The 72,089-nt window shown below is 36.9% G+C and overlaps 1 protein-coding gene across 1 annotated transcript; it reads left to right on the top strand.

Moving 5' to 3' along the window:
• The first annotated feature begins 17,362 nt into the window (after positions 1-17,362).
• On the top strand, positions 17,363-38,445 carry MAP3K8 (mitogen-activated protein kinase kinase kinase 8). The gene is made up of 7 exons (XM_052001158.1): positions 17,363-22,140; positions 27,832-27,999; positions 29,332-29,593; positions 30,668-30,774; positions 35,194-35,346; positions 36,277-36,520; positions 37,401-38,445. The coding sequence occupies exons 1-7, from the start codon at positions 21,805-21,807 to the stop codon at positions 37,532-37,534; spliced, it is 1,404 nt and encodes a 467-aa protein (XP_051857118.1). The 5' UTR covers positions 17,363-21,804; the 3' UTR covers positions 37,535-38,445.
• The last annotated feature ends 33,644 nt before the right edge of the window (positions 38,446-72,089 follow it).

Here is a 72,089-nt window from a genome sequence, read left to right as displayed (position 1 = left end):
GATATCTTATTAGCCTGATTGCTTTGAGGGGAGCTAAGAAGAAGAAACAGAGTTAAATTCTCCTATTTCCTAGGAACCCAAGGCATAAACATGAGGCAACAGTAAGCTACAAGAGACCTGAATGTTGAATTACAGGGTCTAATTAACACACTAGTTACATGTATTTTCACACCAGACAAGTGAAATAACATTAATATTATTTTTCCAATTATCTTAAGGAATAGTTTTGTTATTTTAATAAATAGTATAAAAATGATCAACAAGGCTAATATAAGGGAAAGTATTCCCAAAAGTAGTCTTGATTTAAAAAAAAAAAACCTCATTTGGATTTTGTTTTTCTTTTTCTTTTTTTAATTTGGGAATAAGGGGGAAAAGCATAATTGACAGAGTTCCCAAAAAGAAAAGGAAAAGAAAAAAGAAGCAATGGTTATTTTTTGAAATGCACAGAAGGTAACAGAGGAATGTCAGAAGGACAGTAGTGGTATAACTTTGAAAGTTGTTTTCCACTGTATTATAGATTAATAATTAATATTAAGTGATTAATAGAACCCTTCTACCTTACTAGGAAAATGAAGTACAGAATAGTAGGCTACTTTTATTCTTTTCGTTGACTTTATGTAGGTCTGGGAAAGATGCATTAAAGTTCCTCCACTATTACAGTTTACCATCTCTTCTTTTAATTCATTTAGCTTTTCTTTTAAGCATTTAGATGCTTTGAAATTATATATGCATATATAATGTGTGTATATATACACACACATATATAAATATTTATATATATGCATACATATTAATAATTATTTAATCATTTATGGCTTTTAGCATAAGGAAGTTTCACTGTTTATTTCTTTTAATTAAGTCTTTTTCTTGGTTTTGTTATTGTTATTATTATTTATTTGATTGCTTTTAGTTATTGTTTTATCTGAGATAGAGATGGTTACTCCTGCCTTCTCCCACCCTTACTTTGAGTTTTAAAAGATTGAAAGACAGCTACCAAAATAAGATCTTTCAACTACTTCACAGTTTTGGTTGGGGTCATTCCTACTTCATTGTACTAGTAGAAATAGAAATTATGTTCTGAGGTAACTTTTTTCTAGGATCATATAGATAACCTAGATACATGCAAATAACTAGAACACTGCTATTTTTGCTGAATTCCAATGCTGATTTGCACAGTTTATAGAGGTTTTTTGTGTGTTTTAATGTATTTTTTATTTCATTAAATAGTACCCAATTACAATGTAACATTCATTTTTTAAAAATTTGAGTTCTAAATTCTCTTCCTCCCTCCCCCAGTCCTCCAATGCTTGAGAAGGCAAGCAATATGTGATTGATTATATATGTGAAGCCAGGAAAAACATGTTTTTATATTAACCACACTGCAAAAGAAAGTGCGCGCACCTGCGCACGCGCGCACACACACACACACACACACACACACACACACACACAAAACAGGAAAAGTAAAGAGGAAAAAAGTATGCTTAATTATGCACTGAGAGTTCATCAGTTCTCTCTCTAGCATTTTTCATCATGGGTTCTTTGAAATTGTCTGATTCTTGTCTTGATCAGAGGAGCTAAGTTTTTCCTCAATGGATCATTGTAACAATATTCCTGTTACTGGATACAATGTTCTCTTGGTGTTCATTTTGAAGAAAAATCTTCCTAGGTTTTTCTGAAATCATTCTGCTTGTCATTTCTTATAGCGCAATAGTATTCCATCACAATCATATACTGCAATTTATTCAGCCTTTTCCTAATTGATGGGTACCCCCTCAATTTCTGATTCTTTGTCACAAAAAAAAAAAAAGAACTGCTATATTTTTGTACGTATGTGGCCTTTTCATTCTTGGATCTCTTAGGGATGAAGACCTATCTAGTTGTGGTATTGCTGGGTCAACGGGTATGCACAGTTTTACAGCCCTTTGGGCACAGTTCTAAATTGTTGTCCAGAATGACTGGACCTGTTCACACTTCTACCAACCGTAGTGTGCTAATTAATGTCTCAATTTTTCTATATAGCTTCCAGCCTAATTGCTCTCTCCCGTCACAGAGTCAGTTGGGAGAATTTTCATTTTCTGTCATGTTAGCCAATCTGATCAGTATGAGATGGTCAATTTATGGTGTTTTTCAAAATCATTTTTGTAATCTTATTCCACCCAAGTCTGGGCAACAACAGCTTAATGGTATTGGGAAGTATCTAGTGGAATGGAGAAGAGTTGAAATGATTCTGGATTGATCTTTTTGCCCTCCAAGCTTCATTCCTGAATGAATGAAAAGACTCTTTTGGATAAAGAGAGGAAGAAAAGGAGTTGGAGGCAGAGGTAGGACCATGCAGATACATAAGAAAGCTATCCTCCAACATGATTCTTTACTTCAAGGTACTGAAATTCTACTGATCACTGGAGAATCTTTCTTATCCCTCATGACTTCCTCAATTGAGCTGAGATTATCTTGCTACCCAAGGACTCATTTTTGTGCATTCATTTGCCTAATGTATAAAGTCTCTGATTTCTGAATTATATTTACTGGTTTTTTTCTGATAAAGAGATCTGCAAGTTATCTGTTATCTTTTCACATAACCAGATGGGAAGGAACTAAGCTGGTGAGAGTAAGCTAAATGTTATGTTCCCCTTTATAGGAATAAGGGAAAGTACTTTTTATTCTGAACCTCTAAAAGAGAAAGTATAATAGATTTAGACTACAAATATTTGAGATGTGGCATATATATATACATGTATATCAATTCTGGATTAATACTCTCAGAAATTAAAGAATGAGTTGTGCTCTACCCTGCCTGTCCCAACTCTACTAGGATATTCAATCTCTTATTCTCCACAAAAAATGAAAATCAAATTCTCCCTTTTAAGGCATAGGTACAAGGCTTCCCAGATCCCAAATCAGATATCTTATCTATCTATAGAATGCCAACCATGCTTCTATTAGAAGCATTCACATGAGAGTTAGGAAAACAGATCTTTAGTCTGACTTCACTTATTTTTGAGGAAACTTTTGTTTTTATTTTAGAATGTGTCAATCATCACATCACCATTCCAAAAAAAATTTTCTTTTGGCTTTGTTTCTTTTTAATTAAATTTTTTTCCCAATTAACAAGCATTTATTTTTCTTTTTTTCCAATTTTCCCTTCCTCCTCCTTCACTGAAAAAAAAAAACCCTTTGTAACTAATATGCAGAGTCTAGCAAAATAAAGTCTGATAGTCACCATATCCAAAAACTATATCCTGCATATTTATTTCATTTTTTCTGTCAAGAGATGGGTAGCATTCTTCATCATTGGTCCTCTACAATTATGACTGATCACTATATTAACCATTGTATTTATCAGAGCAACAAATTTCTCATTTGGGAGCCTATTCTTCATTTTCTGTGTTATTCATTTGGGAAACTCTATTTTCTACACACCACTACTGTCCTGGTTCCTTAGAGGAGTCAGACGGTCAGAAAAGGATAATTGTGGTTAGTTTATCTTTAAAAAAAAAATCTAAAAGGAAAGAAATAACCTTGGTTAAATTAGCTTTTAAAATTAACAAAGCACCACCTGGGGTGGATTTTTTTCCTTCTATTTTTAGAGATATTAAATACTTCAGACCACTTATTCAAATGGGGTTGGAAGGGTGATGGTGACTTTTTACAAGAAAGAATAATGGAGCCATAACAGACTACCCTCCACAGAATCAGCAGGGAGGGTTTTCATGATATCAAGCCACCAGGCAGCTGGAAGGGGAGACAGGGTGCTATTTGTGGTGGTAATAATAGGCAACTGTTGTTATTCCTTCCTCTCCATTATTTATTTAAAAAGTATGTTACCCAATGGGTCAGAGACCAACTGTTGTATATTGTCTTTAGGAAGTGGTCCTAATATAGTATTTGCTGACATAGTCTCCTTTAGATTGAGAAACACTGAACTAGGAGTTTTTGTCAAGGAGCAGGAGGTGGAACTGAGAAGTAATTGGAGTTTTGCTTTCAGTTTGACAGTGTGGTCCAAGGTCTAGGGTTTGCAGAAGTGATGGTATATAGTAAGATAACACAAAGGCAGCTCCTTTTATTACAGTGACAAAAAAAATGCTGTAATGCTCAAATGGATCTGTGATATTATCAGTATGGATGATCCCACCCATAAAAACTTTACAACCTATCCATGCCTGCCAATCCTGTTTGGTCTTTGTTCATGTCCTCATGTAAGTCTAGCACAGGATTCCACCCAACCAACTGAAGGCCTTTGGTGATTTGTGTTGACCTCATAAATGGAGCATAAAGCTATCCAACATTTATCCTTGTCTCTTAACACATGACCACACTATTTTTCTTTTTTGGTTACATATTTCTTTGATGACATCCTTTACTTCAGCTCTTTTGTAAAATTTCTTGTTTCTGTTGTGTGAGGCTATATGACATAGTGAATAGTGACTAATATGGAAATGTTTTACATGGCTGCGTATGTATAACTTATATCTAATTGTTTACCATCTTAGAGGGAGTGATAGAATTGAGGGACCCACAGCTTCATAATATTCAATTAGTTGCTTTCCCACTATTTTCTACATATCTGGCTCTAAATAATAATTGGTATTCTGACAAGGGTAGCATGGCATGATATGCAGTGGCAGGAGTTCTTTATACCAATGAAATCAGAAGTGCTTCTCTCTTCCCTCCCACAAAAAAAGGTACAATGTAAACAGAAAAAAAGAATATTGGCATTGACTATAATAATTTCACATAGAAGTTCAGCTGTCATGAACCATCTGCTCTTATTAGGTGACTAAAAAATAGATTTCCTTCTTAAGCAGAGAAATATGGCAGCCAAGAGTAACGTTGGTTTAGAATAAAACCTTGGTTGTAAAGCCTTATGGAGCAGAATGGTGGAACATTATGAGTTGTATTTTCCTATAAAACAGCAAAAGAAAGAAGATAAGAACACTGTAAAGAAAGATTGGTGAAGGAACCAACCAATTAATGGCAATTTGAGGCCATTTTTAGGATGAAAGTGGAAGGACAACAAGAAGATATGATGGAATCCTTTTTCAAAGACTTTTAGAACGAACTTTTTTTTTTAACCAAAAGTACAGTGGAGTCACCATACTTGTTCTTCAACATCCTGGTCCTAGATGTCCTTAGAAAGGAAAGAGAAATTATATGGAATATAAAAATATGAAAAGCAGCTAGACTAGACCAAGTGTAGGAAGACAAACAGATGGATCTATATCTACATCTACAATTATATATCTATGTCTATGAATAGATAGTTATGCTTATTTACTTAAGCCCCTGCCAGGTCCATACATAAATGATGTTGTATTGATATAATGGAATATTATGTGCTGTAAGAAATGATGAAATTGATAATTTCAAAGAAACCAGGTAAGACTTTTATGAGTTGATGTAGAGTGAGCAGAATCAGGATAACAATTTATTTTATACAAAGAAAATGTTATAAAAATAAACAATTTTGAAAAGTTAAAGAACTCTAATTGATACATCAACCAACTATGCTTGTAGGTTATTGATAAATACCATTTACTCCTGTCAGAGAGGTGGCAGACTAACTATGCAGAATAAGGTACTTATTTCTTGATATAGTCAATAAGAGAATTTTTTTGTGTGATTCTGCATATTTGTAACAAGGATTTTGTTTTTGTTTTTCCTGGAGATGATAAGGGTAGAAAAGAAATTGGAAGTGGAAAAATTAATTAGAAAATTGGAAAATTTAGAAAAAGTAGTAATTAGAAATTAATTTGGGAAAAAATTAGTTTGTGGGACACTAATACATTGTTGGTAGAATTGTAAACAGATCCAGCAATTTGGAAATATACTCAAAAAGTTATCAAACTGTCCATACCCTTTGATCTAGCAGTGTTTCTACTGGGCTTATATCCCATAGAGATTAAAGGAGGCAAAGGGACCCACATGTACAAAAATGTTTGTGGCAGCCCTTTTTGTAGTGGCAAGAAACTGGATATTGAGTGGATGCCCATCAGTTTATTATTCAATGGCTATGGTATATTATTGTTCTATATAGTATGGTATGGAATATTATTGTTCTATAAGAAATGATCAATAGGATGATTTTAGAGAGGCCTGGAGAGACTTACATGAACTGAGGCTGAATGAAATGAGCAGAATCAGGAGATCATTATACACGGCAATAACAAGATTATATGATGATCAATTCTGATAGACTTGACTCTTTTCAACAATGAGATGATTAAGGCCAGTTCCAATGATCTTGTGATAAAGAGAGCCATCTACACCCAGAGAGAGGACTGTGGGAACTGAGTGTAGATCACAACATAACATTTTTACTCTTTTTGTAGTTGTTTGCTTGCATTTTATTTTCTTTATCATTTTTTTGATCTGATCTCATGCAGCAAGATGATTGTATAAATATGTATACATATATTGGATTTAACATATATTTTAACATATTTAACATATATTTGATCACTCACCATCTAAGGGAGGGGGTAGGAAGGAGAGGAAAATTTGGAACACAAGGTTTTATAAGGGTCAATGTTGAAAAATTATCCATGCATATGTTTTGAAAATAAAAAAAAGCTTTAATTTAAAAAAAGGAAAAAAATAGTTTGACAAGATTAAATGGAATCACTGGAGCTCTTCAAATAGGTTACATCTTGTCAATAATAGAAGGGATTCCTGACTAGGTGCATATTATATTTAGACTTAGAGGTCCCCTTCCAACTTTGGGATTCTGTGATTGGGAAACTCTAAACATATATCTCTTACTTACCAATCATCTACCTAACTAAATGGCTGCAGAAACTCCCCATCCTTCCCCACTGTTTTTGGTGATTTCCCTTTCCTTTCCCTTCCCCACCAGAAGCACCACTGCTGTACTCCTCTTTCCCCAACATTGATTCTAGATTTTCACTTCTCTATAGCAAGATCTGTAAGGCTAAGTGGGGGGTAGGAACTTGTAGAGATGGAGGAGAGAGGGAAGAGAAAAGGCTTTTCCTCATCATCAACTAGCACTTGTTTGTGGCGCCAAGTAGGAAAGAAAAAAAAAAAATCCATGCTCTAGGCAAGTGTACTTTGCAAGGTGGGACAGGATGTAATAGGAGGCAGTATATCCATGGTATTCCAAATTAGTTATTTTTGAATGCATTTTTCCATAGGAAACAACATTATACTTGATACGTAGGTTCTTTAGAACTCTCTATGTGATAACACTGCAGTTGCAAATGAATTAATTCATCTATGTTCTGCTCTGAAAACAGAACCACTAGATGGAATCACTTCTATAATGATGATGACAATGAAGTTGGTTAGGAGGTAGGAAAAGGGCTTTGGAAAGAATATGGGATTTGGAGTCTTGATTGGGTGACCTTGTGTGACCTTAGGCAAAGTTACTTGACCTTACTCTGCATTCAGATTCTTAAACTGTTCAATGAAGGGACTGACTAAATAATCTCTAATGACTCTTTAATTCTATGATCAAGTGACAATGAGGTTCCATGTGACAATAGAACATTACTCTGTTCCTCTATTGCAGACTTGAAGATCTATCTGTAGTCAATTGGTTGCTCTCTCCTTTGAGAGTGAATTCTGGCTGCTTCAAATACTACTTTCCTCAGTTCTTCCTACTGCATCTGCCTTCTCTGAGTTCATTCTGTATCTTGTAACTAGTTGTGCACACATTGTTTCCCCTTAAGGATCCTGAAATCAGGCACTGATTGGATCTTTCTTTGAATCCTCTGTGCTAAGAATTAGAAAACTAGAAACCTCTTGTTAGCCTCCTCAGCAGTAATTGGTTAAGTGCCAGGGACTGTACTAAATTCCCGCAGATAACTCAGCCTAAAAAACCCTCAAAACCAGTCCCTGCTCACAAAGATATCACAGGCCAATGGGGAAGACAACATAGAAAGAATTATGGGGTGTGTGTGTTTGTGTGAGAACATTGTTAGTGGAAAGTGATCTTAGAGGGAAAGTGGGGAAGAAGGACTAGAAAGGCCTCATAAAAAGAAAGGATTTTGATTGAGTCTTAAAGAAATGGAGGGAAGTCAGAAGGGAGAACATTTCTCTGAAACATTTACCCAGTATCATCTGGCTTTATAGTTTTTTGTATGTGACATTCTCATATTACCTAAAAGTAGAGATACTTCTGTTCTTCCTGCCTGCTCCTACCCTCCCCACTATGATGCTTGATAAATGATTATTAGATTAAGTTGAAATTGTTGCATCCTTTGGGGGAAGAGGAGGGAAAATGAGCACAGTGTTTCAGGGGCAAATGAAACTGCTGAATACCTCAATATTTGACCTCCAGATACCATGGAGCCAGAATCTGTAGAGAGGGAAAACCATCCTCCCAATCTTAGTCACCAGTGTGGTTCTGGTCAAATCAATCCCCCCAGTTATGAGTTAGAGTTGTCCTCTCTTCATTGTAGTTTAGAATGGAGGCCTGAATTGGCTTCCTAGATGGGCCTCTGGACTATGTTCCCCAGGCCCATGCTACTCTTGTCAGAATACCAATTATTATTTAGAGCCAGATATGTGGAAAATAGTGGGAGAGCAACTAATTGAATATTATGAAGCTATGGGCCCTGATTCAATTCCTGAGGAAACATTCCTTATGTACATATATATAATTGGTTTTAATATAATACATTTGGTTTTAAAGAATCTCACAAGTTCTAAAATAAGGAAAAATTTTAATTTGGACAGCCAGACAAGGAAGTGTGAGGAGAAAGAGCAGGGGGGGGGGGGTGGTATTGACAACACAGCTGGAAGGCATGGAGAGTTGGGCAGGAAAAGAGTTAAGTACCTTAAGGGCAGTGCTGAGGAGCTTAAGCAGGAGTCCTCAAACTTTTTAAATAGGGGGCCAGTTCACTGTCCCTCAGACTGTTGGAGGGCCGGACTATAGTAAAGACAACAATTTTGTTTTGTGGGCCTTTAAATAAAGAAATTTCATAGCCCTGGGGGAAGAGGATAAATGTCCTCAGCTGCCGCATCTGGCCTGAGGGCCATAGTTTAAGGACCCCTAGTTAAAGAGTATGATGCTTCTCACTTTCACAGCTCAGCTTCATTTCCACCTACACCTGAGCAGGTGCCCGTAGGCATTCCCCATCTCCTGACCCTCCTCCCTTAACTTCTCTTTGGTAGGCGGAGGGAGGAGGAGGAGTGAGAGGGACAGTGACACCATCAGCACTACCCATGAAGCAGTTTTGCCCACCCTCTTTGTCATCATTACAAGAGGATACATCTGGCTTGAGATAGAAGCTTCCCTTGTGATTGAAGAGCTTAACTCTTCAGGCCAAGTCAAGAGCAGATCCACTCCTTTTAATCTGGAAATTATCAAAGATCTGAAAAAGGCTTATACTCTTTATGGGTCTACATTGTCTTATGTTAAGATGCTATTAGAGAATTTGGCTTATGAAATTTTAATCCCTAATGATTGGAAATCTATAGTAAAAACATGCTTAAAACCTGGACAAAACTTGTTGTGGCTTTCTGAGTACAGTGAACTCTGAAGAATACAAGCCCAATGAAATAGGCAACCTGGAGTTAATATACAGTCACCTTTTACCAACTAGCAAGTATAGATCCTTATGCAGACATTTTAGAGCAGATTAATTATCCTTTGACAGTATATGAGCAAATTGCTGCTTCTACTATCAAAGCATGGGGCATCCTCCCAGGAAGACATAGAAGGGAAGTCTTCATGAAAATAGAGCAAGGGCCAAATGAACCTTTTGCTGATTTTGTGGGTCATCTGCAGACAGCTGTTATATGAACTATTGGTGAAAATGTAGCAACAGAAATTATGATAAGACACCTTGCTAGAGAAAATACTAATGAGGTTTATAGAAGAATTATACTAGGACTACACAAGGATGCTCTTTTAGAGGAGATAATAAGACATCTCCATAGTGGGCACAAATACCTTTTATGCCCAGACTATGATGCAGGCTTTTGAACATGAGAAAACAGGATCCCTCTTGGGAAGGGATTTCCAAAAGGACTCATTAGCGCTTTCAATGTGGTTAAAAGTAGAGCATCTGAAAGCTCAATGTTGGTATAGAGACAGAATGAGAAAACAGGGTGGGAGAACAAGACCCAAAAGTCCATGTCCAAAATGCAACAAGGGCTTCTACTGGGCATCAGAATGTAGATCTAGGAAGTGGGGCTCGGCTCCAGGGCCTCAGGCAAAAAACACTTGGGGCATGATGGTGGCCAATGCTACACCCAGAGAGCCTTTAAAAGTTCGGTATTCCAACATGATCAATCAGCCAAGAAGCAACCTGATGGGGGAAAGGGATTGCAATTAGGGAGAATAGTGCTGTATGCTGCTGGGACTACTGAGATATCCCCTGAAAAGCTGAAATCTGTCCTTGTCCAGCCTATAGATCCCTTGCCTCCAGGCACAGTAGGCTTGACTATTTCACCTTTTGAGAGTGGTTACAAAACAGTGTCTAACCGATTTGGGAAACTGGGGAATGTGTAGCTAGTGTCCCAGTCACTAATTCAGATAGATAATATGTGATCTATCAGGAGAAGTAGTAGCATCTGGTTTACTGACACAGACTCCTAATAGGCAATGTGGGGATATTTCCCCAGATTCTGACTCCAAGCAACAAAATCCAGGAATATCTGGACTACAGCAGTTACAGCTGACCATCCTGTGCTCTCTATCTATGTAAATGACATACCATTGAAAGGGTTGGTAGACACATGTGCAGATGGTACAGTCATTAGAGGTGACAATTGGCCCAGTCATTGGCCAAAAATTATAGCAGACACCCATATGTTTGGCATAGGCTGAAATTAGTATTACCTCTTTGAGATGGAAATTTGAAGATAAGACAGGAGTTTTTACTCCCTCTGTCGGTGAAAAAATCCCCATCAATCTGTGGGGAAGAAATAGTTTACAAGAGTTTGGATTACAATTGAGTACTTCGGGTTTTTTAGGCAGGGCTGCTGTTGAAGGCCTGCTAACACTCTCACCTGTTCCTATTCAACGGGAAACTGATACACCAGTGTGGATAGAACAGTGGCCCTTAGCTAGTGATAAAATTCAGGCCTTATTAGATATAGTACTGGAGCAACTTGACCAAGGACACTTACAACCTTTTCTAAGTCCTTGGAATTCCCCTGTATTTGTTGTAAGAAAGAAATCTTAAAAATGGAGGATGTTGACTGATTTAAGAAAAATAAACAGATGGAAACTATGGGAACTCTTCAGCTTGAACTTCCTTCTCCTACTCAATTGTCTAGGGAATAGCTTCTTTGGGTTATAGACATTAAGGATTGTTTCTATTCTACCCCTCTAGATAAGGAGGACATGAAAAGTTTTGCCTTTTTAGTGCCCATCCTTAATTTAGCTGAGCCTTATAAAATATTTGAATGGACAGTTTTGCCAAAGGGAATGAAAAATAGCCCTACTATGTGTCAAATGTATGTGGCTGCTGCTCTAACTCCAGTAAGAAAAGCATTTCCAAAAGTCATGTTATTACATTACATGGATGATATCTTGAGGAGTGTAACTGAGGAACAAATGTAAGAAGCATGTTTACAAAGACCATATAAACACTAATGAACTACAAATTGCACATAGCTCCAGAAAAAATTCAAAGGCATGCTTCTTTTCAATATTTAGGATATGAAGTATATACTAAAGTGCTTATAGTACAAAAGCTTTCTTTAAGAACAGAGAAATTGAACACCTTACATGACTTTCAGAAATTGATAGGAGATATCCAATGGATGCATCCAGTATTAGGCTTGACTACCTACCAATTGCAACCATTATATGACATTTTAAGGGGAGCCACTGCTTTAGACTCACCATGCCAGTTTAAACTGGCTTTATTCAATGTGGTTGAAAGAATTACTCAGAAACCCTTGGAAATATCCATTTTTACTACAAAAAAGGCACCCATAGCAGTCCTTCATCAAGAAGACAATGTGATAAAGTGGGTGAACCTCCTGGCACAACCAGAAGAAAGCCTTAGTCCTTACCCAGTCTTGTGGCTAGAGTCTTATTAAAGGCCATTAAGCAATCAGCACAATTATCTGGGCTAAGACCTGACAAGATATATGCCTTTTATTCTAATGCACAAATTAATGTATGCTGTGAAACCATCCCAGAGTGGCAAATTTTATTGGCCATGGCTCCAAATTTTACACAAGGGTCTCCATTAAAGATAACCAGACTATTACATAATTGGCAATGGATTTTTGAAGAAAAGGTTTCTAAGGTTCCTCTTAAAGGACCAACTATCTTTACAGATGCATCCAAACATAATATTTGTGCTGTATACTCTCATGACTTAACTATAAAGAGAGTAGTCAAAACTCCTTTTCAATCCACTCAGCAGAATAAATTGTATGCAATCATTTTGGTTCTTATTATCCAGGAGATATAAATATAATATCTGATTGGGCTTATTCAGTAGGTATGGTACAAAGAATTACCCCAATCCAAGTCATAACCCACTTCACTGTTGAGAGGGGTAAACTTGTAATATTTGTCCAAGGTCATATAGAAAAAGATTGTGAAAGCTGCTAAGGCCTCAGCCCCCTTTTTACACCAGTCTTATGCCTGTGAAAAAGGCTTTCTGTCTTTTAAAATGTATTTTTTCTTTTTCTTTTTTTTTAATGTTATCTTCACTTTCAAGTGTCTTTATCCCAACCTCAACCCATTCTCTCATCACCTCCATTGCCTCCAATTAGTGAGTTTCATTAGCCCTGGTAACAAAGAACAACAAGAAAAGGAAAATTAAAATTAGCAAAATCAAGACATCAGTGAAATCTTGTGGTAAATGCCGTATTTCACAACCTTAATTCCCGAATCTATCAGCCAGTCAGCCCACAAGTATAGTAAATGCTATGTAATTTAATAGTAAATACTAAGTGCCAGGCAAAACCTGGTCACTGCTTTTAAGGACTTCATACTCTAAAGGGGACACAACATGCAAACGATTATGAACTTATAAGATAGATAGAAAACAAATAGAAAGTCGCATTAGAAGGGCTGGGCAACTAAGAGAGACTTCCTGAAGAAGGTGGGTTCTGAACTGAACCTTGAAGAAAGTGAAGGTAGTGGGATGCTTCCCTCCCTCCCCCCTCCCTTTTAAGTTTAGTATTTTTACGTTCCTTTGGAAGAGCTACTTAGCCTCATGAATCAGTCCATAGGGGAGTTAAGATAAGGGATCCTGTTCCTGTTTTGAATTTGGGGAAGGAAAGCCCAGATCATTCAGTATTTATGGGAGCACACCTCGAAAGTCCAGACTGCAGTTGCCTCCCTTGGGGAGGGAATCCGAGTGCAGTGGGACAGATAGGCTCTCTCCGGCACAAGAGACCAGAAAGAACAACTCATGTAAATGCAGTCTCTGCTGAGCCTTCTACTGCCTCCCCCGCCCTCTAAATCGCATCATTCTCATAACACACTTAGCATATTCTATTTAAGAAACAAAATACCGTCCAGAGCCTTCTACAAGTATCAAATCACAGAGGTTAAGTACTTAGGTCTTAATTTAAAAAAAAAAAATTAGGTTCCCCCAAATAAATCCAATTCGAAATATCCTTGTGGACTCTGCAAGATAGTCTAGTTAAGCTTAATAAGGGGTGAAAGTGATCACCCCTTCAGCTTCCTGGCCGGCCCCGGCGTTCCTCTGGCGCCTCATACACACAGTTCCTGAGAAAGTGACCATTAATACAAATTGCTGCATTCCTGAAGTGGGAAGACCGGGTGTGGAAAGCCCAGGTTACTGGCAATTGCTCTGTAGACGGAGTCCCGGGCCAAGCCTGGCCGCAGCTCCAGGCCAGACCCAGGCAAGGAGCGGTTTCTAGTGGAGAGGGAGGAGGGAGAAAGGAGGAGGGAGGAAGGAGAATAGTGGTGAAATTTTCAGGGGTAAGGGACTGAGCATACGGTTCCCAGCAGGGAGGAACTCAGCTGTGGGTGGAGCTCATCTGTCTTCCCAGCACTGTTAGGCAGATTGTTAGTAAGTAACATCACTCCTCCGGCCCTCCGGCTCCGGACTATTGGCTATCAAGGGGATATTAAAGTCCTGGCTAGAGAGTCCACTTTACAAAAGGGGAAACAGAGGCCCGATGAAGTTAAGTAACCTGGCCATGTCACAAACAGTAATAGAACTGAGATTTGAATAATTTCTGTCCCCTGCCTCCAAATCCAGTAGTCGGGAGCAATATGATACCGGAGGAAGCCACAAGACAGCTGTCAGAGGACCTCACCGATACAATATTTATGAGACATTGAACTTAACCTGCCTGGTGGACCTCGGTTTTCTCACGGGTAACTTGGGGAAGCTGGCCTTCAGCTCTTATGTTCTTTCTAAATCTAGAGTAAAAGCTTCTTGAGGCTGGCTGGCTTTTATTTGTACCCCCGGCGTTAAGCACAATGCCTGGCATAGGATAAAATCTATCGGTCCATCGATCTGCTAGCTGTATCTATCTCCTTCTGGGCCATCAAAGTTGTAGTGATTGAGTTGATGAAACGGGAAGAGAATACGTTTTGATCCAATTCAGAGTGAGTGCATCTAGAAGCAGAGGGGGCAGGGGTGGGGGGTGGGGGGGAGAGGGGGAGGGAAGGGAGGTTAAGGGTGGGAAAAGAGGATCTTCAAATAATAGAGCTTCCTCCAAACCCATTGACCTGGCGAGGTGGGAAGAACTCGCACCCGCGCACACTAGCTCCCTTCCCTAGCACGCACTTAGAGAAAAGCTCAAAACTCGCACCTCCTCCTACCCACCAGGACAGGGAATTAAACTTATCGGGTGTCCTCACTTCTCTCTCCACTGGAGTTTTTCTTTTTCTTTTTGAGGGGAGGTGGCAGTGGGTGAGCACTACAGCTGGGAGCTGCGGGAGCTGCTTCCTGCCTCCAGAATAATGCGGGAATTCCCCCTTGCCCCTCAGCCTGTCTCGCTTCTCCTAAGCCCCGCCCCAGGCCCCGCCCCCAACTCGTCCCCCGGTGCGTTTAGGACCTTGACACCCAGTGGGGAGGAGGAATTTCCCACCTCCCGGACTCAGGCTTCCCCTGCTATCGGGGCCACCTCTTTCTCATTACACAGAGAAAGGGGAAATGGAAAACATCAGAGGGGAGGGGGCGGCGTCGCCTGGTCTTCTCCGCAGCGCCACCCGTCGCTGGGCTCAGACGCAGTGAGTCAAGGAGCTGACTGAGTCTCGGAGCTGGCTGAGTCTCGGCGCTTAGCCGCGGCCGCTTCACTTTTGCTGGGGCGGAGACCCGGGGCCCGCACTCTGGCGCTCCTCACGGCTCTGGGCTCTCGCTCCACCCCCTTCTCGCTCACGTCGAATCTTTCCGGCGAAGCGGCAGCTCGGCCCTGGCCGGGGCCACACTCCCGCCGTGCGCGAGCTCGGAGGGCTCCAGGGGAGAGGTGCAGCGGGCCGCCCGCCCGTCGGGCTGCACGGGGGCTGCAGGTAGGACACGCACGGGAAGCTGGGGCGTCACGGGAGCACCGGGGGACTCGGCTGGAGTGAGGAGAGGACTTTTTTTTTTTTTGGCAGCGCCCCACTTCTCTGTCCCCGACTGCCGGGAAGAGGAGGGGAACTCCCTGGGGGCCAGCTGGATTTACGAACCAGCCGCTGCCGAGTTTCCTTTCTCTCGAACCCGGTCGGGATGCTACGAGATCCCGCTGGAAAGCACCTTGCGAAACTCTAACCGGTGGCGGTCTTTCGACCCCGCCTCCTTCCTTCTCGCTCCCGGTTCCCGTCTGTCCGCAAGACTTGGTCGTGCAGGTCTAGGCAGTGTCCGGAGAGGTGGGATTGACACCTCACCTCCTCCCACGGCCACCGGGGAACTCTCAGAGCTGGGTCCCAGGTGAGTGCGAGCCAGACCCGACTGCTCTCTGTACCCCTTTAAAATAGCAGTACCCGTAACTATCTACTAATAGATCAACCCAGTGCATCTTGGTGACCTAATCCTAAGAATTATTCCTAAACTTCAGGTTCTCAAGGGACTGATCATTTTAATGAAGTAACGAGATCGGGGGAGGCCAGACTGGAGGCGGGGGAAGGCGGGTTGGCTGGGGAGGCAGCAGGGAGTTTGGGGCTTTGGGGAGTCCGACTCAGTTGCTCCGAGTATTTTTTAAATGGCTTTTGCGTCATAGCGTCAAGACTGGGCTTTGGGGCTCGGAAGAATATGTCAACAAGGGGTGGGGGGAACTTCATGGAAATTACTTGTTGTCTGCGGGTTGCTCCCGTTTACCCTGACACCCCGAGGCGCAGCGTCCACTCCTTGCGGGCTCAGAAACTGACAGGTTCAACCAGAAAGTGTTGAAGATTATGTTTCAAGTTGTTGGTTGGGATTTTTCCAAAGGGAGTGAGGAAGGGAGAGGGAAGAGCCCAGTCTAGTCTGCGTGAAGTGATGTAAACTCTTGCTAATCTTCATCTTGGAGGGTGAATGGTTTGCACCAAAATAAGGGGCTGTTCCTTGAAATTGAAAATACATCAGCTTTACATACCATTACTTTGAGTAATTACTTTAGGCCAAATAGAATATTATCTCATCCGAAGTTTTTTTTTTTTTTTTTTTTTTTGAACTTACTGTTGACCTTCAAACCAGTTTTTCTCTGCTGTATAAAAGTTTGGCTTTTTGTGATTAACTAAAGCAATGGGTGTTTTAGCCCAATTAAAATACATCAGCATTAGGCTTTATTCTGGAAGGTCTCGCTTTAGAGATTCGAAGTGCTATCTGGACACTTGGCTACTCTTTTCTGTGGGAAAGGGAACACCCTCGTTTGTGTATTAAAGCCATCTTTAAATTAAAATTTTAAATTAAAATAAATCTTTGCACGTGGGACAATTGACCACTAAGTAAATTCTCCCCCTCCCACCCATTCTTGCAGGAACCTCAGTTTAAAATAAACTGGTGTAGGGCTCTTATATTGATTACTAGGGAGCAGCCACCCCCTCTATCAGGATTCTTGCAACCTACATCCCACAAGAAGATTCTTGCAGATGTTCAGTAGTTTACACTTTTAAGGCTGCTGTTTTAAAAGCCAAATAGATGATCTCTTTTGCCTCTTCAGGACTTTGAGATTAATAGGTTAGTATTATTCCCCCCACCCTTTTTTTTTTTCCTGATAAGAATACACCAAGTTTAATAAGGTGTGAAAGTATTGGACTGGAAGTCAGGAGACCAGTGTTTCTAAGAGTACATACTGTGAGCCTCTGGTTCCTCAAACATAAAACATGGTTTATTATACTTCACACTTATAAGGGGTTGCTATGAGGATAGCACTTGATAATCTTAAAGGCACTAGAGTAGTGAGTTGATTAACCTTAGGTGACCTCTGACTAGCTGCAGATAGGGACTTCTTACTCCACTTTTGATCTCAATTTAACAGAAATTAACCTAGTTACCTTTGCTATGGCTTTTACCTGGTGACTTAAGGCAAATGACTTTATACATCTCTCTTCCAGGTATAAAGTTTTGTAGGGATTTTGTTTGGCAACAAGTTGCTTATGCTCTGTAGAGGGGAGACATTGCATTTGGCTTACATAGCTACAAAGCATTCACTGCTGTGCCAGAACAACTTCACAATTAATCCATTCTTTCTGCTGCCTGCTTTCATTCTGTGCAAACTGAACTTGCTGAATCTCACCTTGCTCATCTTTAATATAGAATTTTAATGGTACCTGCACTATCTTGTGGATTCTCTAGACTAGCTCAGAAGGTATTAGTATATTGTTTATTCAGTTTAAAAAGCAACTCAGAAAACTTCACCACCTGCATCTGTAGTAGTTGGACCATAAGTTGGTCCAAAACACCATGTTACTGTTATGTCAGAGGGAGGGATATGGGTGACAGAACTGGATGCCATTTTAGTTTTATTGAGCACATTTAGTTGCAGTTTCTTCTTTTACAAAACAGACTTGAAAAACAGAAGTTACAACTTTACTTAGCATCCTGTTGACTTGGAGGGCTTATTGACTTACTAATGAAATATGTTTCTTAAAAAAAAAAAAAAAAGTCCATGGGTTCACATGACTCCAGAGAGGAAGCAGGGAAAAATTCCACAGAGTTTACACTTGGCTCAGCTGATGCCAATGTGAAAGGCATGCTTTTTAAATTCCTACAGATTGCCTCAAGAACTTATACCAAAATAACTTTTGAGGTGAGCCTGATCAAGAGTTTTAATGTTTGATCTTAAAATTGTTTAGCTTCTGAGTTCTACAATCTGAAAGTAAAATTTTAGGAAGGCTTTTATTTTTAAAATTATGTCTGTGACTTCATGTAGGGAATTCCCTCTTGCAATGGAGATTGGCCCTTACTTTGCAACCTATAGTCTAGAAGATTAATTAAAATAATATGAGGATGAGAGAATTGATTTACTCTTCCCAAAAGCCAACAGTACCCACAGGAAGATTGTCTTTTTTCATAATCATCCTTCTTTATACAAGGGCCAAAATAGTATATTAGCTGTGCTATACTATAGTGGTAGGCTTGTCTTCATGACAGATCAAGTACTTAATCCTTTTTTTTTTTTTTAATTTGGTTTTTTAGAAACTCTACTTAAGATAACTGGGAGCTAGGGCTACATCATCATTTTTCAGAGAAGCACCTAAGGTGAAACATATCCCATACCTAAGGCATCTGTAGGATTTAAGTCATCCATCACAGCCTAACAATGTGGGCCATATTCTCAGAGCTATGATCTGAAGAGAAGGCTATGATCTTTATCACCCTAGTAGAAGACTGTTGGACAGTTTATGATTACAGAATTCTGAAATGTTTGTATATCTTTGCAGAGTACGGAGGTGTTTCTTTCAGGAATTCTTACTTTGAACTAGAGACAATTGTCCATTTTTCAGGTAGTATTGCCCAATTATTGTCCCTTAGTTTTTCCAGCAAGAGAAACTATAAGACAGCAACAGGAATTGGGCCTTTAATTTTATTGGTATAGGTTATCAATATTTTGATTTCATGACTCTTACATTCTTAAAAATTAAAGATCAACTTCTTCCCTCCATTTTTGTTTGTGAGTTGTGTTTATTAATATTTCTCATAACAAAAATGTCTTATTATGAAGATAGTTATGACCCGTGGGAAGAATTTTGGAGCATAAGGGATCCTCAGACTACACAACTTCCAACTGAAGCCAGAAGTCATTGAACAATATTTAGCAGAATTTTTAAAAAAGCTAATAAAAAAAGATATATTTTAAAACTAAGTTAATATATGATTTAAAATGTTGTGTGTGACAATATTTTATGAGGATGTATTCTGATGGAAGTGGATTTCTTTGACAAAGAGACCTGAGTTTCAATTGATAAATGATGGACAGAAGCAGCTACATCCAAAGAAAGAACACTGGGAAACGAATGTAAACTATCTGCATTTTTGCTTTTCTTCCCGGGTTATTTTTACCTTCTGAATCCAATTCTTCCTGTGCAACAAGAGAACTGTTCAGTTCTGCAAACCTATATTGTATCTAGGATATACTGCAACATATCTAACATATATAGGACTGCTTGCCATCTAGGGATGGGGGTGGAGGGAGGGAGGGGAAAAATCGGAACAGAAACGAGTGCAAGGGATAATGTTGTAAAAAAAATTACCCTGGCATGGATTCTGTCAATATAAAGTTATTATTAAATAAAATAAAATAAAATAAAATGTTGTATGTGTGAATTTGTGGCCCCGGTTTCTATTTGAGTTGAATACCATTAGTCTAGAACATTGAGAGATTATGACTTGTAGTCACAAAGCCAGTATGTGCCTGAGGGTAGACTTGAACCCAATTTTCTATACATCAGGTTATGTTGCCTCTCCAAAGAAAATATCTCTTCTACTCATTTTTTTTTTTTTTGGATTGAAATGTTCTCTAGTATTGAGAAATTACTTAAATTCCCTCCCTTCCCTTTTATCTCCTTTTGAAAATTCCCAAGTGCTGCATCTGATGTGTATGATGCTATAACTCTAGAGGCAGCTAGGTGGCACAGTAGGTAGAGCACAGGCCTTGGAATCTGAAATTCAATTCCAACCTCAGACACTAGTTGTGTGACTCTGGGCAAGTCATTTAACCTGGCTTGCCTCAAAAAAAAAAAAAAAAAAAAAAAAAAAAAGTACTGTGACTAAGTATTGGTTTACTTTAGTTTAATAGCAAGCACATATTTCACTTTTGAATAATTAATATTGCATCCCTTTACCTGTAATTATGATCGCTGCTTGCATCATTAAAAAAACAAAATCCCCTTTCATAGCATCCAAATTCAGCTGAAGTATGTTTTTGATGAAGACAGGTAAAAAAAGCCTAATTCACTAGTTTAGTGGCATATATCCAGACTTGTAAACACTAGCAAAACTAAGATCTGAAACTGTAATCCATTTCCCAATAAGCACTTTGAATTTGTCCATTTAGATCCAGAATTATTTCCAGAAATAGAACTTTCATCTGATGAGCTCTCAAAGAATGTAACCCAAATTATTTGCATAGACACTGGCTCCAGAGAGTGAATTTCATTTGCCAAGTTAACTAATTGAAAGCCGTTTTATGATGTGCAGATTTTGTATGTAGAGATTCTTGTGGGAAGAACAGTGTTGTTGTTGATTTTTCAGGAGCAAGAGCCAAGAAAAAGTGTTTGGCTTGAAACTAGAATTATATTGGGCAGGTGGCCATAGAACTTCTGATCTTTAAGACCTCCTTGATTTGATCTGAAGTTAACTGCAAGGTTTTGATTTCAGAGTTGCATCTTCTGCTTTTTCTTTAAGCTGAGTTTTTCATAATTCTGGGTTTTGTTTCAGGTTATATTATTTGGGCTTTCAATAGTCTATGCCAATGGAGGGATATTCCCCTTTCTATTGTGTAAGTAAGTGAGAAGGCAATAAGTTTCCAAAAGCCCTTAAGGAGAAAAGTTATGTTTTGTTATTTTTTTACTTCTGTATTTCATGTATAATATAATTATGCAGATTATATACACATGTATGTGTGTGTATATGTGTGTACATGCACACTGGCACATTCATTGTGTATATACAAGTATTTATCTGTGGCACATAGGTGGTTTTCTTTCTGATTCCTGCTTTTGCTATGTCTAGTGCTTTCATCATCTATGCAATAGTCTTTTCTAAAAACCTTCTACCTGGTTTGTCAAATTGTACTAGATTGTTTTTTAATGGTGACTGAATTTAATGAATTTGTATCACTTTTACTTAGATTTAAGGAATTGATGTCCAGAAATAAACAAAAACTGATTGAATTGTAAAGAGTTGTTTATTGTACATCTGTTTATGACTTCTGAACTTAGTAAACCTTTTGAACAATAAACCTTGTTCTGGGATATACAGCTTGTAAGGCTCTGAAGCCAGATTTGAAAATGCCACCTAATTGCTCTAAATGTTGCTCTAGGCTATCTTTATTTCAAATGATCGGTGTTCCACAGAAACTAATGTTCTTGAAATTGATCTTCCAAATTTTCTTTCCTGTATTTCTCAAGAGGGTAAATATATAATGTTATAAGGTGAAATGATAGTTTTCTCTAACTTTAAACCTCTGGAGTTAAAGGCCAACCAACCTGATACTTTATAAACCATTTTAGCAAAATTTTGATACTTAAAAATAAATAACAATTTATTTCTCTCTCTCTCTGAAGACTTGTGGTGTTTTTCTCCATGTTGGGCACGTTAATGGTTATATTTATATCATACAATAAAATCTCTGGCTTATGTGTAAAGATGAAAATATTGAAATCTGTTCTCAGCTCTTTTCTTTCATTTATTTCAATTTACACTTCTTATTGTAACCAATAATTATCCTTTGACTTTTGCAGTTGACCCAGAAAACACAACAGTAATGGAGTATATGAGCACGGGAAGTGATGATAAAGAAGAAATTGATTTGTTGATTAAACACTTGAATATGTCTGATTTCATAGACATGATGGAAAATTTCTATCCAAGTGAAGAACCTGCAGCTTATGAACACAGCCTTGTCAACATGAGCCAGGACACTAATCAAAATGAAGAGCGTGCAGAATCACTTTTACTTAGTGGACAGGAGGTTTCTTTGCCATCATCTGTCAAATATGGAACTGTGGAAGACTTGCTTGCTTTTGCAAATCATGTTTCCAATGCCACAAAGCATTATTGTGGATGTCGGCCACAGGAATCTGGAATTCTGTTAAATACAGTAAGTAAATGTCCTTCCAAGTTTTTGCTTTTCATGATTTTTTTCCATTTGTATTATTGCTATTGTCTATTAGTCTAGAGATCACTCAGTGGATAGAGCAAAAAGACCAGTGTAGCTTAAAAATAGCTCAACCTTAGCCAGCTTTCACACTTTTAAATGTGGTAAGCATCACCCTCAAGTTAAAGATTCAACAGTATCTTTGTTAGAATTAACTTTTGATTTTTACTGAATGTGACTGAAAAGCAAGAGTTGTAACTCATATTTCTATAGGGTATCCCAAAAGTCTACACAAAAAACCTTTTCCCTGCAACTAGCTTCTAAAAGAGGTAGTAGGAATATAATTAGCTCTGATTTACACTTGAGGGTACTGAGGCTCAGAAGTCAAATGACTTTCCCATGCTCTTATAGCTAATAACTGTTGGAACTAGTACTCTACTTCATATCCTTCCCCACTCCAAACCAGAATGCCTGTTAATCTATTCCATATTTCCCGTCTTTAAACATTCAAAGACTAGTATTTTTATTAGTGGCCACTGAGTGTTTTGAACGAGGGGCCTCATAAGAAAAGTTTTTCCTCTTTTTGTGTAGTTTAGGCAAAATGATAGTAAGAATTCTTGGAAAGAAATGTTCTTATTCTAAAATAGAAATAATAACTGTACCTCACTTTTATTTGTAAAGACCAACTTATTGTTCATCTCAGTCATTTGGGGTAGTGGAGGACTAAGTGAAGTTCATTAAGTCATTGGAATTTTACCAGTAACTAGAGTCAATGATACAACTTATAAACTACAGGCTGCAAATATCTAATTACAAGCTCATCCTTTTTAATTGTCAGAGCGAGTGAGTGATAGATGTTGTGTTTGCTAGTTATCCCTAGAATGCAAATAATCTAAAACATTATGGCAACAAAATGTTGACCCAATAGAAGATCATGTGGTGTACTTGGGTGTGCCTTTGTTGTATTGATGTCCTTAGTGTCTTCGAGGTGGGGTTAAACATCATCAGACTCTAACCTAATTTAGAAACAACTGCCCACAGCTCTGAGAGCAGTTAGCAAACACTAACTGAAAGTGAAGACTTTGATATTATGTTCCTTAATCACAAAATAGGAAATTTTAAGGCGACCTGTGTAGAAGGAGAAAAACCAGCCCATGTCTAAAATCTGTACTTGATGAGTTTTTTTTTTCCATTTTTATTTCAAATGTCTGCCATCCCACATTCACTTTAATAAATAAGAATTCTCACTTGGATCAGCTAGGTGCCTGAATTGTTTGTCTTTGCTGGCAGCTGGCCATGTTCAGCTGTAATCTGATATTGTTCAAGATAAATCTGCTTAGTGTTTGCTTTGCTTGATAGTATGGAGATTGTAAACTCTATTGAATAGTAGATGGAGCAGAGTTCTTTCCTTCTGGGTGCCTTCACTTTTTCTGGTTAATTTCTAATAGAAAATATTTTTCATTATATATAATGCCATGATCAAACAACAAACATTTATTAAACACCTGCTGTGTGTCAGGTATTGTGCTAAATGCCGTAGATTCGCATATGAAAAGAAACAAACAAACAATTCCTGCCCATGGAAATTTAAAGTTTAATGGGGGAACACACCATATGGAAAGTAGAAGGGGGGCATTAAGGGATAGAAGTTAGTCAGAAGTCCCAAAGTAGTGAAACCAAGTGAGAGATGAAGACTAGGTGGCAGCCTGTAATTAAATGTCTAGATAGTCATCTTAAAGGTCAAAATGATCTATATATTTATTTGCAGTGAGATGTGTGTGTGTATCTGTAATTTTTGGTATAATAAAATTGATATAGAAAAGGGAAATTCCTTCCATGTGCTAGCTTCAGTCTCCATTTCCAGTATTATTAACTTCTGATATTTTTCTATCACTAATTCATATCTTTTTAGCAAAGATGGACTGTTTGTGCCATTCATTTCCTTCCAACTGGAATAGGGAGGGTTTCTCTAGCTACCAAAGCCTTTTCTATTCTCATAAGCCTGAATGCTATCTCCTTCACAAAACCTTTTGGAATTCACCAGCCTCTCCTTCAGAACCAAACCTGATCTTTCCTTTCCAAATGCTTTCTTTTAAAACCTAACCGTCTTATACCCCTGCTATGGTATGGTTGATAGCCACCTCTATATTAATTTTTGGTGTTCTTGTCTTTTCTTCCTACTGGATTGCAAGCTTCCTGAGGAGAAAAAAAAAAAAAACAACTATCCTGTCTTCTTCATGTTGGATTTTTATTTTCTCTATCCTAAGATCCTTGTGCTAGATCTGCTGTAGAAGAGATGTCTAGTAACTTAATGGCAGATTCAAATGACAAAATTTAGTCCTCCAAAAGAAATGACAGAAGTCACTACAGAATCAGCTTTCATTTTGAAGAATATGTAGAGAGTTTTGGAAGTGGTGGGGGGAAAGCCCCAAGTAGCTCTAGTGTTTTTTTATCACAGTTTTTAGAGAAGGCTACAGATCAGCACCCTGGAAGGTATAGAAGTACAGATATCTCAAAATTTGTTTTGCAGGCTTGTAAACATCATAATTACACATAGAAGGTGACAGCGGCAGAAAAATGGGTAGTATTGCTCTAAACATGTCATTATTGCCTTCACTAAAATGGTTATTAGGAGCAAAAGGGCATGATACCCAACAGGACCTTATGATAAATAAATAAATAAATAAATTCTTAATAGATTAATCTAGCATAATTTCAAGCTAGTGCCATTTCTAGTTGTGGTGATGATAGTATTAGTAATGATGGTGGTGATAATAATAGTGATAGCTGATAGTTGTTAAGGGCAATAACTTTCACAGACTACTTCTGAATATTTCCTTTAATTCTCATGACTCTGTAGATGGAGGGTAAGAATAATTTCTGGAATATGTGTTTATGTTAATAAGATTTTTTTATTTTTACTCTGCATATATTCCAGCATAGCAAAACTCTGGTGATACCATCTAAAACAGGAGACTGGATGCTTGTAATTTTCTAGCCCAAATGAGATACTGTTGCCCATGGATCCTTTGGTCTAAAGCATGTGTTTTTTGCTTAATAAGTCTTTGTGAAGAGAAACAAAGAATAATATAATTATATATATATAGGAAGGTAGCGTGACAATGTGAACACCATAGCCTTAGTTCAAATCTTGTCTCTGATAGTAGCCATTGTGTCTGACTCTTCATGACTCCATTTGGGGTTTTCTTGGTAGAGATACAGGAATGGTTTGCCATTTCCTTTTCCAACTCATTTTCTAAATGAGGAAACTGAGGCAAATAAGTTTCTTACCCAGGATCATGCAGCTAGTAAGCATATGAGGTTGGATTTGAATTCATGAAGTTGAGGTTCCTGGTTCCAAGGCCAGTATATTGCATCACCTTGCTGCCTGGATACTAATCCTCTGATCATAGGCAAATTACTTATCCTTTCCACACCTCAGTTTTCTTTTTTGTAAAAAGAGCATAATACAAGTAGTATGGACAATCAGCTAAATTTTTTTTTTTACTCAGTTTTTTCTTTAAGTTTTTGGTGTAGATGATATCTAGAGTTCTGTTCAAAAATATTCAAAATTATCTGATTCTAGTATTTATTCAGTATGTATGCCAGACGCAGATAAATAGGAAAATGCTTAAAAATATTCATTAATTTAAAATCATTGTATTTTTCACAACCTTGACAGTGATCTTGGTAAATTGGAAAAGTAGCAGAAGTAAATCACCGGACTTGCATAATATATATGTAGGAAAGGAGATTAAAAAAATTAAATTCAAATTGGAAGGACTGACCATATGCAAATATGTCAGGGGAAGATATGGATTTCACTGGAAAAAAAATTACCGACTAGGATTAAAATATTAGCACTGAATTGAAAACAATTTGATCATAATCATTGCGGAAAGTTGAGGTTTAATTATTGGCCCCAAGTCTAAAGAAGACTGGGAGCCACCAGAAATGACAGGAATTTAGATTATTTATTCAGGAGAAGATAAGGTTAATATGTACTCCGTGGTTACGTAGCCTAAATATATATATATGTATGTATTGCTGAGGTAATTGGGATTAAGTGACTTGCCCAGGGTCATACAGCCAAGAAGTGTTAAGTGTCTGAGGCCAGATGTGAACTCAGGTTTTCTGACTTCAGGGCTGGTGCTCTATCTACTGCACCAACTAGCTGCCCCCTAGTAAATATATTTTGATGCTGATACTTCAATGATGACATTCAGTGTTCATTCAAATAAGTTAAAGGGCTCTTATTGAGAGGATAGTAGCTACTAGTTCTCTGTCTTTCTGGATGGAATAAGAGATGTATTTAAACTATTGCATGAAGAATTTGGAATAGATATGATTAACATTTTTCTGAGAGAAAAATGTTTAAAATGTTAAAAATCAAATTCATTTACTTGGGGAACTTATGGAATTTCCATTATTATTGTTGTTGTTATTTTCAGAACAGGAAAACTATACTTCCAATAAAAGTGATAAGAATTATTTTGTCTGAAATGATAAGATAAAGTAAGGACTGTGTTCTTAGTATATTACTTGATTTCTTAAAACTCCCACCAGCTCCAAGATATTATTTCATAACATGGAAGGATCTGGTTTTGCTCTAGAAGAGACCAAAGTTGTTTTGTGCTTTTTAATGCCAATAGTGGCCTAATCCAAAGTTTTACTCACACTAATTGCTCAGTAGATGTTGATTCCTACGATGTTAAACTTGTTTTCTCCCCAATGGGTGTAGCATTTGGAGAATTTCAGCTAAAATTAATTATTTAGTCTTAACTGTTTTTAATAGTTAATAGTACCCATACAGAAGGCTAAACACAGTGAAATATACGCTGAATTCTCATTCTCACTCCCTTATTCATTGGCTTTTTAGTACTATTAGTCACATACCTTTCTTCCTCCCCCATCTACAGTCTTTCCTATGGTGGAGCTAAATAATCCAAATGTCATTTTGAATGTTTAATAATATTTTAATTCAGATTCATTGCATTTGGGAAAAATTGTGACAGGGTTAATTTTTTTTTTGGGGGGGGCAGTATGCATGTATTTAGGTTAATTTGCCGAAGGTATTATGTGCCTTCTTAATTTGGTTCCCAACATTAATATATGATTGACTGCCTTCTTTGATGTTCCAGAGGGTTGGAGACAGTCTGTGCAGAAACCGCCCTTTGGAAATATTTTTGCATGATTGCTGTTCTATAACATTCTTTAGGTAGTGCCTTTCTTAAAATGGCTCAGTCTCGCCTTGGCCCACTGTTTTTAGACTACTCCATGAGCAGTAGTTAATCTCTGAGGTGTGTGTCATGGGTGAGTAATAGCTATGTAGACTAACAGGTTATCATATTCTACTTAGAAACAAATCAACCTGCAGATCTGTTTATGCAATCATTGTTTTTAGTCAATCAGCCTGGTATGGCAGTAGTATTCCATAGTGCAAATAATTTTATAGGTTACAATTTAAAGAGCTTACTCACTGCTACACGGAAATTTGAGCAAGTTTCGCCAGGAATGAGTTTTCACATGCTTCCTTTGCCTTGTCAATGGTTCTAAATATAGCTTTCTGTGTATAGTGTGTCATGGTGATCACATGTGGTCAGTGGCATCTCTTCAGAAATATAGTACTTTGTAACATGTATTCAAAAGGACCTTTTTAATTGATGTTATATCTTTTTCAAAATCATTTAACAGGCCATCACCCCCCAAAATGGGAGATACCAGATCGATGCTGATGTTTTTCTCTTTCCATGGAAGCTGACTTATAGGAATATTGGCTCTGATTTCATTCCCCGGGGAGCTTTTGGAAAAGTATACTTAGCACAAGATAGGAGGACAAAAAAAAGAATGGCATGTAAACTGGTATGTATTTATAGCAAAAAATACTCCTTCCCATTCACATATTTTCCCCCTTGCATGTTTGAAATATTTTCATTAGATTGTAGTTCCTTTGGCTGGATACCATCTCAGAGCTGACCCATTTAAAAACATCTGTATTCACTGACTCACTTGCTACCTAAATTCTTGCAGACTGAGTTTTTGTGCTTCTAAGAAAGGGCCTACAGCTAGCCCAGAGCTGGGATATAACTTATTTGCTTTCATGCTGTTTCAGTGCTGTTTGTTATTACTTCCATGCTTAGAGGGAGGCATAGAACAATGAAAAGTTGTGGTGGATTCAGCCCACAGACCCCTTTCTCTTTCTGGGATGAGAAGTGGGAGAGAGATGGACAGGGAATTAATAATCAAAGGTTGGGAAAATAAGTTTGTTTGGTTGTTTTCTTCAGTTTGTAGGACTTCTCAAAACTTGGGCACATCTAAGAAGTAGATATCTTCAAAAGGCTGCATAGATATGTGAACACTTAATGATGGAACTGTTGTCTATGTTTTTAACCTATACTTAAATATTTATTATAGGTTAAATTTTATATAATATATAATTTTATAATTACAAACATACAGTGTACACATCTCTACCTGCTGCTAAGATGTGAAATTGAAACAGTCAGCCTCGTTGGTTTCTCTCTATGCTGAGAAGCATGTCACCATAAAATACCAGTGACTGGAGCTTATTGGCTGCCCCATTGAATAGGACACATCTTCACATCATTCTGAAAAGCCAGCGAAGGATTGGCTCTCAAATTCTAGCAGAATTAGACATACACTTGACTTAAGGACAGTGTATATGTTCAAAGACAGGATTATGTGTGTGTATGGTTTACATACACATAATCCTATCTTTTAATTTTATAGGCTAGATCAATGTTACCTGAAGTAAACACTTTTCCTTAAAACTTAAGTGATTCCCCATAGAGTCAGACCAACCCAGAGGGCAGTCAGTATATCCAGTGGGCTGTGGGAGTGACTACTCTTTCACTTTTTCAGGAGGTGGGAGGAATAAACAGTAGTGACCCATCACTTGTGGGAAGTCTCACTTAGCTACATAGTATTACGGTGATTTTCCAGTCTGGCTTTGTGGAGGCTAGCCTATGGCTTAGTCATTATTGTTATAATTATAATAATAATTATTTATCCTGTTGCACTGGCCATCTAAATATATCCTTTTGGCCACCTAGTTTATCTTAATTGATTATCTGCTAGATTCCCATTGTAAGACGTGAAGGAATTATACTGTCCTTATTCTGTCCTTAGTAGCATTATACTGTCCTTAATCTACCTCCTGTTTTTGTCATTTAGATTCCAGTAGATCAATTCAAGCCATCAGATGTTGAAATTCAGGCCTGTTTCCATCATGAAAATATTGCAGAACTATATGGTGCTGTCTTATGGGGTGAAACTATCCATCTCTTTATGGAAGCGGGTGAAGGGGGATCTGTTATGGAGAAGTTGGAGAGCTGTGGGCCAATGAGAGAATTTGAAATTATTTGGGTCACGAAGCATGTTCTGAAAGGACTTGATTTTCTTCACTCAAAGAAAGTAATACATCATGATATTAAACGTAAGTTATATCTCGTGGCTTTTTTTTTTTTTTTTTTTTTTTTTTTTGCGGGGAGGAGGGAGTTGCAGTGTGGGAGAATAGGTGGAACTGGATCTGTGATTTCATTTGACCAGCTGAATCCCTTTTACCATTGCTGAATGGAAGCAATTCTGCAGTTTATAAACTTATAGCCTGCTTGGGACTACTGAGAGGCTAAATAAGGTCATCACATATGACAAAGGATCTTTAAAAAAGTAGGAAAAGAAAAAAAGTGAGCAAAACTGATCAATGGTATCTCATCTCTTTTTTGAAGCTGTATAAAACAAATACATTAAATATTGAAAATTCTCCTTGTAATATCTAGAACTAGACAGAATTCATATTGTCCTAGTCTAGTAACCCATCATGACATGGAGATTACGCTGGATCCTGAAGACTATGCCAATGGAGTACAAACTCTCTCAAGATTTAGGAGTATAGATCCCAAAACGGGATTTTGTCCACAGCCCAATCTAATTGGAGCACTGGAGAGCTTGTCATTAAGTGCAGACTTCTTTTTCTGGCTGTAACAATTCAAACACATGAATGTAATCTGTTTAAATTGAGCAGCCTCGTAATTTGTATTTGTAAAGGGGATAGGCTCTTGGATAACATGATGGATCCTTGACATTTATTAGCAAATATTAAAAAGAACCAGTATAAAACTTGTTGTATACATTAGACCCCATTGAATGCTCAGCTTTTATAGGGGCAGAATTGGGATTTTTGTTTTCTCTTTCCTAACAATGATGTAGTTACATTGTGACATCATTCATGTCTACATTTTTGCTTTGAGAATTCATAAGTTTGAGTCCCTGACTACTTTGTTAGCATGTATTGGTCATTTTTGTTCAAACTGAGCTGCTCCTATGCTTAAAATCTAAATCTTTCTCCCACTTCCTTTTAAAAAAACAAAAACAAAAACCAGACAGATGCTCATCCTTTTGTTGGCTTTGATATCTATCACTTTGTGCATTGTTGTATCATAACATATGTGTTGTATCATAACATATGTATACATTTTTAGACTAAAAAAGTATTTTGTTTCTGTTGTAGCTAGCAACATTGTTTTCATGTCGACAAAAGCTGTGTTGGTAGATTTTGGCCTGAGTGTTAAAATGACAGAAGAGATATATTTTCCTAAGGATCTTCGGGGAACAGAGGTAATTAATTATATGTAATATCCAAGAAAATACTTTGACTTTTAAAGATTTTTTTAGTAATGGTTCTAGAATGCCTAAAAGGAAGGAAAAGCCTGTGACAGATGTTCTGTAAGTTGATACTATTACTAGCTTTTCTTAAAGTAAAGGGATGATTGTGGCTGAATTTAATTTGTATACTGAATAATGAACAAATATGAGCCAAAAACAAAATAGCAATAATATTTAAGGTTTCTATGAAGCAAAAAGGAGCAGAATTTCCTGAAATGAAGGGAAATTTAATCCCAGGGTTTTTCATACCCTCACAATGCTTAGATTTGTCATCAGTAAATTCCTTAATAGGCCATAACCATTTTGAATATCTGTTAGTGAAATGTTCTTCTCTCTCTTCTTCCTTTAATTTGTAAGGAGGGATTTTTTCAACTAAGTCTCTTTTCTCTGGACTGGAAGCATAGTGGTTACTCCTTTCATGATGCATTGGCAAGGAAGCTTTGACTGTCCTTTCTGAGGTAGAATGGTTTGTTACTGTTCATGATGGCTTCTTAGCAGCTTGCCATATTGACAGCAGATTTAGAGTTCATATGTCATGGGATTTAGCCGACTGTAGCTCAGAACTCTTGCAGTCTCTTAGCATGAGGTTCACCTCATAGTATACATTACAGGTATGCATGATGGTGCACTCTGGTCCCAAAGGGACCATTTTTAAACTACATAATCTTTGCACTTGTACATGGATGTCTTTGAGCCAGAAGAAAAGGCTTGTAAGTTCTTGGCCCAAAGTAAGTTTTTTGTTTTTTCTTTGTCACTTGATATGAAAGGCAATACGGTCCAGTGGATAGAGAGTTATCTTTAAAGTCATGAAGGCCTATGTTCAACTCTTGCTTCTGACTGATGCTTGCTGTCTGACCTTGGGTAAATCTTTGGAAAATGCTTCAGGATATCTTGTTATCAGTTTTAAAATATGAAGCATCATAAATTTTTTCTTCCCTTGGAGTTGTAAGAAAACAAACCAAAAAACCCAAACTAGTTATGGCATTAACTTCACCTCATTCCTCTCCCCTCTACTACTTTTCTCCAGTAATATAATTGAATCATACTATTATGCATTGTGCAATGCTTGAGGGGGGAAAACAGACCTTCTCTGGGAATCTTCTGTGGAAAAGGGCAATGCCTATCTGAGTTAGAAATCCAGTTATGTAGTGTTCTGCTGATAAGTAGCATTTAGATGGTATATTTTTTTCTGCAACAGAAAATTGTTTCTTGTAGATTAACTAGAAAGATTTGCAAGAGAACTTCACAATGATTTTGAAGCTCCAAATGCCAGAGCTAGTCTATATCTTGGGAGTAACAAAATGACAGTTGTCAAATTTTGACTCTATAGTGGGAAGTTAAAAGTTGAAGGAGTATTTCTGGGCAGTAACATTGCATTTTATTGAGGGAAAAAACTGGGAAAAACCAGAAGTTAAAACATGAGAGAAACGAATCAATATTAGGATGATTAATTTGAAACCATCACACATTTTTCTTGTTCGCAAAGATTCTATATGTTTTTGATTAAAACCATTTTCCTTTTGTTTGATTCTAACTTATGTGGTGGATCAATTAATCAATCACAGAACATTTATTATGTCCCCACCATGTGTCAGGTACTTTGTATTTGGCTAGGGATGCCAATGACAGAATGAAATAAACCAGTTTCAAAAAGCTTACATACTAATGAGGGAGAGAATAGGAAATATGTATATGTGTGTATATATAATTTACAAAATAAGTATAAAGAGAATAAATACAAATAAGTGCTAGTTAGCAAATGGAGTGCTGTTTATGAGAAACAGAAAAACCAGTTATGCTGGATGAGACTGAACAAATAGTTTGAGGCCAAGTTGGAAAGAGTCTAAAACTCTTCATGTAGCCAAACAGAAATTTATGCTTTAATATAACTTATACTAGAGGAAATTGAGATCTGCTGGAGTTTATGTCTATTTTTCTGGGGTGGGGGGGTGGAGAGACAGCATGGAGTGGTGAAGTAAAAGGAGTGTTGGGTCCCTTTATTCATGAAGTCACTGACTGGATGGGTGTGCAAACTACTAGCATAACCATGGAGGTCACAGAATCTCTTCAAACAAGCTCCATTCTCATCTATAAAAAAGAATTGTGAGGCTGAAATAAAATGTGTGTGTGTGTGTATGCACACATTTACACACATATACACATATGGACATACACACATACACACACACATATATATGTATGTGTGTGTGTGTGTGTGTGTGTATGAATGATGTCCTTTATAAATCTTACATTAGTCAATGAATGTCTTTCTTCTACTACCCAGTAAGCTCATTGAAGGCAAAGATGGCTCCTGAAAGTTTATCTGCTTGCATCCAGCTTAGCACACCATTAAGTAATAGCTTGCTTAATGTAATTGCACAATAGAGCCTATATTAGAATTCAGTCACAGCTGAATGAATTGGATCATTAATAAAACAAAACAAAAGCAATCTTCTGTGAATCATTACATGGAGGGCCCAAAAGAATATCTGCTGTAGGTTCACTGTGATGTAGCGCAACGCTTCTTAAACTGTGGGTTTTGACTCCATATGAAGCTGTGCAACTGAACAAGGGGGTGGCAAATTTTTAATTCATTTAAAGTAAATGATTTGTGTACCTTTTTACATACCTGTATGTCCTGGGGTTGTGTAAAAAATTTCCAAGGCACCAAGGGATCTCGAGTGCAAAGAGTTTAAAAAGTTTTAGAGGTAGCATCTATTTGTCCTCATAGACACAATTTCTCAGTTCCAAAAACATAGAAAATTAAATAATTTAAAGAATTCTGACCAAAAAATTCAATCTTTTTTTGCTTTGGAAGTTTCTCTTTGATTCAGCCCCATCATTTAACTGATGAACAAACCAATTCAGAGATGTTATCTCTTCTCCAAGATCTCAAAGCCAGAGCCAGAGCCATTGCTAGGGCTCAAGCCTCCTCGCTCCTAAACCAAAGCTTTAGCCTGCGTTATAATCATTCTCCTATACCAGCAGCATAATCACTAAGTCATCATTAAAGTGTGATAAGAACCAACCATAAGATCTTAGATTCTTAATTTTTTTTATTTTATTTATTCATTTTTTGATTCTTAATCTTTTGTCTGTTATACAGTCCTTATAAGCCTATGAAACTCTTCTCAGAATAATGTTAAATGCAGAAAGGGAAACACAAAGGATTTACAAAGGAAACCAAAGATTAGTAAAAATAAGGATATACTTTTTTTTCCATCCAAGTTCATGAATTTCTTGAAATCTATACAATCCTATTAATATCTCCAATCTCAAACAGTTTGGCTTTATTATAAAAAGTTATCATATACATTTAAGTTCATTGCTCCAAAGCTGTGGAAATCCTTTGAAATCTAAATTCATAAATTCATCAGTATTTGCTCCAGAGTACTTGGAATCACTGTAGATTCTGTCTGATTTGAGTGTTCAAAGAAGACTATCATCTCCTCAGATTTTGGGCCCCAGGAAATAATTGAGTAGGAGTCAGAATGGAGATAAGTCATTCTTCCTGAACTAGGTACTTGATAGAACTTAATTCCCAGAACATTAGTCATATTTATATTCAAATATAAGTATCAAAACCCCATTTTCAAGCCAAGTAAAAATGATTTGATGATAATTTCTAATTTTTGGAGCATTCATACTCTGTGTGAGTAATCAAAAACCTATCCGCTTTAAATAATAAATAAAATTCATATTTTAATTTAGAAAAGTCCTACCAAGCAGAGTGGTGGTGCAGTCTACCTGTAATCCCTACTTTATTGGGTAGGTTGAGACAAGCAGATTTCTTAAGTTCAGAAGTGTTGAATTGCAGTGGGCTGAGGCTCCTGGCTCTCTATTAACATTATTAATTACATAATTAATAATAAAAATTCACTTCCTATGGTGAGATGTGTTGAACCAACCTGAGTGGAATAAATAGGAAGGCAAGACAGATCAAAACTTAAAAAGAAAATTTAAATGAAAGACAAACTAAAAACCTTCAACTCATCAAGAAAACCATTTAAGTGCAGTAGGTTATTGCTTACAGCAAGATGGAAAGCCTTCGTTCTTTGCTTGGCATCAGGTCTCTTCTTGACTAAATCTGCAGCATCTTCAGCTTGTGGCTGAAAGGCATTCTTTGTCAGGTTAGTTTACTCCCTCAGCCAAGGTTGCCTGGTTCCCCAAATAAAGTATATCTCTTATTTTCCGTAACTGGAAGAAGCAAGCATTGTCTCCTCTGCAGAGGAGAGAGGGTTTGATAGAAATGATAAGGCCAGGGGGAATTCCCAGAATTGGAGCAGGGAAATAAATACTAAAACAACCAAATGAGGGAGCATCAGACTAACTTTTTCCTTTTTCCCCCTTCTCTTCCCCCCCCCCACCCAGATTTACATGAGCCCAGAAGTGATTCTCTGCAGAGGCCATTCGACAAAAGCCGATATCTACAGCTTGGGGGCCACCCTCATCCACATGCAGACGGGTACTCCTCCCTGGGTGAAACGCTACCCTCGCTCTGCCTATCCCTCCTACCTTTACATAGTAAGTAGAAATCATCAAACTGGCTGTGGGAGGGATGGTTCAGCCTGGACTGGGAAAATTCTGTTTAAACAAGCTCCTAGGCCCCCCAAGAGTGTGGAAATGGTGCTGAGTCACAAGTGCTTCCTATGTTGGAGGCCATTAATAATAAAAATAATAACAACAATGATACAAAAGAAGGGGCCTTTTGGGCCTGAATCAGCCATCTATGAAGCATTAATATTTCTTTTTATCCCATAAAATTAAAGTACTTGGCAGCAACTTGGAAATGATCCAAATCTCCAAGCACTTTGAACTCTTTGAGATGGGATTTTTTTTAACTTGGGATCAAGGGAACTTAAGATTTCAGGAGATCCATGAACTTGGATAGAAAAAAAAGACCTTATTTTCACCTATATATAACTGAAATTCAGCATTTCTGTTAATTAAGAATGTAAAAACCAGTGGGTTTTTTTTTCTGAAAATGGTTTTCTAGACTTCAGCACATCACTAAAGAGATCCATGACTCAGAAAACATTATGAACTTCTATGCTAAGTGAAACAAAACTAAGCCTTTTGATCCCTCTGAGAGCCAGGGGTCCAAGTGGGGCAATGCCATTCTCCCTTCTCAAAGGAAAAACTACTGAGACTTTGCTAAAGCAGCATAAACTGAGTTCTTGACTTTATCATGGAGCTGGCAGATAAGAGATAATCCATTCTAAATACAGTGCTTTTAGACAGTGCATCCAGGGTTTGAGTGGAAACCCCTATTCTTGGTGAATAGTATTGTTGTTTTCTGGCTAACAGGAGGAGTGGGGGAATCGGTGACAGAAAGAATGTCTTTTCCAGGGACTGCTCCCTAGAGCATTTTTTTCTATGAGATTATTCCCCCCACACACACCTCCCATTCCACAATCTGTTCTTTGTACATTAAGAAAATCGGTTTGTTATTAGATTCACAAGCAGGCTCCTCCTTTGGAAGATATCGCTCAGGACTCTAGCCCAGGTATGAGAGAACTGATAGAAGCAGCATTGGAAAGAAACCCCAACCAGCGGCCGACTGCGGCCAATTTACTAAAGCACGAGGCCCTGTACCCTCCCCGAGAGGAGCAGCCGCGTTGTCAGAGTCTGGACTCAGCCCTTTTTGAGAGGAAAAGAATAACAAGAAAGGATTTGGAACTGCCAGAGAACATCACAGGTACGAGCTCTCTGAGTCTGTTGCCTCCAAGCTTGCTAAATTCTGATGCCTCTCCAGGTTCCTTTTTTTGAAGGTTATGGAATAATAGCAGATCATGAGTGACTATAACCATATCTAGGATTTTAGAAACGAGTTTTGGGTTTTTTTTCCCTCATTGAGAATCAGTTGACTAGAAAATCCCAATGCTCATCCATGGTAAATGGTCATCCAATTGGTCGCTAGAGGATAGTTCCTACATCTGGACATTATGGTCCTATTCTGAGTGGTATCTGACTTCATGCAACAGATAAATTCGTTTTTAAGTAAATGAGCTGTATTCCCAGTTATTCCCCATTAAGGAATAATGTGTGTTTATCATTTTCTTTTTATTAAAAGCTATTGGAGTCCTACTCTGTTCCCTGTGCAGCTCCTAACCATCCCCTGATGGGGTTCTCTTTTAAGGAATATCAGAATGTTGGGTTCTCCCTGTTTCTCTTTTAAGAAATACCTGTGGGCAGCTAGTTGGTGCAGTGGATAGAGCACCTGCCCTGAAATCAAGAGGACCTGAATTCAAATTTGACCTCAGACACTTTAAACATCCTAGCTGTGTGACTCTGGACATGTCACAACCCCAATTGCCTCAGCAAAAAAAAAAAAAAAAAAAAGAATTATCTGGATGTTGAGTTCCTCTGTCATCTCATAGCCATTTTCTCTCTTAACTGCTCTTTGGTCTGTTTCATCTGAGGTGGGCATTTGAGGAAAAACACTCAAGCATAACCTTTTGGAATAAAATCAGATTTTTAAAAGGCTTCTCTGCATGTCCCACATGATTGTTGATTAAATGTCTGTCAGGTCTGTTCTGGATGGCAAATTTATAGTTGTCCAATTGTTGTTTTCGCAGATTCCTCTTCGTGCACAGGGAGCACAGAAGAATCTGAAGCAATGAAGAGACAACGGTCTCTCTACATCGACCTCGGAGCCCTGGCTGGCTATTTTAACATTGTCCGAGGACCTCCCACGCTGGAGTATGGTTGATAGCCAGCACCATCTGCTTTGAGTTAGTTTATATTCTCCTAGGAGATTTAAAAATGAATCTACATAGTGACTACGTAGTTGGTGGTATCACGGGTCTTTTAGCTAGATGGTATGGGCTCTACGCTGCCCATATACAGTTTATTTCTGAAACTGGACTGGTATAAACTAAGAAGAAATGTTCTCACATCCCTGATGATAAACCCCAAATAAGATGGTTGATATGATTTGAAGAAGGACTTTCTGGTGATTGGCTCCATCTACTATGTACTTTGATGTTTTCAGTTTTGAATGATTATAAGAATACATTAATGTAGAAATTACGACTTGTGTTTCTAAGTTTAAGAAATCTTCATTTATTGGAGAATGTTTATTGTTTTTGAACAGTGTTTTCTTGAGCCCTTGATGTTAGATTCTGATAAAAATTGAATTGACTCTTCTGAGGGATGCTAAGAGTACTGTTTTAATCACCAATAAGGTCAGCCAGTGTAATGGAATGGCTAATTGAATGTATCCCTAGCAATCTGTCACTAATGACGTCCTGTTATGTTCCTATGGAAACAATTTTTACTGTACATGCTGTGCTTAATACATTTAAAACACAATGTTTTGGATGTCGGCAAAACTGTGTAAACCACATAATTCTGTACATCCGATGGGATGAATGAGTGAACTTCTAGGAAAAACTGAAACATTTGTAATGTTGAAATGCTTGAAGCATTTGAGTTTTGAAAGAGCATACTGTGTATGTTGTATATCAAATGCTTCCAGGAACAATCCTGTACTTTTGACATTATAAACTATTTAAGAATATGATTAAAATGTATTTTTGGGTAACAAAATATGATGAAACAAAATATTTTGTCTAATGTGGACTGGTCAAATCAGCCGAATAAATTCCATATTTTGTCTTAGCTATGGTGTATGGTTTTCTTTTTAACTGTGATTATCTTGTCTCATACCCTTTTATGCCTGTGCTTCTTTTTATTCTGTTCTATCATTGTTTCTCCATCATTCATTTGGAGATGCAAGACAGTAAGCTGTCTTTTCAAAATTCAATTGAGATCCTAAGCATCAGATTTTAAAGAAAGCTATTGAATCAAATCAATTCTGCCCTCTAAATTTTTGAGAATGTTTGTTATAAACACAAAGGGATAGTACTAGTCTTTAGGAGTTTTGGTTTTTTTAGGATAAAACTATTACATATCTTCATTATTTCTCTGTCAGGTAGCTAAGGCTAGAATAAATCTAGTAGTAGCTATTATTCCAATACAGTTAATCCTTGAAGAGGGATGGAAGGGAGGAAGTGGTGCAGGATGGGAATGAAAGAGACAGGACAAAATCTCTTAAAAGTTGACCAGGGTAGGGAAGAAAGTTAAGGAAGTTCCAACCCCTTCATCACAGGGGTTGGCAGTGAAACTGGCCAAGAAGGAGACAATGATGTTATCATAAGTATAGACCTTTTCTGGTCATACCAGGGCCCAGTTCCAGCTCAAGGAAGAGGAAAGCCAGGCACTGGAGAAACCTGTATGCTAGGGAGTGGAATATGATTTCTGTATTGCTGAGAAGGAAAATGTTCTAAAAGGGAGGGAAAGCCCCTTAGGATAGACCAAGAAGAGCAGAGGTTCTTAGCTCATCTTTATTAAAATACCTTGGGGAGAGAGTTTTGGAACACTTCTGTGTCCCATGAAATTTCCTTCTTTGGTAACAATTTAAAAAAAATTTAATAGCTTTTTATTTACAAGTTAAATGCTTGGGTAATTTTACAGCATTGACAATTACCAAATCTTTCGTTCCAATTTTTCCCCTTCTTCCCCCCATCTCCTCCCTTAGATAACAGGATGACCAATACATGTTAAATATGTTAAAAGTATAAATTAAATACAAACTAAGTATACATGTCCAAACCATTATTTTGCTGTACAAAAAGAATCAGACTCTGAAATATTATACAATTAGCCTGTGAAGGAAATAAAAAATGCAGGTGGGCAAAAATATGGGGATTAGGAATTCTATGTAATGGTTCTTAGTCATCTCCTAGAGTTTTTTCACTGGGTGTAGTTGGTTCAGTTCATTACTGCTCCATTGGAACTGATTTGGTTCATCTCATTGCTGAACATGGCCAGGTCCATCAGAATTGATTATCATATAGTATTGTTGTTGAAGTATATAATGATCTCCTGGTCCTGCTCATTTCACTCAGCATCAGTTCATGTAAGTCTCTCTAGGCCTTTCTGAAGTCATTTCTTATTTGGAAATAATTTTTGACAGTGAAATATTGGAGAGCACCTTCATTAATAGCAATTAGTGAAGTGTTTAGTAGATAAACAGAAAATATGAACAAATCTTAGACTTTCATGGTTTTTATTCCCCTGCAATTTCATGTTAAAAAGTGCTTCTCTTTTTTCCCTTCTGGTTCTTAGATCTAAAAAGCATAATATTCAGAGCCAAATCACTTAGGAATTCATTTCTTCCAAGTCAAAAAGAAAAAAAAAATTAAAGCAGAATTCTTTTCTTTTAATAGAATTTCCTTTTTCCAAATACATGCAAAGATTTGGAAACTAGTGTTCCAAATTTTTCTCCTCCCATTCCTTCTCTCCCCCTCCCCAAGGTAGCAAATAGTCCAATATAAATTAAACATGTGCACAGAATTCTTTTCCTTAACCCTATATATGCTTCAGCCTTCAGCCTTTGGTTTAGAATTAACCAAATCATGAGTCCAACCATTTCTCCTCTCCACCTCACAGACACATCTCTCAAAACCATTGAGACAGTGGACTAGAAGACCTCAATTCTAATGTCAAGGAAGGAAGGGAATATTGAATCCATTCTCTCTTTGCCAAGAGTGGGAGACGTCATCCAAAGAAATATCATCAAATAACACTAGTTGTTCTTATCTTCTTGCTACAAGTGTGTGCCTGAGAGTTTCTGAAGTTACATTGCCTGTATTTTGTTCCCTCCCAATTACACGTTAAAACAACATTGCCTGTATTCTTGTATGAGTGAAAACTGTATAGGAACTTGATTTTGCTTGTGGAAGCAGCTTCTCTCCAGGAAGAAAACAAATTCCTTTTAAAGGAAGACTTCCTGGCAGGAAAGGCTATATTTTCTTGGGCTGTGTCAACTGATATAAATCTAGAATCTACATGAAATTTCACTTCAGGCAAGTAAAAATTTAATAAAAATGTAAGCAATTAAAACTGTCTCTGATCCTTGAGTAGCTTCATTCTAAAGTCCTTTCCTGATGTGACATGTATTGATTTAGGATATGTATCTTTCTATAGTAGAGAATGGCCTTTGGGGTCAAGATTACTGTTATTCAGTTCTAAACTCTGATACAAACTAGCTGTGTGCCTTTGGACGAATCAGCTTCTCAATGCTCCAAGCAACTGCCTAAGACTAAGTCACAGAGAAAGTGCTGATCTGCTTTGGTAGAGGGAGCTCCTTCACCTGGGAATTCCATATGCTAATGAAATACAAAACCCATTCCCTATGTTGTCCCAATATCCTACTTTAAACAAGTGAGTTTTGCTGCCAACAGACTCCTAGACAAGACTTGTGTTCAATGCAAGGGATGCGGAATTGTGTGTGCATAAAACACACTTAGAAAACTAAAACACATGGCAGTGTTCTTCAGGTTAACATAATTGTGCTAAGAGTACCAAGGCACAAAATGGTTGGAAGGGATTTCAAGAATCAATTTCACAACAGTGGCCATATTAGCATCCTCTACCAGTGTTTTGGTGACTCTTATTTCTGCCCAAATGATTTGATCAGATTCAGGCCAGAGTATGAAGAAAGAAATTCTTTTTGGGGGGAGCAATTTAATCTTTTTATTAATACGGCCAATAGGTCTTTAAATATCCATCACCTATACTATCTATCTCTATATCTACAAACAGAAATCAGAAGTCAATATTATAAGATGTATTCCAATCCCAAAATGAATTCATCTAAAGAAAGAAAAACATTCTTAGGACAGGGCATAGTGTCATATATTTAGATATTAAAAAAAAAAAAAACACCTTTAGAGGTCATTTAATCTAATCCAGGACTTCTTAAATTTTTCCCACTTGAGACCACTTTTTGCCTAGAATTTTTGTGGGACCTCTGGATATAAATATAGGTATAGGTATATAAAATATTTGTACAAATCAAACAGTCATTGGTAATAAAGTATGATTTTGTGATCTCCACATTCAGTTACATGATTCCACATGGGGTTGCAATCCACAATTTAAGAAGCTTTAATTTAATCCTTTGATTTTTGAATGAAGAAACTGAAACTCATTAACATTAAGCAATTTGCCCAAGATTAAAGGGGCACTAAGTGACAGACCTGAAGTTTGACTCACATTCACTGATTCTAAATCCAACAAATAGTCTCTGCCCCAAATGCCTTAGACTTCAAGGCAGCAAGTAGGCAACCAAGGATATCCCAGAGTTCAACGTCTTCCCAATCCACAGGTTCAAAAGACAGTTTTTGTTATTTATCATCCATGTATCACTCAGATACATGCAAAGTTGCTTGCTTCTGTTACAGTCTAGTAAAAATCAGGTGTATCTCTGGGTGACCTCCTGTGAAACAAAATGTGACTATTTAATATCAGTGCTAGGAAGAGTTCTAAGAATGTAATCATTTCAGAGAAATCTGTTGCCACCCCATGTTATGGAGATGGAAATGATAATGAGTGGAATACCTGTATGCTGTATGTAAGAGCACAATAGCCATTTTCATGTGATTTTGTTAGTATCCTGTGGCTTCACAAAGGAAGCCTGCTGGAAAGTCAAGTCAAAGTGTCTAGTCACTTAAAGTTTTCTGCTAGAGTTTCCCTTAATTGGTTCTCCTCCTTCTCTGTAGTTTATATTACATGATCATTCTTATTATTGCTGAATCATTTCAGACTCTGTCATTCCATTTGGGGTTTTCTTGGCAAAGATACTGATGTGGTTTGCCAATTCCTTCTCCAACTCATTTTTACAGATAAGGAAGATGAGGCAAGCAGTTAAATAACTTGTGCACCTTTAGATGAGAAAATTTGTCTCATTCTACATCTTCCATTCCCTTTCTCTGAGTGTATCTATTCCTTTTCTTCACCCTTATATTCTTTTTTTTTTTTTTTTTTTTTTTTTTTTGGAGATCATCCCAACATAATTAACTTGCACCCATGCTTTCTCTCTACACTGACTTTCTAACTGCCCTAATAATGATAAAGTTGTTAGGAGTTACATGTATCTTCCTATACAACAATGTAAACAGTGTAACTCCATTGAATCCCTTATGATTATGTTTTTATGTTTATTTTTTATGCTTCTCTTGAGTTCTTTGAATGTCACATTTTCTATTCAGCTCTGGTTTTTTCATCAAGAATGCTTAGAAATTCTCTATTTCATTAAATATCTTCTTTTTTCCTCCTGAAGGATTATACTAAAGTTTTGCTATATAAGTGATTCTTGGTATGTAATCCTAGCTCTTTTGTGCTCTAGAATATCATATGCCAAGCCCTCCATTCCCTTAACATGGAAGCTGCTAAATCTTGTATGCTCTCAATTGTGGTTCTACAATATTCTTTTTGGTTGCTTACAACATTTTCTTTGACCTGAGAGTTCTGAAATTTGGTTACAATGTTCCTGGGAGCTTATTTTACCTTTTGAATCTAAGGCAGCTTTTCTTTATAAGATTTTGAAATATGATGTGTGGGTTTTTTTTTGAAATGGCTTTCATATTTCAATAATTCTTAACTTCTCTCTATTGGTTCTATTGATCCAGAGTAACTTCTGATTTTTCACATTTTCTTCTATTTTTTTTTTCATTCTTTTGATTTTGTTTGAGTGTTTCTTGCTGTCTCATGGAAGTCATTAACTTCCATTTGTTCAATTATAATTTTTGAGAAATTATTTTTTTCAGTGAGCTTTGGTATCGCTTTTTCCATTTGGCCCAGTTGTGCTTTTAAGGGAGGTCTTTTCTTCATTGAATTTTTGTGCCTCTTTTACCATTAGGGTAATTTTTTTTAAGGTGATATTTTCTTCAATAGTTTTTGTGCCTCTTTTTACTAAGCGATTAATCCTCTTTTCATAATTTTCTTGCATTACTCGTTTCTTTTCTCAATTTTTCTTCTACTACTCTTAACTCTTTCTTTAACTTTTTAAGAATTTCTTGTTGGCCTTGGGTCCAATTAACAGTTTTCTTTGAGTCTTTCTTTGTAGCTGTTTTCACATTGTCTCCTTCTAAATTTAAGTCTTGATTTCCTCTGCCATCTTAGGAATTTTTTATAGTCAAGTTCTTTTTATTTATTTGCTCATTTCCCCAGCTTATTGCTTCACTTTGAACTTTAACATAAAATTGGGATCTGCTTATCTCAGAGAGGGAATGCATTGTGTCAAGCTTCAAGCTTTTCTGTGCTTCTGTTTTCAGAGCTAATTCTGGGGTTGGAGGGGAATACTGCAAGTTTATGGTGCTTCCAAGGTAGTGTTCTGCTGGGAGAGATGTGGTCATTGCTCTCCTGGTCTGGCCCCTGCTCTTCTGCATCCACAAGTGCTAACACTCCTTTCGGCTCTGGAATGATGACCAGTATCCTTGCTCCTTGTGACTGATCCCAAGTGCTTCTTTCTATTTTGGAACTACAATCCAGAATTGCTGAAATCAATAAAGTTGCCAATCAGAGCCAACTGCACCCAGTGCCAGCAAAAGATTCCCTGTAATATCTTTCTAATAAGTTGTCCAGCCCCTTATCATTTCTGGGCAGAGAGCTACTGAAGCTGTTGCTTTGTCATGACCATTGCTAAGACCCACTTTGGTGCTCCTGTTGCATCCTGGATCTATGCCCACCCCAGTGTTCCAGACCTCTCCTGCAGACCTTCTAAGTTGTGTTGGGGTGGAAAAATGTCTCCCTCTGATATTTTGTTGGCTCTGCTGCTTCCAAATTTTATTTAAGGGATTATTTTAAATTTGTTTGGAGGGGAACATTGAGAGAACTCAGCTTGATCCCAGCTTGTATTCTAGAATCTTGTCTCTCTCTTAGTCCTGGGACTTCTGCAGAGACTTTCTATCTATTTAAACTTCAAACAAAACAACCAAGTCCCAGAAAGCAAGAGAATCTATCTTACACATTTCCTAATTCTTCTACTGCATGTGGCATATTATCAAAATAGTAGTGTCTAGTATAATTTATTTAGAGCTGAAAGGGAACATAGATGCCATTTAGGCAGATGAGGAAACTGATTCAGAGAGCAGTTAAATGAGTAGCCCCAGAATGTGAAGGTAATAAGTGGCAGAGGTGGGATTTTATAAATGCTCAATTACTTGAAAGTAAGGTACAGAATTGACAGTAATGCTTAGCATCTCAAAAAAAAAAAATCAAAGAAAATAGTTCATTAAAGAAAATAGTACCATACAGAGTATTGGATTGAGATGCAGGAGATTTGGGCCATTTCACCAAAGCTGTGAAATTTTCAAGAATTCATTTTGCCTTTCTGGGATAATCTTTTCACACACGTAAAATGAGAGAATTGAAGAAATTATAGAATTTAGAAATAGAAACAGCCCTAGAGATCATCCTACTCTTAAAGGTCCTTACCCTTTTTTTGTGTGTGTCCTGGATTCAATTTGTCAGATTGAAGAAACCTGTGGTTTCTTATCAGAATTCATATTTTTAAATCCATAAAATAAAATGCAAAAGATTATAAAAGAAATTTATTAAAAAGTAATATTTTTCTTTTCCAATTACATATAAAGATTGTTTTCAACATTCATTTTTGTAAGATTTTGAATTCTAATTTTTTTCTCTCATCCTTATCTCCCCCCTCTCCAAGATAAGCAATCTGATATAGGTTATACATGTGCAATCATTATAAAAACATTTCCATATTAGTCATGTTGTAAAAGAAAAATCAGGACAAAATGGAAAAATTATGAAAAAGAAAAGGCAAACAACAAAAAAATAAGACGAAAATGATATCTTTTGATCCACATTCAGTCTCCACAGTTCTCTCTCTGCACAGAGATGGCATTTGCATTCCAAGTGTATTGGAATTGTCTTGGTTCAATGTATTGCTGAGAAGAGCTAAGTTTATCATAGTTTATCATCACATAATCTTGCTATTACTATGTACAGTGTTCTCCTGGTTCTACTCACCTTCCTTCAGCATCAGTTCATATAAGTCTTTCCAGGTGAAAGATAATTTTCAAAATATTCTAAAAATAAATTTATGGATCCCAAGTTAAGATTTAGATCAGGCTAGCCATCCTCCTGGCTTCACAGTTCTAAAAGGATATGAAGACCTTAATGGATATCCCTGGAGAATTTGTATAATTTATGGATTTTCAAACCAAGGAACTGCTCATCATTTTTAGTTTGAGATTGTTTGCACACATGCCATAGTTTGAATGCGAACAGTCACTTCTGAAAAGCAAATGATACTAAGAGGAAAAAAAAAATCATTCCAAAATAAAACAACCCCAAATAGGTCTTGTTGCCAAGGATGGCCTTCAGCCAACTTTTAATTTCTGGGATATGGACAACATGCACTTAACTTCCCATCTTCCCTCCTGGCACGGACCTTTCTTTTGCAGGGAAATTTTGTTCTTGCCAAAGTTTTTGCTCATACCAGCCAAAGGGATAGAGGGAAAAGGTTAATGATGACTCAGAACAGTGAAGGCCTCATTTACTACTTCCTGCTCTTGGTTTCTTTTTGCTATCTCACCAGCCCTAAGTAGCAAGCAAATAAATGTTCTCTAATTAAGATTTTCCATAGTGAAACAGAAAAAAAGTGGTACAGTTTATTGAAGTGCATTCACCTGAAACCCAAAGGTTTTCAGGTGTAGTTGAGCAGCAGACAGCAAAGAGGCCTCCTGAGACTGCTAGTTCATTTCTCATTCATCTCTAGATATTTATGTTCAGATCCAAGGAAAACTTTGGTCCAACTTCAGTGTGGGACCCAGATTTGTTTGACTTATTCCTTGGTGGGTGTTGAGGATAGATGTTCTGCATTTCTTTCCTTTATAAGAAAGACCCTCCTTCTCTTCTCCCTTTCCCTCAATTCCCACCTACATTAACTCACCATAGCATTTCTCATTTGATATTCCTTAATGGGTGGCTTAAGAAGGAAGGGTTTTATTCGGATTAGCACTTATATAGTGCTTCCTTCTTTTTTTAAAAATGGATGTTTATTCAGAATTTACAAACACCAAATGAAATAGGCATATAGAAGAGAATTAGAAGATAGTACATGAACCTGTCACAGGGATTCTCAAACTTTTTAAATAGGGGGCTAGTTCACTGTCCCTTAGACTGTTGGAGGGCCAGACTATAGTAAAAACAAAAACTTTGTTTTGTGGGCCTTTAAATAAAGAAACTTTATAGCTCTGGGTGAGGGGGATAATCATCCTCAACTGCACATCTGGCCCATGGCGGTAGTTTGAGGAGTGCTTTTTCCTTTGACAAAATATAGCAATTTCAATTTGTAGCTATACTTTATTCATAAAATGTTCTCTTCCCTCATTCCCCCATCTTTCAGAAAAGTAAATATAGGACTTAGGTTCAAAACTACTTACACATAACTTCTCAGGACCACAGTTTCCCCATTTGTAAAATGAAGGGATTAGGTTAGATAATCTCTAATTCCCTTCCAGTCCCACATTCTATGAACCTGAGATTTATAAGAGTTTAAGTGACTTTCCTAAGGTTATATGGCCAATGTACAATGAGGAATGGTGGCAGCAGACCTGATAGTATCTAAAAGCTGAGTTGTGGTGGGTTGATGGAAAGCTGGTGGCTTAGCATCATAGACAGAGCTAGAAAGGATCTCAGAGGATATCCAGTCTGATCTCTTAATTTTTCAGAGAGGGCCTAAAGAGGTAATTCTAGAGGGCCACATACCTTGTCAGCATCTGAAATTGGATTTGAATCCAACTCTCTTTCAGTCCCAATCCAATACTCTGGAGAGCTAGGACTGGAGAGCTAACTATTTGGCTCCTAAATCATTCTACTTGAATGCATTGCTGTTTCCCACCTATGGATGATCTTTCTAAAGTACAGCTTCTAGGAGCAGACAATGACCTGAGAAATCCTGTGGTAGAAACAAAAGGGGGCTTTTAACACTTAGGAACATAAGACTTAGAGTAACAAGGAATCATAGAAATGATCTAATCTTAATTTGGGATTCATTAGCCTGGAGAAGGATTTTGAGAAGGATAGGGAGGAGAGAATTTGTAAACTTGGATGGGGAAAAATTGCAACTTTATTTTCACTCACTTCTAGACAAAATTGAGCATTTTCTCTAATTATGAATTTCAAAAAAATCAATCAATCAAAATTATTCTGAGAAAGGGCTTTACTCGATTGCTATAAGCATCCATGATAGACAAAAAGAGAATACAATCAAGGTCATTCAGAAATGGCTGTCAGGATTTGCACTTTCTCTGAATCTATTACTCTTCCTACCCCATCATACTCTTTACACCCACCCTTTCCAAGTGGGTTGGAAGTAGGATGTTGTCATAGGATGTGGTGTAGAAACATATGAGGGAATCTTGTGGAAGGAGATAAGGGAAAAGATCACCATAGAAGGAATTAATTCAGCAGAAAAATAAAAGAGGAAGAGGGAATGATATATTGGTGGAAGGAATTACAGCAAAATTATGAGGAGCTCCTTGGAAGGAATCAGAGTTATAGCTCGTTAAGGGCAACCAATGTGTCAGTGTGGTAGGGAATGTAACTGTGGGTTGGTGGGGATGGGTAAGAAATAGTCCCTTGATGAATAATGCCTCTGGATTATAAAGAGAGCTTCTTTTTAACAAAGCTTAGTAGCAGGTGGTAAGATTTAAGGGAAATCCTGATTTTTCTCGGTGATATTGCGCTGAAGAAAAGGAGGAAGGGGAAGAAGAAGTGAAGGAGAAGGAGGAAGAGAAGAAGGTGGTCACCATTTTACATTTGAATGAATGTTGGTCTTAATGGGAGAGTGAGGATCTGTTTAAAAGTAATTGCCACTTAAGTAAGAGAATTTCTCAACTGATTCAATAAAGTCAATGGCTGAAAGTCTTAGCCTTGCTCTAAAAAAAAACTTGCCTAAAAGGAGGGGAGCTACATCAGAGCCCAAGATTCCAAGAGTTTGGAAGGTGAGGAAGTGGGGACCAAGCAGAACTGATCCAGGAATAGTCAGTCCCAAGGCAACTGATGAAAGAAGAAAGAGAAGGCAAACACTGAGCTAGAGCAGATAACAGAAATATAAATTGTGTCTACAAGTATATAAGAGCAAAAAAGTGTGCTGCTAGTATGGATGCACTCACCTACATAAGGATCTAGCAGAGTGTTATGGAGATGTCTGCTTTTTCTCCAACTCGCTCTTTTGGTGCCTATCTACAGACACCATAATAAATTTCTACATATAATACAAGCCAATATTCTATATATAAACCAATAATAATATAAGGCAAATGTTATCAATAATCTAAAATTTTCTCAATCACAAAGAAGCCAAGGGTTAACTAGAGATGAATAGAAATACAAATTTAAATAGAGAGACCAATCCATGACTAAATGTTAGCAATTCTTTTTTTTTTTAAACTGGGAACTCAATGACTGTAACTCTTGATAGTTCATTTGAAATAAATTCTCTGAAGTCTTAGAGGAAAGAAAACTGTGTACCTTAGGGATTATTTAATTACCTCTAAGTTTAGAGCTAATGGTTGTAATGAGGTTTTACAAGGAGATCAAGAAATGGAAAGTGTCAGAAAAGATGTAGTTTACCAACACATTCTATAGTTACAGAAACTGAGTTGCAGAAAGACGCAAAATTGCTTAGCCAGGGTCACATAGACAGTAAGTAAGAAGCAGATCTCTTGACTCCAATGGCTAAGAGTGTGGATCCAGATGGCAACTGAGTGATGATACTGCTGGAACAGACAGAAAATGAGTCACTTTGCAGTTGGGAAGGAAACACTTGTTCTTTGGCTAAGTAGAATAGCTCTCTGTCTCTGTTTGTGTCTCTCTCATACACACACACACACAGATATAGAGAGAGATAGAGAGAGAGAGATGGAGAGAAAGAGACAGACAAAGAGACACACACAGAGAGAAGCAGAGACAGAGAAGGAGAGGGAGGGAAAGAAAGACACACACAGAGACAGAGAAATGAGGGGAAGAGAACAAACAACTGTTTGGGCCAAAAGCACTAGAGAAATGTAAAGTGTCTCACCAGGAGAAAAATGAATCAGAAGAAAAAGGAATGAAGGAATAGGCTAAAAGGAGGGTATTCAGATTCTGGAGGATATCTCTATCGGGATTTTGTCTTACATTGACAGAGCAAAGTTCTGAAAATTACATGTTAGACTATTTTCTTTTCATCAAGTTCTTATTGTATGAATTAAACAAATTCAACAAGTTTTTTTTATGTCAACTTTATGAAAGGATATTTGAACTTGGACTTCAAAAGAGACTAAGATTCTAATACTACCTGTGTGACCCTGAATAGTCATTAACTTAATGAACTTTGTTCAAGAGCAGTTATTTTTCAGGTGTGTAGGACTCTTTGTGATCCTAGTTGAGGTTTTCTTGGCAAAGATAACAGAGTAGTTTGCTGTTTCTTCTCCAGCTCATTTTAGAGATGAGGAAATTGAGATAAGCAGGTTTAAGTGACTTGCCAAGATCTCATAGCTAGTGAGTATCTGAGGCTAGCTTTGAACTCAGGTTCCTGATGGCAGGCCTGGCACTCTATCCACCATGCTACCGGATTGTCTACATATGGATCATACTCCTTCCCTTAAGTCTTACTCTGGTGCATCATTATGAAGTGAAGGCTATTTGGCTAACAAGTATCTATTAAGAGCATACTATGAAGCCCATAGGTTTGGTGGGCCAGCTACTGGAGAAGGCTGATGATACAGAATTAAGGGCTCCCCTCCCCATTTTCAAAGCATGTGCAGGCATTCTGAAACTGTTTCCAAAATATCTGCTTCCTTTGTGGTGAAGAAAAGGACTTTGGGTTGGCTGCTGAGTCAGAACTGGGCAATCAGTCAAAAGGCACTAAAAGGCCAAAGTGACCATCTGTCTCTTTCCTTCCCTGTCATTCAAGTGGAGAGAATGAGCTGCTTTGGGCCTCTCGGTAGGAGGAAGTCTTCAGGGACTCTCTCACCCCTACACCCATGCAAACCTGTAGCTGGCCTGGAATCAGGAGCAAACCCCCCTGCTGTTTCTGAGGGGAGTAAAAGAGTATTAGAAATGGAGCATCCCAGAGATGATCTAGTGTGTTCTCCCAGGCCACAGGAGACCTAAGAGTTGGAGACCATGTCATAGTTTTTAGGCAGCTCAACCCAGAGGACCAATGTAGCCCCAGTGGATCAGTCAATAACAGGAAGTTTAAGCTCATTTCCCCCGTGACTGAGGTGATGTGACTGAGACTGTTTCCCTAATTCAGCTTTCTAGCTCTGCTCTTGCTATATTTTCTCAGAAACCTTAAAAAGGCTAATTAAGGGCATTAATTGATTAAAGGATATCAGGGTATTAGTTATTAAAGAGTATCGACAATGTAAAGAAGATATTAACTATAAAAACACTTGAATCAGGTTCCTCACAGAAAGATGTAGTCTTGCTCTGAGGATCCAACTTGCCAATGAGAGTGGGAGGCTATATTCCACCATGCTCTGGGGGAGTAGGGGTTGGGAAAGAGGGAAGGAGCTAACTCATTTGAATGACTGTGGGTTGGGATAAGGACCCCAGAATTTATAGAAGCTGCAAATATCCATGAGATGCCCATATTTAGATAGTTCTATGTATATATTTACAATTGTAATATAAATATGGCTAGAGACAATATATAGAAATCTATAGATATAACAAAGTCCACATATCTGTAGCTATCTTGGGTATGTATATTTAGACAAATCGTATCGATATATATTATATAGATAAAGATAGATAAATATCTAAAGATATCTTCAGATGCCTTATTTGTATATATTACCTATATATTTATACAAGTTATAGTTTTATAGGTATCCATATATTTGTAGATATCTTTATAGAGTTATAGATATATCCCATATTATATAGATAGATAGGTATAGATAAATAGCTCTAGAAATATGTCTGTTTCTCTATATAAATATACACTATTATTTTATATATTATATATAAATATAAATGCTACATAATATATAATGGATACAACATAAATATAAATATGTTTATACTTACATATTTACATAATATATAAATATTCAGATAGTTCTATGTGGAGATTGATATATATCTAACAGAATAATATATAGCACTAGAAACATCTATGTTTCTATATATAAATATATAAGATATTTTTATATATTATGTAATTAACTATATACAAGGTATTGTATTATATTTATTATATATTATACATATAATATACATTATATTTACATGCATAATGTATATTATATGTATAATAAATATAATATATAGTATATATTTAGTTATATAAATATGTATAAACATGCCCATCTACATAATATATAGATATACAAACATCTACATAAAGATTGATATAGATATATCTAATAGAACTATATCTATATAGCTCTATAAACATATCTCTATAGACATTTATGTAGAACTATCTGTATATCCACATAGATATAATGATATTTTTCTATATAAGATAGATACAAATAAGACCTTGTTATACCTATCCATATAGGTGGCTTATCCAAATATATAGGCACAACTTATGGGTTCTAAGAAAGACATAGGTCTGTTTATTTAGCTCCCCCACAATCACTTACTCTTTGAATAGTCAAAGGGACATAGGAAACACAACTGATATTCAGCTTCCAGGATATGGGAGCTGCTGTTTCTAAGAACAACTCAGGAATTCTGGATCTGGGTCAGCTCTTCCTAAAGGCACAGGGCATGGACTTGGAAAAAGCCACTAGCTACAGAGCCAATCTTTTAATTTTGTGGTTCTTTCACTGGCAGGGACCTGTGATTACTCCTTGTCATAGTTAAGTCATAACTTATGGAGTTCAGGGAATAGGAGAGGATAAAGCTAAATTTGGAGAAAAACTCTTTCCATCCTATTCACCATCTTGCTTCCTCTAGTCTCTGACTCTGAGACCTTCACTCCAAGCTTTTGGTAACTGAGAAATCATGTCACATTCTCCTCTGTCTTTTCACTCTCTTTAATGTTTGGCTTGGTGTGCATGCTGAACCCAAGGCACACAATTATACTGTTCAGATAGAAATGAATATTTAATCTTCAACAATGTTGAAAAGAGGGGCAACTAGGTGGCATAGTGGAGAGAATGCCAGCCCTGGAATCAGGAGGGACTAAGGTCAAATTGGTCTTAGATATTTACTAGTTGTGTGACCCTAAGAAAAATACTGCCTCAGTTTCCTCATCTGTAAAATGATCTGAAGAAAGAAATGGCAAGCCACACTCCATTTTGGCCAAAAAAACCCCAAAGGGGTCATGAAGAGTTGGAAATGACTGATTGCCTAATTGACAACATATCAGGAAAAAAAAGGAAAATTTAAAGTCATTTTTTCTTTAGCCAGATCATATATTATTTGGTATATGGAATATGGTAAAAATATGGAATTTGGATATTTCCCTAACGAATCAGATTTGAGAGGAAGTAGTGGCAAGGGATGAAGAAGAAACAATGAGAAATATTCTGCTTAATAAAAAATCAGATAGCATTTTAAAAAATACTGAGGTTCTAAGTTCTCTGCAAATATTCTGGCTCTATTATTACCAAATTCAGAAATATGGGACTTGTCAGTTAAATAAATTTGCATGCAACTCAAAGAAATAAGAGGAAAAGAAAGAATTAAAAAGTATAGATGAAAAAGAATTTAATCTAAAAAGACACATTCACCCATGAAGATTAGTACTTGTTTCCTTCCTCTTCTGCTCTGATGGTAATTAGGAACTCAGCCAGAAAAACTAAAAAAAGATCTGAAAGAAGAGGAAGTGCTTGGTTTAAATGTTCAGTAGATTTACAGTCAGTTTGCCCAGCACCCCATCATGTTTTCCTTCTATCCAATCTCTTAGGTTCTTCTTTTAAGTGCATGCAAATTGACCCCCAGATTTCTCTATGCTTACTTACCTATGTCTTTCCCCAACGCAGAGGGCCTTATCCTGTATTATACCTTACTTGAGCACAGGTTTTGGAGATAGGATTGTAGATAACATCATTTTTTGATTGGTTCCATCATTGTAAAGTTCCTATTAGGCAAAGGAGCCATGAAAGTTCTAGGCCAGTTTTTGAGGGCTTCATCCTGGCTTTCTCATCCAGCTTTATTGGCTTTTGAAGACTAGCCACCCCAAGGTAGGAAAAACAAGTGAAAAATCCCCTGGCCTTCTCCCAGAGGCTGTAGCTTAATGTTATTAGATTATGATGATAAATGAAATTGATTAGACACTTTCCTCTTTGATTTAAGTAGCTAATCCCTGGAAGAAATAATCTATAGGAAAGCAATCTTTCCCATTTCAGACTTCGATGGATGAAGTTTTGTCAAAAATTTCACCATTCCTGGCATTCAAATCTCTTAATATCTGCAAAAGAGAACTTGGAAAATAAAAAGCACCAGAATGGAACTTGATTGATTCCAGATGGGAGGAGGACCAGAATGCATATAAGAAAACCCAGTTTCTTTTTTGAGCAGATCCTAACAGAAAACTGGATCAGAATGAAAGAAATTCATTCCTGTTCCATGAAACAAGTAGCTCAGAATTTGAGTCTACTCATTAATGTTACCTAATGAAATGGTTCACCTAAGGTTACATACATCACATGCATGGGAAACAAAATTTGAGTCCAAATGATCCAACTCCCAGAACCAAGGTTACTTCCACTGTACCTTGCAGAGTCCTGCCAATAAGAGAGGGATTAAAATTATAAGGTACAGATGTACTACTTTGCCTTTCCAAAGTGTTCTTCTCCAGGAAGAGGTAATAGCCCTGGGTTATTTTCCAGAATTAAGCTTGTGAGGGAATTGGATTGGGAAGACCTCTGAGGAGAGCTCCCTATCTATTTCTTTCATGATCTTTGATATAGTCTGACTGGCTAACTTCAGACAGTTACAGGTACGTTGAACACGAGTTTACAGATAACTTCTTATAATGGCTAACAATTATATTGTGCCAACTAAGTGCCACACAGTCTGCTAAATGCTCCACAAATATTCTCTCAATTGATCCTCAAAACAACTCTGAGAGGTAAGTTCTGTTATTACTCCAATTTTACAATTGAGGGACATTTTGATTATTTTCATTAAAGGAGGAGGAAACTGAGGCAAACATGTTAAGTGACTTATTAAATCACAGAGCTAGTAAACAACTGAGACCAGATATAAACTGAGGTTTTCTTATCTCTAAGTCCAGCATTCAATCTAGTGTCTAATTGCTTCTGAATGCCTCTAGATACAGGAATACTATTATTCCAGTATTTCTGGCAAATTATCTCTGAGACTCAACTCACCCTTATGAGGCAGAGAGTAAAAATGTTGATCTTCTGCAACTCACCAGGAGCTGTGATTTAAGGTATGGGACAGTCATCATGCCCTAATGAGCAACTCTTTAAGTCAAAACTAAAAGGGGAACTCTATTTTGGGGATACTACTAGAGACCTTTCAGAATTAATTGGAGGAGAAACTGGTCCCCTAGCTTTTTTAGAGACATAGATTGTCTGCTGTTCTGTAACTCTGATGCTGGTACTTTTTGATCTTCATTTAGAAGAATCTAAAATCATGAAAAAATAATGATAATAATGAGGATAACTTTCCATTCATATAGTACATAATTAAAACAAGTTTACTTATGACTCTTCTTTATCCTTTACCTTTCATCCACTGATTTATTTCCAAGCTTTATTGATTCTATCCTAGCCTTAATTTCCTCATCTGTAAAGTGAGCTGAGGAGGAAATAGCAAACCCTTTGTCAAGAAAATCCCAAATGGGGCCATGGAGAGTTAGATATAACTGAAATATAGATAATATATTTATATAATATATATAATATTTTATTTATATTTATTTTATTACATCATTTTCACCATGTTTATTTTTTTTAATTCAATAGTATTTCTTTTTCCAATTACATGTAAAACAAACTATATTTCAATGTAATTGGTTTCCTTTTTAATTTTATGTATTTTATTTTATGCACTTAAAACCTTTATTGCAAGAAACACACATACACACACACACACACACACACACACACACACACACACTAAATGTCCCTGCTATAGAACCTTTTGAGGAAAGGCAAAATAGAATAGAGAAGCTTTAACACTATTATAATGCCTCTGATACTGTTCTGCTTTTAGGAGTGCAATAAAGAGTTCACTGGATCTGGAGTCTAAAGCCCTGGGTTTAAAATCTGCTTCTAATGTATGTTAGTTGTGGAATTTTGACTGTTCTGGACTAGATGGCCTTTGACACTTTGACATCCTGTCTTCCTCCGAATCTGTGCTCCTACAAAGTTACAAGTTCCTCAGTCTAGAGTTTAAGGACCCCTGAAATCTAGCCCCAACCTGCCTTTCTAGCTGTTGTCTAGCTTTTCTCCTCACCAGATGTTACATACTCTATCCAAACCAGACCACTTCTTACTTTCCCATCTCTGAGTTATTGCTTTTGCTGCTCCTTATGCCTTCAGTATGGTGTCTTATTTCCTCTACCTATTGAGTTCCTCCTAAATCTTTCGTTGTTCATCCTTTGTTCTAGAAGAGGTCCAGTGACATCGGAAAAGTGATGTCCTGACTTGCAAGTGAATTGGATTTAAGTGAGGAAGGGCTATGTAAAATCACTGGGCCTTACTTTCTCCTCCAGAGCTATCTGAATCCAGTGGCAAGACATAGGTCAAGATGACCGGTGATGGCCCCCCTGCCAATCTTTTAAAACATGGGGGAAATGTGGTCTCTTTTAATAAACCTTCTCTTGTATAAAATGATCTTTAAGTCTCTTATGCCTCCTCTCCTCACATGATACTTTTCATCTACCTATCTATAACAATGTGTTAATTTGTTTTATAATTTTTGTATATGTCCTATTTCCCTGCCAGATTGCGAGCTCTGACAAGCCAGAGACAATGTAATTTCCAAGCATTGCATCATACCCCAACCTTGCTATAGTACTCCAAACACAGAAAGTGTTGCACTGATATTTGCTAAACCTCTACATAGATCAATTCTTGTCTGATCCTCACGACACAACTTCTGTGAATTAGAAGCAAAAATAAATACAACAGTAACAACAAATCTGATATTATCATAGCAGTAGGGCAATCACCTCGTCTTTTAAGGTTCATAAAACACTTTGTATATGTTACATTCTTTGATTCCTCTAGCAACCCAGAGATAGGAACTATTGTTCCAATTTCCCAAATGAAGAAACAGCACAGGGACTTACTTGCCCATGTAAGAGGTGATATTCCAGCCAATTAAGATCACTTTTACTAGAAAGGAAATAAGCTGCTATTGAGTATCTCAGGTGATGGAGAAATGATCCTAGGGAAGCATTCCCTGGAGAAAGGCAAAGGATTACAGACTGTGTTCCCTGGTCAGAGGAGACAAAAATAACTTGCAAAGGGCCTTATCTTGACAATATTCTATCACAGAAGGAAAAGATAAATGGTAATCTGGTTCAAGTCCCAGGAAAGCCCCATGCAAATCTGAATAGAACAAATATTATCTGAGCTTCCTGGCAAAGGGAAAGACAAGGTTAACCATGAACCTGGTGCTTCTCATTCAGCTACAGAAATGGGGTTTCTACGGATATAAAAGATGGCTGAAGATTCTAAGCAGGATATTAGGAATGGAAAACCAGCAGTATCTTTTGTTAAAAGAAGTTGGATGTCAGTTCTGTATTAAATAAGGACATATATAAATCGTCCAAATCAAGTCATAACAAAAAGGAGACAGAAAGGCATATCTGGGTCCCAGACTGAAAGGGGAAATGAAATTGAGATGGTAACATCTGCTGTACAAATAGGAAGACCACTTAAGGTTGGAAGAATTAGACAAAACAGAAAGAAGAGACTCCAAGAAGAAAAGAGGCTAAGAATAAAGATGGATTTTAGGAGCAAAGGCAAAATGAGCACAAAATAGAAAAAAGAAAGAAAAACAGCTAGAGATGATGGTAGTGGAACATTCTACAGGAGGAAAAAAGATAGTGTATATTGCTACAAGGAAAATTAGAGATATAACTAGGGGTCTGGATTTCTTACCAGGGCACCAAATTTAGGGAGTGCTGACAATTTAGAGTTTTTGGGGTTTTTTTAGCAGCATGAAAGCAAAAGAGCTTACTGCGTAGTTAGCAAGAATATTTAATCAATATAGAAAATTGCCTGATAGCAGACTTGGGGTTTCTCAGACTTGGGAAATTCAGAAGTTTCCTAGTAAATGTTTAACTGGGAGATCAAAATGTAAACATGGTACACTTTTAAATTTAATCTGCATCATTAACATTTTCTCCATCTTTTTTTAAAGTCTAGACAATCTACAAAACAATAAACAAAACAATCAGACTTACCCTGATTTGTAATATTTGCTTAGTGATTTCTGAGATGCCAATATTCACACTAAAATTTTAATAATCTGCTCTTTCTGGCCAGTAGAATATAGTGACAAGCTCCTCCCCCTCAGCCTCATTTTCCCAAGTGATGGTCATCTAGGCAGCAATATTGCACTGGTGTCTCAGTGATTCTAGATGGGATTTTGTAGCTTTTCCCAGGAGTAATTTCTGGTACTTATCCCTACTGAACAAATTTCTAGCAATAGTTCCAGGAAGGAAAACATACTTCATAATCTCTATAAGAGGCAACTACCTGAACCTAGGCAGGGATAAAGGGTCTAAGAGCTTAGAATTTTCCAGCTAGACTATTAGTCTGAGATCTTTCCCCTAATTAACACACATAAAAATAGAAGAAATCCACTAACTCTAATTGAATAAGTGGCTGTGGAGTTGGAATTCTGGGTGTGGGGTCAAGAAGACCTGAGTTCAAATGTGAGCTTTCAAGCTTTCAAGTTGTGTGACTCTGGGCAAGGAATTTAACCTTTGCCTTCCCACCTGTAAGATAGGGATAATCATAGCAATTGCCTTTTAGGATTAAACAAGATTATAATTATGAGGTGCTTAGCACAGTATCCATCATAATCAGTGATATATCAATGTTAGCTATTAGCTATTATTAGTCAAGGTGGTAGAAATGAGTTTAGACAGAATTCAGAGTCCTTGCCCAAAAGGCAAGCCCAGTAAGAAATAAGACATATGCTCCTTTTCCTCTGATAATTATAGTGTTTTCTTGAGTCTCAGGATAATTTGCATAGCCTGGTTATAGTTTTGGGGGCGAAGTGGTAGGGTGGTGATGGTAAAAATCAGATAGGTAAATGAAAGGAAGTGTGAGTATTTTTCTTCACTCAGAGCTGGGTACAGTGTCTACTTTTTTTTATTAAAGCTTTTTTATTTTCAAAATATATACATGGATAATTTTCAAAATTCATCCTTTCAAAATCTTGTGTTCTAAATTTCTTCCTCATCCCCTCCCCTAGAAGGCAAGTATTCCAATATTATGTTAAACATGTGCAGTTTTTCTAGACATATTTCCACAAATATGATGCACAAGAAAAATCAGATCAAAAAGGGAAAAAAAAGAGAAAATAAACAATATGCAAACAAACAACAAACAAGTTAAAATACTATGTTGTGATCCACACTCAGTTCCTTCTCTGGTTACAGATGGCTCTCCTCCATCACAAACCATTGAAACTGACACAGTACCTGTTTCTTGAGGAGGGGAAGAAATACAATTCATTTGTCGTGATTCAGCTTGGAGTTTGAGTTAGCTAGAGTTCTAGTTATCTAGAGACTAATTGAAATGAATCAGTGGAGTGGAAAGGCTTGGGGACACAAGAAAAGCTAGAGTACCTGACCCAGAGGGAGGTTTTATTTGAAAGGGGCTATGAATACTTCCTTAAGGAAAGACAAAGATGGAGGTAGTGATGACTTAAATTGAAACAGATTGCAATGATCCCATTATCAAGAGTCTTGGGTTACACCAAGTAAAAATGGGCCAAAATAAAAGAAAAAATGTCTTATGGTCTGGAAATCATCAATAGCTGAGTGACAGTAGATGTCTGGAGGAGAAAGAGGAATATGGAAATAAATTTCACCTCAGGAACCAAAAGAGAGTCTGGAACCAAGGAGCAATGGGATGCAGAGTCATGATGTGGAAGAACCAATTTGGAACTATGAGCATCCAGACTATGAAGGTCTGAAAGAGTAGCATCAGTTTTCTAGAGATGCTAAATTCTTTTCTGGGGAGGTAGTTTTCACAATTTCAATCCTAGAATAGCAGTCTAGTTAGGGGTGACTATAGAGATTCCCCGAGGCAATATGGGGTATGCAAGATGGTTCTCTGGGAGTTCTAATATACTTTTTCTGTGTTCTTGAATGGAATAAACTCGTTCTATATTCTGTGCATTGGTAGAGCTCAATTTCTTGTAATGGTTCTGAAGATCCCTCTAGGAGAAATCCCAAATAATTCAGATTCTTATGTCCTCAGAGAAACTTTTGGTAAGGGCACATGTTAACCACAGAGAGTATTAATTACTGAGAAATATTTAAGACTGAACTCATCCATTTGAAGTCAGAGATTCTATTTTAAAAGAATGTGAAGAATGGATTAAAAATAAGATATAAGTGCATCATGGCCAACTAAAATGGTGCAGTGATTGAAGCACTGGGTTTGGAATCAGAAAGATTCATCTTCATGAGTTAAAATCCAGCCTCAGACAGTTATAAGTTATGTGACTCAGGCCATAACTGAGTCACTCACCCTTTTTGCCTCAGTTTCCTTATCTGTAAAATGAACCAGAGAAGGACATGGAAAACCATTTCAATATCTTTGCCAAGAAAACCCCAAATGGAGTCATGAAGTGTTGTTGTTCCCATTGCACTATGTTAATTAACATTTTTAAAAATTAATCAACATAATAGTAGCAGACTTAGGCAGAAAAAAAAGTTGTGGTATATTTGGATAATATAGAACAGAGATCTAATAATTGTAACCACTGTTACTGCTGGGCTTGTAGACTGCCATATTGTGCCTTCTTCCTCTCTACAAAGGGGCCACAATATAATCCTAGAGTTCTGTTCTGCGAGAGGCAGTAAGGAATGTAACCACTTATTATGAATCTCTTCCACCATTACACCTCCAAGCTTGTAGGTAGTGGTGAGAGTTGTGGTGGATTATTTATAGATTAGGTTGGCTCATGTCTAGGGACTCTATAAAGGGCTGAGGGAGAATAGATACTTAATGAACAATATGAATGAGGTGTGGGAGAATATTTATTATCCAGCTTAGTACAATGCCTGGCACATAGCAGGTACTTGCTAATTGATGAATTTTCTCTATACACACACCCAAAAATTCTTAACACACATAAAGGCCATAGACATATCATCACAAAAAGACTCCAAACAAGATATAATAACTCATAAGTACTGGTATATTCTTCTGGAAGATGTGATATAAAACCATCAAAACATAAATCCCTTTTTGGTCTTACTGAAGAGACAATTTCCATTTCACCTCAACTTGGCACTATCTAAACAATTCCCTCCAGCAAAGTCTTCTATAAGTCAGGCTAGGATTTACATTCATTTTCTTTTTATTTTATTTTATAATAGTTCTTTATTTTTCAAAATACATGCAAAGATAGTTTTCAACATTCACCCTTACAAAACCTTGTGTTCCAAATTTGTCTCCCTCCTCCCCGCCCCATCCCCTGGACAGCAAGTAATCCAATTTTTAAAAAAAAAATTTCTAAACATTTTCTATATTTATCATGTTGCACAAGAAAAATCAGATCAAAAGGGGGAAAATGAAAAAGAAAAAAAACAAGCAAGCAAACAACATAACAACAACAAAAAAGGTGAAAATACTATATTGTGATCTATATTCAGTTCCCATGACCCTCTCTCTGGATGCAAATGGCTCTCTCCATCACAAGTCTATTGGAATTGATTTGTTCATTCATGTTCTTCATGGTCATCTTCTACATTCAGAAATTCCTCTTTTCACTAGCCAAATGGATCTGACTGATGAATCATAGAACTCTAGTTTCTTGAATTCATAAGGGTACCTCTCATGCTAAGCATATCCATCTGTAGATGGATGTTTTATTGCCTATGCTTAGGGCAGGTGTACAGAACAGAAGAGGAAGTTAGGTTACTAAGATTTGGTCTTTGTGTCTTCCAAGTAGATACCTGTCTTTTTTTCCATGGGGGAAAGAGGAAGAATAATCCGTTCCCACCCCTAACTGAGGAGGCTAGCACAATCCTGATATCATCTACAGTGGGAAAAGGATAATACATGGAACTTGGTCATTCCTTTTAAAGTCCCCTAGGTCAGCAACTTTTCCCATTCATTGGCCAATGAAGAGGATTGCTTCATCATTATGGAAGCACTGAGTTCTTTAGCTCTAGTTGGAACAGACAGGTCAGCTCTCTACACACATCCTTCATGACCCTTAGAAGACAAGATAAGGAGTCAGGAGAGACCAGGACTCAAACCCCACCTCCAAGGCTTGCCAGCTATATGACTGTGGATAAATTGCTCAATTTTTCTAAGCTTCAGATTGTCCATAAAAAGTAGCATTATAATAATACCTGTAGCACCTACTGTGTAATGTTATTTGAGGATCAGTTAGCTGTCATGCTAATAGAGGAGAATACCTTATAAACCTTAAAATGTCACTTAAGTCAGCCACATGGTGTATGTTGCTGGACTTGAATCCAAGAAAATCTGAGTTCAAATCCTACCTCAGATACTAATTGGTGATTCTCGAAGAGTCACTTACCCTCTCCCAGGCTTAATTTCCTCATCTACAAAATATGGATAATATTAGTACATAGTTCCAGTTTGGTGGTAAAGATCAAGAGAGATCACATATAGAAAATACTTTTAAAATCTTAAAGTGCTATATTAATGCTAATATTATTGTATAAATGTTGCTGTTGTCATTTTAGTCATGTCTGACTTTTTCTATCCCCATTTGGGGTTTCCTTGGCAAAGATACTGGAATTGCTTGCCATTTTCTCCTCCAGCTCTTTTTACAGATAAAGAAATTTTACATAAAGAAATTGAGGCAACAGTGTTAAGTGATGTGCCCAGGGTCATATTTCCCCTTGTAAGTGTCTGAGGCTGGATTTGAACTCATGAACATGAATCTTCCTGTTTCTAAGCCCAGCACTGTATTCACTGTACCAAATATTTGTCTTTTTATAAATGTTGACTATTTTCAATGCTTTACACTTTGTAGGCTCATCCTACCTTCAATAAGGGGGTCTTTCCTTGGTCTCCCCATTGCAAGTCAGGATCCTTCCAAGATCACACTATATATTGTGTATATACATAGTTTAACTTGTGAGCAGGGATGAATTTTTTATTTTTGTATGTGCCTAGTGCTTAGTACAATGTCTGGTACATAATAACTACTTAATATATACTTATTGATTGACAGACAGCAAGCATGAGACTGGGGAATTTTTGCTAAACTCTTTTCTTTACCCTTATTTACTTCCTAATACCCGCCTTAAATTAAATGTAAATTGAACTGTGCTCCAAAGTACATGGAAATGAATACACATTATTGAACTCATGGCAAATGTTCTTCCTCAGAGGCCAATTTTTGATACCCTCTACATAGTTAGAATTTCTTGGCAACAGTTTTTTCTCCTTGGGTTTGCACATCTGAGACACCATATTTAGAACATGAACACAGAGAAGTTCTAGCATCTGAGGTATTGGCCCTGCTTTTGGGCTATAATTTCTTTTCTCTGGTTACAGTCTTTGCCAGGCATTGACCCTTGAAAATACCTATGGGGATATTTATCTCTCCAGGTGGAGCTAAATGCAACTCATGGGCACAGAGATGTCCCATTTCAATGTTATGAAATAGGAAACTTTTGTCATCCATTTCTGGCTCTAAATTAGTCCTTCGAGTCCATCTAAGATCAGGGTGACTTAAGGTATAGGTGCTGTACTTGTGAAAGAACTAATTGATATTAAATATGATTCTTCCTGCTAATTTCTGCATTTTAAAATAAGGAAATAGCAAAAAACTTTTAAAGAACTAATGTGCTCTTGATCAACTTTCATAATCTATAGAGACTTTGTTTGGAGGTTGCCTTCCACCTAGGTGGTATGGAAGGAATGCAAGTGTGCTAAAAAACAGTTTGGGGAGCTAGTTGTTAAATAGTCAATTGTGAATATTCTTTGAAAATTGACAACATTAAGATTTGATTTATTGTGTTATTAATTTTTTTAATTGAGAAAGGGGTGGAGAAATTTTTAATAATGCAAATTAAACTTCTGTGTACATTTTATCATCACCACTATTGCCACTATCACTACTCTGATAGCTGATTGTTAAACGTTAACCAGCACATTGCTAGAAGGAATTTTCACTAGCTATGAAATCTCAGGCATATTCTTCAACTGTGATGAGCCTCATTTCCACTTTCCAGGGGTACTTTAAGGACTGAAATTAATGTGATAAATAAAAGATAATTCCCATTCTACCACCTTTCCTATTTGAATGACTGGGGAGAATAATAGGTATTCTCTCCTGAAGTCTGGTATGGTTATTGTTAGGGCTGGTATATGGTTGATTCTAGAAAAGAAAAAGAGGGAAGGGGAAGACCGTAGTTTTGATCTTGTTTCGCAAGAGGAAGATGGCACTTAAGACTGGAAAATTGGTCATTTGTCTTGAGAAATTTTAAGTTGGTAAAGAGAGACAGATAAAAATAGAGACAGAGACAGAAAGTAAGAAGCAGAGAGACAAAGACATACTTTTCTTTGTTTCTTAATAAGTAAAGCAGTGGGTAAATTTAGAACTTGAAGAGTACATGAGTGTGTATTCTTCATGACCCTGTAGATCATATTGCTCATGGGGTTTTCTTAGCAAAGATACTAGAGTAGTTTATATTTCTTAGTCAATAGATTAAGGCAAAAAGGATTAAGTAGCTTGCCAGGAGTTATTAAACTGGAAAGTGTTTAAGACTAGATTTGTTTGAACTCAAGTCTTCTTGATTCCAGACCCAGCACTCTATCCAATGAGCCACTTAGCTGCCATAAGAAACAAGAAATGTGAAGAATTCAAAGAAGCCTGAAAAACCATAGAACTATCTGTGATGGATCTATGTTTCATCATTGGTACTTTGGAATCACAAATGGTTACTGTGATATATGTCACTGTGTATATTGTTCTCCTTGTTCTCCTCATTATATTCTTCATCAATTTATAAAAATCCTAAAAGTATTCATTTTATAATATCAATGTCATAATATATATATTTTCTCCTGGTTCTTCTCTGCATCAGTTTAGAGAGGTCTTTTCAAGTCTTTTCGAAATCATCTATTTCCTTGCTTCTCATAGCACAATTCATATACCATAACTCACAGTCATTCTTCCTGTTTCCAGTTTTTCTGCCATCAGGAGAACTGCTATAAATATTTTAGTTTGCATCTTGTTTTTAGTGTCACTCTCAAGTCCAATGACATTCTTCTCCTTTCACCTACCCAGTAAGCTATCTTTTGTAAAAAAAAAAAAAATCCCCCCTTAACAGTGTTTTATTTTTCACAATAATATATAAATATAATTTTTTTAAACATTTACTTCTATAAGATTTTAAGTTCCATTATTTTTGTCCCTCCTCCCTCCCACAGACAGCAAACTGTCTAATATGGGTTATACATGAACAATCATGTAATAAAAATTTAAAAAGAAGGGGAGGAAGCATTTCAGGAAAGCTAGTGATACATTATCTGTGTCTAACAATATAAGGAATATTTTATACTCAAAGTCCTCCATCTCTGAGAGTGGTTTCATCCTTCCTCCGGGGCTAAAAACATGGTCATTATAGTAACATAATATTCATTTTCCTACAAACATCCGTTTCAATGACTGTTACCCACAACATAGGCTCCTTGTCTAAAAGCATGCAAGTCTAGGCAATACCAAGACATTGAGCCACACCTAGCTTCAGGCAGTCTCACTATGAATGAAACTAGAATAATAATTGCTATTAGGTGGAGGGAAAACTTATAGTTTCTCTTAGAGGAAATGCATAAAGAAGTTATTAGGATCATAGAATTTCAAATAGAATGGAAATCTGGAAATTATCTATCAACCCACCCAAATGGGTTCAAATCTTGCCTCTGATATCTTCTGATTGGTTGACCAAGAACAAAAGAGCATCAGTTTCCTTATCTGTAAAATGGGGATACTAATGTTTGTCAAATCTATCTCTCAGAGGTGTTGTGAGGCTCAAATGAAATTACAAGGGTTGTCCCAAGAGCTTTAGTATAATTTTAAGCTGTTGAAGCTTAAAACTAAACCAAGACTTTTAGGATACCAGATATTTATAAAGTACTTTGTAAACCTTAAATCTGATGATAATGTAAATTATTATTATCTCAGCAAGGCCTTTGCGTTGTATGAAGAGTCTAGTCTAGGTGGCAAGGATAGCACTATATTGGGAAAGTGATTGTATTTTTCTTCTGGGCACTCATTGACTGTGAGATCCTTTTATTCACTTCTCAGATACAAGCTGTTGACTCTGAAATAAGTTGTTACCAAAAAATTTAAGTGTGGAGCAAAGTTCTTAGGACAAGTGGCCAATAATTTATTGATTTATAGGCCAACAGAAGCTTAAGTTGTTTGCTGCTGGATAGAAATGAAAAGGCAGTTAGCAAGCCTTTATTAAGAACATTTTTAACTAGACACTGTACTAAGCTCCATAAAAATCAGTGTATTGTCACTATGTCTTTCCAATTTTTCTTTTCCTGAAGTGTAAAATGAGAATAATTTTTACTTTATCTCAAGGTTGTTGTGAGGGAAAGCTCTTTACAAACTTTAATATGCTGTGCAAATGTGATTTATTATATAATTATAGACTAGAAATAAGCAATATCAATTATTCAGATGCCAAGCCCATAGTCCTCATCTGTCAGAGCGTGACAATTCTTACAGAGAGAGCAGTAGTCATGAGTCATGGAACAGGAGCACGGCCTCTGACCCAGAAAGGGTAGAGCCAGGTTTGGGGAACTTCTCTGGAAAAACTATCATCAGGGGAAGAAAACTCCATGGTCTGGAGCTAATCCTTAGTATTGACATTAATCATGGATGATTTACAGATTAGAAGAAGGGTCACAAAAAAAAAGACATCCTTTCAAGACAAATTAAGACAGTGGCAGAAATGGAAAATTTCTATTGTTGTTTAGTCATGTCTGACTCTTCATGACTCCATTTGGGATTTTATTGGCAAAGATATGGGAGTGATTGCCATTTCCTTTACCAGCTCATTTTACAGATGAGGAAATTGAGGCAAAAAGGGTTAAGTGACTTGCCTAGGATCACACAATTAGTCTTCCTTGACTTCAGGCTTGGGGCTCTATTCATTGCAACACCTAGCTAGTGGAAAAGATTTACAGAAGGAAAATAGCTTCTAATAGGCATTAGAAGACTAGTAATTAACCCTATGCAATGTAAAAGAAGGCACTTGACCCTAACTCCAAGTCCACTGACACATGCATGACAAGGAAACACAAGATTCAGAATGTACAGATTCTACTGGCTCTGGATGATCACTGCCATAGTTAAAAAGCTTAAGATTTGACCTAGGTCTATTCAAAAGAAAGTGCTCCATCTTACTTCACTTAAGGGGACAGCAATAGAGCTGATTTGCATTTGGGGTGGAGGTGAGGGGATGAGGCAGGGCCAGTCAGGAAAAAAAATTGTATAACAGCTTTGTAGTGACTGATCCCAAGATACCCTACTCATAGGTCTGCCCAGTCCGGGTAAGAGGCCCTCCCTGGTGACTAAAGGTCATAGGAGAAGTATTTCTCATGATATAGGCTCCCTTGAAAATTCCATTCTGATCAGGGTCACAACTTGGAGCACAACTTACTAAGAGAAATCCAGGATGTGGAAGGAATGAAGAACTGAGTTATACTGTTCTACCCCTTCAAGGAGACAGCTTGGTGAAATACCTGCCTTGCACAGAGAAGAGGAATTTGCTTTTCAAAGACTGATTTGGAGCCCAAAAGACCTGAGTTTAAATCTTTGCTTTGACCTAAGTATTTTGTGGGCAACATGGAATTAATATTTTTAAAATTTAATTATCTTTTTTTTCCAATCAACAATAAATATCCGCTTTCTTTCCAGCCCACTTCCCAATTGCCCCCATACTTCCCTATTGAAAAAGAAAGAAAAATAAAATGCTTTTTATGCATAGTCAAGCAAAACATATTCCCACAGGGTTCCAGGGAAAGAACATGAACTCTTGGGTTAAAGGAACTGCATTTAAATCTACTTGCATGATCTTATTCTTCCAGAGCCTATATTCTTTATCTATGAAATGAGGGGGTTAGACTAGATGTCTTCTGATGTCATTTCCAGCTCCAGAGCTAGGGTCCTATTCTTATTAATTTATTATACTATGACCACAGGCCAGAATACAAAACTAAACATAGTCAGCATATGGCATTTCTAAATATCCCTGACCCCTGATTATTAGTGTTTTTTTTTAAATTTTATTTATTTATCTATTATTTACTTTCCAATTTTCCAGATTTACTGTTGACAATTTCTATTTTCTCCTTTGACAATTATTTGTTCATATCTTTTATCCATCTTTGTTGTGAGATGGTCCTTAGTTATCTAATCTATATTAATTATCTATTGATTTTAGATGATAGACTTAAATGAGAAATGTTAAATCAATGATTTTTTCTTCTTGGTCTGTATCTTTTATTCTGATTTTATTTATCAAAAATCTTTTAAAAATTTTAATGTTATTGAGATTACCATTTTTTTGAGCATGTGCAAACTTTTCATTCAATCTTGTTAGGAATTCTATGATCAGCTATATTTGGGGGGAAGGTAAAACAGACAGAGATGGAGACAGAGACATATACACATGAGACAGACAGATAGAAAAACAGACCCAAGAAGTAACAGAGAAAGACACAAAGATGTAGACAGAGGCAGAGATAGAGAAAGAGACAGAAACAGAGATAGAGAAATACACACATGCACACACACAGTGGGAGAGAATTTTCCATTGTGCTTTTTGTATGGTTTGGTTCTCTATCTTTAGCTCATTTATACCTCTGGAATTTGTTGTGTTTAGTATTAGATGCTGGACTAAACTTACTTTTCACTAAACTGTTTTTCAATTTCTCAAAAATTCTTATTCAATTAAGTGGTTTTTTTTTTCCCCACCAGGCACATTTATTTCTAGGTTTGGCCTAATTAAGCTATTCTCACAATGAACTTTTATATTTTTTAAATGTATATAAGATTGTTTTGAATAATAATTACTACTTTATAAGATAGGTTGAGATCACATAGTGACAAGTCCTTAATTTTTTTTCTTTTTACATTTTCTTTGATTTTTAAAATTTATTTCTCCATATGAATGTTATTTTTTCCCCTCCAAATTCTATAATATAGTCCTTAGCAATTTGATTAGTAGCAATACATCTTTATAGTAACTTGGTTACTTTGATCATTTCAACTCTTCAGCCTAGCCGTGAACATTAAATACATCTCTATTTACTTGTCTTACTTTATTCTTCAAGAATGTTTTTGTATTATGTGAATATAACCATGGCTCAAAGTACATTTTCATTAGACTGTCCTCATTTATGGAGATTGATTGTTCAATGTTCTGAGCCTGCTGTGAGGGGGCAGGAATGGGAGAGCTTTGGGGAAAAGAGAAATCTTGGTTTTCTGGTCTCCAAGCTTTGAGAAGAGATTCAGTTTCAGATTTTCTTTAAGAAGAAGTTCTTGAAGGGAGAAAACAATTCTAGGAAGAAGCTGAAATATAGATATATTTGTTTCTAGTACACACACACACACACCCCTATATGTATATAGATATAAAATAAAATTGATTCTGGGAGACTTGAACAAAATATAGTATTAGTACTCATCTTTTTTTTTTTTCTTTTGACACAAGAATCAACCTAGCTAAGTGAGAAATTCAGCAACAGCATTTCATATTGGGAAAAACACCAAAATTGGAATTAGAACCTTAGTTTTTTCTTCTATAAAATAAAAAACTTGAACTCTATAACGTGTAAGTCATTTACAACTCTAAGAACCTATGAAATTGGCCACAAAATGATTGTTATTTCCATTATTGCTTCACAAACGGATACAATTAATTATTTGTGTGCATGTGTGTCAGTGTATTAGGGTGGTAGGTTGAAAAGTACAGTTCCTGGCATATAGTAGGTACTTAATTATAGTCAATAAACCTTTATTAAATGCCTACTATGTGCTAAGTGATGTCCTAAGCATTGGTGATACAAAGAAAGGCAAGAAACAGTTCCTGCTCTCAAGGAGCTCCCAGGTTAGTGGGGGGAGACAACATATAAATAAACAAACTATATACAGGATAAATTACAAAGAATCAGCAGAGAGAAGCATTAGAATAAAGGAGAAATGGGAAAGGCTTCCTGTAAAAAGGGGGATTTTAGCTGGGACTTGATGGAAGCCAGAAGGCACAGATAAGAAGGGAAAGAATTTCAGATATGGGGGCTAGCCAGTGAAAATGTCAGGAATTGGAGATGAAATGTCTTGTTGGAGGAACTGGGTCACAGAATATGTGATAGTGGTGGTGGGAAGCGTGTAAGGTGTAAGAAGACTAGAAAAAATTTTTTGGGGGGCAAAGTGTTTTGAACTCTAAACAGAAGTTTTTATATTTCATTCTGTAGATGTTGGGAACTACTGTAGTTTTTTAAATGGAGAGTAGTCCATATGGTTGAATAAGCATTTTAGAAAATAGGTAGAACATTCACATAGGTGCAATATCACCTCTTTTGAAATATTATTAAATCATATTATATATTAGACAAATATGGGATGTGACAGGAGGGTAGGCCTTGAGCGAACAAGAACTAATTACAGTTTCTGCCTTTATGCAGACTTACCATGTCCTTACAGGTGGAGAAATTGACCTCTTAGTATCCTGGACAATTCTCTAAGACAGATAGTTGATTATAATTTATTTATTATATTTCCTGAGGGAGTTCCTACATTGGGAATTCCTCAGATTTATAAAATCTCACATATAGAAAAAAGAAAATCTTAACTTGGGAACATTTAATCTTTTTAAAATTTGTAACCTTTTATTTTTACAGTAGAAGTGCCCGTGAAATTAATGTGTCTATTTTTTCTGAGTTACCTTGTCAGGCAGGTGCACGATATAGAGTCATTCTGTGGGCTGAAAGGATCCAGTAGGTGTTTGCAGTAGCCAAAGTTTTGCTTTGTGTCTAGTGTATCTGCTTGCCTTGGTAGCTTAGAGAAAACAGACACATTAATCTCAGGGACACTTCTAAACTATATCACTTTCATTTTCTAGGATGAAATATCATCCCGAGAGCCATCCCTTGTAACCAAATTTTAAAAAGCAAGAGAAAACTAAACTAATCAGCCTATCAATAGTCTAATGGTGTATGCAGAATTCAACACTTATATCCATCCACCCACCCCCAATTCTACAAAGAAGGAAAAGAGACCTAAAGCATCATTTGCTCTTATCTGAAAAGTGAGCACTGGTTGGGTCAGTATTTTGTAGTCCTTACTCTCTAAGCTGGTGACTTTGCATGGCCCTCCTTCACTTAAATCCGATTTACTTGCAAATCATGGAATTGCCTTTTTTGATAAAGAAGGACAAATAAATAAATGAATCAATGAGCTTTTTGAGCCAGGGCTTCTAACAGATCTGGAGTGGTAGTCTTTAGCCACCCTAGATACATTATCAGCTATACATTCTGTATATCTATCTCTTCTCATTCTCTCTCCCTCTCTAATTTCCAAAATGATTCCAACTGCAGACAGAAACAAAAGCAAACAAATAAATAAAAGTTTATGGTTTACTTGGAGAGTCATTATGATGGACTGTTCCAGTTTTTAAAAATTCCCCCATAGACAAGTAAGCTCCTAATTAAATAGCAAAAAAGATCTTTTGGTGAATGATATATGTGCTGATACATAATATATATATAAATATCCAGCCAGTACACAATCAAAGTTAGTAATAAACCAGAATGAGAGAAGAGGTGGGGAAGGGCAAGAGAATAATTTTTGTGTTCTTTGAGACTCTCAGGCACAAAAACAGGAATTTCCCAGGGACTTGAACTGACCATTCTTTGCCTGGTTCAATATGTTCCTGCCTCCCCTGCTTAAGTCACTTCCTTCCCCTACCCCTCATCCTTTCTGGCTCCCACTTTTGTCTCCATCATCTTCCCTCCTAATTTAATTCCCTGACTATTTCAATTTGTAACCAATTATAATATTAAATGTCTCACATTTAACCAGATGACTCTAAATGAGGTCTTTGGAAGGAAGACATCCTGTAAACCTACCTAAAAAGACCATAAACTCTAGAGGGGAAAAGGAAGTGGGAAAGCAGCTCTTAGTGCCCCTAAACACTTAGGTAAAAAAGCAGCTTATTGCTTAGAATTGTTATGAATTCAAGAAAATAGGTAGCTGGTTTTTCCTCT

This window comes from Antechinus flavipes, chromosome 5 (genome assembly GCF_016432865.1).
Source record: "Antechinus flavipes isolate AdamAnt ecotype Samford, QLD, Australia chromosome 5, AdamAnt_v2, whole genome shotgun sequence".
Taxonomy (NCBI): Eukaryota; Metazoa; Chordata; class Mammalia; order Dasyuromorphia; family Dasyuridae; genus Antechinus; species Antechinus flavipes.
Note: the sequence above shows the minus strand (reverse complement) of the source record. Positions and strands in the feature narration are given on the sequence as shown.

Excerpts from the sequence above, each read along its gene's own strand:
- MAP3K8 (XM_052001158.1), top strand. The coding sequence starts at position 21,805 with ATGGAGTATATGAGCACGGGAAGTGATGATAAAGAAGAAATTGATTTG. Across the intron at positions 35,347-36,276 it reads ATCCCTCCTACCTTTACATA|ATTCACAAGCAGGCTCCTCC; the intron begins GTAAGTAGAAAT and ends GTTTGTTATTAG. Across the intron at positions 36,521-37,400 it reads ACTGCCAGAGAACATCACAG|ATTCCTCTTCGTGCACAGGG; the intron begins GTACGAGCTCTC and ends TTGTTTTCGCAG.